Source organism: Silene latifolia, chromosome X (assembly GCF_048544455.1).
Source record: "Silene latifolia isolate original U9 population chromosome X, ASM4854445v1, whole genome shotgun sequence".
NCBI classification, from domain to species: Eukaryota; Viridiplantae; Streptophyta; class Magnoliopsida; order Caryophyllales; family Caryophyllaceae; genus Silene; species Silene latifolia.
Genome location: NC_133537.1, coordinates 113,614,685 through 113,686,773, shown reverse-complemented (window position 1 = coordinate 113,686,773; position 72,089 = coordinate 113,614,685). Strand labels below are relative to the sequence as shown.

The following is a 72,089-nucleotide window of genomic DNA, read 5'->3' as shown; positions in this document are numbered from 1 at the left end:
TATGATTTGAGTTATATGAGAGGGGGTTTTATGTTTTAAAGTGGAAGGAAGGATGAGGTGTCACGAAATGTGTGGTGGGGAGGGGTTTTAATTGTCGAGAAATGAGTAGAATAAGAGGGCGGGGCGACGAGCGGCTCGAGCACGGGACGCTCGGATCATAGCTCCTGGAGACAAGCGGATCTTATTGGAGATGCTCGGATTCCAGGTCAGGAGAAATCCCATAATTTTAATGCAACCAGGACGAGCGAATCTCTATGAGGACGAGCGTCTTGTTTGAGACGAGCGGATCCTTCTGAGGACGCTCGGATCTTCAGTCAGGGAAAAATCTCATATGCTTCATAGTAGCCATGACGCTCGGATGTCAGAGGAGACGAGCGTCTTACTCCAAGGAGATGAGCGTCTTACGGTCGGGACGCTCAGATTCTTTGTCAGCGTAGTTTCTCCAACTTTCAGGTACTCCATGTCGAGTGGATTATATCCAGGACGCTCGGATACTATCCTAGACGAGCGGCTTCTCATTTGGACGCTCGGGTTGTCTGGAATTTTTTCTTCTTCCTCTTCTTCTTTCTCAATTGGTGAAAGTGCTTCCCCACACTTGAATCTCTAAATCCTTCATTCATCAAAACAAAGGGTTAGTGACCCTCCCTCACTTACTCTCATGGCAAGAATCATGGTTATGATGAAAATGCAATAAAGTTAAAATTACAAGTAAGAAGAGTTAGTATATTTACAAATGGTGGTTTGGAGAGGATTCCACCAAACTCTCTCTTTGATGATCAACTCATGGAGGAGGAGGCCCGAGGTTGGTGACCTCGACCTCTCCAATGAATGCTCCTTCATAATATGGTTTCAATCTTTGGCCATTGACTTTAAATTTGCTCCCATCTTCCGACCTTATCTCGAAGTCTCCATATTTTCCTACCTCGGTGATCACATAGGGACCCATCCATCTAGAGTTCAATTTCCCGGGAAAGAGTCGGTATCGGGAGTTGAAAAGAAGGACTTTGTCTCCCTTGTGCAACGCCTTTTGCTTGATTCTCTTGTCATGAAGCAACTTTGTCCTCTCTTTGTAGATTTTGGCATTCTCATAAGATTGTAGTCGAAATTCTTCCAACTCTTGGATTTGCATCATTCTCTTTTGAACACTTAGTTTTAGATCAAGGTTGAGATCTTTGATTGCCCAAAAAGCTTTGTATTCTAGCTCAATTGGCAAGTGGCATGCTTTCCCGTAGACAAGTTTGTAAGGGGAGGCTCCTATGGAAGTCTTATAGGCCGTCCTATAAGACCAAAGAGCGTCATCAAGCTTCGTGCTCCAATCCTTACGAGTCTTGTTAACAACCTTCTCAAGAATTTGCTTGATCTCTCTATTTGAAACTTCCACTTGACCGCTTGTTTGAGGATGATATCCCAAGCCGGTTCTATGTTGAACACCATATTTGGTCAAAAGGGATGTGAGCTTCTTTTCATGAAAATGTGTCCCTCCATCACTTATGATTGCTCTAGGGACTCCGAACCTTGGGAAGATTATTTTCTTGAAGAGTTTGGTGACCGTTTTGGCATCATCGGTTGCGGTAGCAATTGCCTCTACCCATTTTGAAACGTAGTCAACGACCACAAGAATGTATTTGTTTCCCTTAGATGTCACAAACGGTCCTTGGTAGTCGATACCACAAACATCGAAGATTTCCACCTCCAATATTCCTCGTTGTGGCATCTCATTCCTACAAGAAATATTTCCCGTTCTTTGACAAGCATCACAATGAAGAATGAATTCCCTAGCATCTTGGAACATGGTAGGCCAAAAGAAGCCCGATTGAAGGATTTTAGTAATAGTCCGTCGTGCTCCATGGTGTCCACCATAAGGTGATGAGTGACATCCTTCCAAAACACCATGAATCTCCCATTGGGGTATGCACCTCCGATAAAGTCCATCACTACACTCTTTGTAAAGATTGGGGTCATCCCAAAAGTATCTCTTTACCTCGAATAATAATCTCTTCCTTTGGTTGTAGTTCAAACAAGGAGGAAGAACTCCTCCAAAAATATAATTGGCATAGTCGGCGAACCATGGAGTAGTATGCCTCTAAAGTTGTGAATGAATGGCCATCAAAATATCATCGGGGAAAGAGTCATTGATCGGTGTCTCTCCCTCTTCATCATAAAATCGGATTCTCGACAAGTGATCTGCTACCACATTTTCGGCCCCCTTCTCGTCTCTTATTTCGAAGTCAAATTCTTGAAGTAGCAAAATCCATCTCAACAATCTTGGTTTTGCTTCTTTCTTTATCAAGAGATGTCGAAGAGCACGGTGATCCGAGAAAACAATCACTTTTGATCCAAGCAAATAGGAACGGAATTTGTCTAATGCATAGACAATGGAAAGGAGTTCCTTTTCGGTAGTATCATAATTCACTTGGGAGGAATCAAGAGTCTTGCTTATATAATAGATAGCATGCAAAGCCCTTCCTACCCGTTGGCCAAGAACCGCTCCAACGGCATAGTTACTCGCATCGCACATGATCTCGAATGGTGATTCCTAATTTGGTGGTTGAATGATTGGTGTCGAGATTAGTGCTTCCTTAATTATATTAAAGGCTTCGACACACTCATTAGTGAAGTGAAATTGGGCATCTTTAAGTAAGAGTTGAGTGAGGGGTTTCGCGATTTTTGACAAATCTTTTATAAAACGGCGATAGAAACCCGCGTGGCCGAGAAAACTTCTCACCCCTCTAACATTCATGGGAGGTGGGAGTTTCTCTATCACCTTAACTTTAGCTTTATCGACTTCGATGCCCTTTTCCGAGATTAAATGACCCAAAACAATACCTTCATTGACCATAAAGTGAAACTTTTCCCAATTCAAAAGGAGACTAACATCTTCACATTTTTGCAATACAAGAGAAAGATTATGCAATAAAGAGTCAAAGTCTTTTCCATAAACGCTAAAATCATCCATAAAGACTTCCATTATGGTTTCTAGATAGTCGGAGAAGACACTCATCATGCACCTTTGGAAAGTAGCGGGGGCATTACATAAGCCAAAAGGCATTCTCCTATATGCAAACGTACCATAAGGGCATGTGATGGTGGTCTTATGTTGGTCATCCGGGTGTATTGGGATTTGGAAGAATCCCGAATACCCGTCAAGGTAGAAAAAGAACTTGTTAGAGGCTAACCTCTCAAGCATTTGGTCAATGAATGGTAGGGGAAATGATGCTTTCTTGTTGCGGAATTCAATTTTCGATAGTCAATACACATACGCCAACCGGTGATCTTCCTTGTGGGTATTAGCTCATTCTTATCATTTGTTACCACCGTGGTACCTCCTTTCTTAGGTACCACTTGAACGGGGCTAACCCAGAAGGAATCCGATATAGGATATATGATTCCTGCCTCAAGTAACTTCATAACCTCCGCTTTTACAACTTCTTGCATGTGGGGGTTTAATCTCCTTTGAGATTGGATGGTAGATCTATGGTCTTCTTCTAGATGAATTCTATGCATGCAAAAATTGGGACTTATCCCCTTAAGATCATCTAGACTATAACCTATAGCCTTTTCATGTTGTTTCAACACATCAAGCAATTTTCCCAATTGGTTCTCATCAAGTTTGTCATTAACAATCACGGGTTTAGTCTTAGATTCATTAAGGTAAGCATATTTCAAATTTGGGGGAAGGGGTTTTAGAGTTGGAACTTGTACCTCGCTTTCTTCTATTGAAGATTCATTAAGGACTTGCTCCATTTCCATTAGACATTCCATTCTCATGGCATATTCAACTTGTTCCTCAAGCTCACTAATCTCATCATACTCAAATTCCAAGACAAATTCTTCTAGCTCCTCGGCTTGTATGATATCATCTTCTATGGCTTGTTCTTCTTCTACGGGTTGATATGCTTCCACAAGAATGTTATGTACCAATACAGATTGCTCATGAGTAAGTTCTTTGTTGGCTAGAGCGGCCTCAAGAAGATCTACTTCCAATTCCCAATGCATATTTTTGGCCTCACTTGCGTCTAAGGCTTCCAATACTTGCATGGGGTATTTGAAGAAAGGTATACTCAAGTGGACCTCAACAAAACAATCTCTAATATCCATCTTGCAAAATGCGCTAAGAGAAAAAGATGAGAAGTACCTTGAGGATTTTTACTCCTCCAAGGTAAAGAAAGACACAACTAAAAACAATCAAAGAAAATCAAATCAAGTTAACACCGTCCCCGGCAACGGCGTTATTTTTGGTCGGATCGGTTTTGTTACTCGTCGTCAAAAGTTACATTGACCAAAATAATATTTATAACTTCACAAACTACTCTACTCTTAGTAAAGAGGTAAGTAAAGGTCGGATCCCAAGGGACGGGTATTGATGTAGGATTTTCGATTGCATATGGTTGTGTCTAAGGGTGTCACAATTTGGGTTGAGGTAGCAGATCAACTAAACTAATCAACAATACAAAAGCAAAGCAATGAAAACAAGCAAGATGATTAAAATGAGATGTAAACAATTGATTAAAAGCACTAGGGTGTCATGGGTTCATATGGGATTCATGGGATTTGATCATACAAACATGTTCTCTACTAGATGCAAGCACTTCTTGTTATGATAGGATCGAGTTAGTGTATATCTTACAATCCCTAAGAAGGTTTGGGTCCTGGAGCCGAATCGACTAGATTGTACAGCTACAAGTCGACTTAATCCTCCCAATCCAACTATATGCATGGTCTAATGAGACTCGAGTTGGTTTATGTTTTACAAGTCTCATTGAAAAGGTAAGTGATGGGTAAAAAATACAAGGATTCATATGCTCGCATTTCATCAAACATAACATGTGCATAAGTTGAAATCACAACAAGCAAGCAAATTAATTAAGAAAACATATTAGATTAAGCATGAATCAATCCCCATGTTGGTTTCCCCTAATTCCCCATTAACCCTAGTTAAGAAAACTACTCACTCATTATCAAGTTTAACATGCTAACAAGGTTGTCAATCATACTAGCAAGGCCAAACATGATGAACAAATGAAGATGATTAACAATAATTAAAAATGGATTAAGAGAGAATTATACCTATAAAGATGATTCCAAATAATAAAGCAAAGAATAATAGAAGTACTTGATGATTGATGGAAGGTTGTCAATCCTCCAAATAAACCCAAATAATCTTTTAATTACCAAAAATAAATGATGAACGATAGAAAAATTAAGGAAAGATTAAGAAATGAGATTTGTATTAATGCTAAATTAATAGTTGATTACAAGATTAAGAGAGTATTGAGACTTGATTAGGATAAGATTAAGATGAGATGATATTCTAGGTAGTACAATGGGATATTTATAATATAGATTAGGTACACAGATTAGGGTTTCTAAGGGCTTAAATGACTATTAAGACCCTTAAGAAAAGTTGAGGAAGTGCTCCTCTCCAAGGAGATGCTCATCTCCGTTTTGGTAGTCTCCAGGAAATACGCTCGTCCCGAGCGTCCAGGCAGTAGGCACGGTGGAGTCTGCAAGCGAATCCGAGCGGATAAGGGGAGAGACGCTCGGATTGGTTGGCCTCAAGACGAGCGTCTTGGCACCGGGACGCTCGGATTGGTGGGCAGGGAGACGGTCGGATTGGCAAGGAGCCGCTCGAATCCTGGGTCAGGCATTTCTCTTTTCTTCTTTCCTCAACAATCCTCGGGGATCTTGTTGAGGATGCAAGGATCCTTTCATCATTGCCCAATCTACTTTATTATCTACATAGGCCTTCTAGTATCGTCTTCCCTTTGATGCTTGGTCATTGAATTCGATCAGTTTAGCTCCATTTTGCCATGAAAATGCAAGGTTTGCACTCCTCTCCTACCAAGGAAACAAAACCTCAAAGAATATGCAAAATGGGAAACTAAAGATAGTAAATGACCCAATTATGCACTAAACAACATAGGAACGAGGCTAATTCGGGGACTAAATATGCTCAAATATGAGTCACATCACTCCGTCCCTACCATTTGACTCTCAATGGATACTTCGTCCTCGAGGGAGAATTCGAGCTCTACCACGGCTTTCCTGAGCCGATCTATGATTCCGTAGCCATGGTCAAGCACCCGGGCGTAGAAGTCGTTCAAGACTGCTACTTTATCCCTGACAACACCAAAGCTGTGTCGACCAAATTTGAGTCGACCCCATGCCTCGATGGACAAGCCGTCAGTCTCCTCTTCGGATAGGACAACATCAAGCACCTCGGCTATGAGGACATCATCAACATTGCTCTAAAAGACAACCAATTCGATCCCTCCGCCTTAATCTGTGATACTGACCCAGAGAAAGCTGCACAAGGCTGGAGGAAACCTGTCAAGTGGACCAATCGTCAAGGCCGCATTCTCAATATTATAACTGGAGAAGGCTCTATGTTCAAAGAGGGAAGTGAATAAGAGTTTGAGTCCGAGTCAAAGTCAGAGTGTGCCTTAGCTCCTAGCACTCATGTCGTCCCAGTCAAAGTCCTTTTTCCACTGTTTTATCACAAACTTGTGGCTACTTCAGAGGCCGAGTCAATTAGGGTCATCCCCACTCCCATGGAAGGTAGCAACCTGGAGCTTGTTCCAGGGGCCACCTCCTCCACTGTGTCGCCTCTGACTGCCCATGATATGTCTGTCTTATCCGAGATTTTCGCTCAAGTCGACTTAATGAACGTTAAGTTTGCTTATGACTCGTCTTAATTTAACTGCAATGCAATTCTGAACGAACATGAGGAATTTGACTTGAGTGACTACCCACCTCACCTAGCCAAAGAACTTGACAAACGAGAAAATAGGACCCCCATCATTGAGGAGACCGAACCTATTAACGTAGGAGCCGACAGCACACCTCAAGAACGTAGGATAGGGACCACCCTTGACCCCTCGGAAAGACAGCAGTTCATCGACCTCTTACACGAATACAAGGACGTATTCGCCTGGTCCCAAAAAGACATGTCTGGGATCGACAGGGAGATTCAAGAGCACAGGATACCCATTAAACCAGGAGCTAAACCCGTGAAGCAAAAGTTGTGCCGAATGTGCCCTGAGTGGGCCCTGAAAATGAAGGAAGAGGTGGACAAGCAATTCAAAGTCGGGTTCATCAAAGTGTTCGAATACTCTGACTGGGTGGCCAACATTGTTTCTGTACCCAAGAAAGACGAGAGAATTCGGGTTTGCGTTGACTTCAGGGATCTGAACAAAGCAAGTCCATAAGACGACTTCCCTCTGCCATAGGTTGACATCCTGGTGGACAATACCGCCGAACATGCCCTATTATCATTCATGGATGGGTATGCTGGGTACAACCAGATCAAAATGGCTGAAGAAGACATGCACAAGACTACATTCACTACACAGTGGGGTACATACTGCTACACGGTCATGCCCTTCGGTCTAATCAACGTCGGAGCAACTTATCAAAGAACCGCTACCACTCTCCTACATGATATGATGCACAAGGAGGTGGAGGTATATGTCGATGACATGATCGTCAAATCAAAAGAGCAGGACAGCCACACCAATGCCCTCCGGAAATTTTTCGCTCGTCTACGAAAATATAACATGAGACTGAATCCTCAGAAGTGTGCATTCGGGGTCACCTCCGAAAAACTCGTGGGACACGTCGTCAGCAAGAGAGGCATTGAGATTGATCCTACCAAAATCAAAGCCCTTCAACAAATGCCTCGGCCTAAGAACGAGAAGAAGATTCGGGGATTTCTCAGTCAATTTCAATACATAAGCCGCTTCATAGCCAAACTCACTATGACTTGTGAACCAATCTTCAAGAAGCTTCGCGCCTCCGACGACTATCAAAAGGCCTTCGACAGGATAAAGGAAATCATATCCAAGCCTCCTGTCCTCATGCCACCTCAACAAGGAATTCCCTTGTCCCTATACATGATTGTCACTGACACAACCAATGGTGCAATGCTAGCACAAACAGTCGACGGCGAAGAAAGAGTTATCTACTACATTAGCAAAAAGTTCATTGAATATGAGACAAGGTACACCCAGCTGGAAAAGACATGCCTTGCCCTAGTATAGTCAACAAATAAGCTGCGGCACTACATGTTCAGATACACGGTTCACATCTACTCCAAGATGGACCATGTCAAATACATTTTCGAAAAACCCGTACTAAACGGAAGGCTGTCTAGATGGTCACTCATGCTATCTGAATTTGATCTCAAGTTCGTACCCCTCAAGGTTATCAAGGGAAGGGCAGTCGCCGATTTCCTAGCAGAAAATCCCGTCAACGAAGACTCAACGACCGACAGATGGTCACTTCCTGACGAAGACATCCTTTGTGCCGACTCCGACGCATGGGACCTATACTTCGACGGTGCGTCGAACCTGAGAGGCTTTGGGGTAGGAATCCTTCTAATATCACCAGAGGGAGAACATGTTCCGATCTCGGTCAAACCGGACTTCGCCTTCACCAACAATGCCGCCGAATATGAAGCATGCCTCATCGGCCTACAAGCAGCCATAACACTTGGCATCAAGAGACTGAGGGTCCACGCCGATTCCTCACTCATCATCAATCAGGTGTCCGGATCATAGAAAATCCGAAGCGAAAAGTTAGCACCCCACCGAGCAAAAATCAATCAAGAGGCTGAGTTCTTCGACCAAGTCGACTACTTCCACTTGCCACGAGAGGAAAATCAATTTGCTGATGCCCTGGCAAAACTTGTCGCGCTCGTCAACATACCTGGTGACATGACATCGATGCCCTTATGCGTCGAGAGAAGGAGCGAGCCAGCTAATATCTGCGCCATCAACAACGAGGAGGAAAACCATGTCGAACCTTGGTACCAAGCCATCCTCAACTACAAAACCAAAAACGAATTCCCTCCGAACTCTGATACAAGAGGACAAAGAGCCATCCGTTTACTTGCATCACAATTCGTGATAAACCGAGAACAACTATACAAAAGAACACCCAAAGGGATTCTTCTCCTTTGCATTGACCATCACAAAGCCAAAAAAGTCATGGGAGATGTCCACGATGGAGAATGTGGCCCTCACATGAGCGGAATGATGCTAACCTGAAAAATCATGCGGTTAGGCTACTACTGGACCACCATGGAAGCCGATTACAGAATCTACGTTAAACATTGCCACAATTGCCAAATCTTCGCCAACATACAACACATACCACCATCCCCTTATACACCATGACATCACCCTGGCCTTTCTCGACCTGGGGCATCGACATCATCGGGAAAGTCAACCCGATAGGCACCAAAGGGCATTGCTTCGTCCTCGTGGCCATCGACTACTTCACCAAATGGGTGGAAGCACAGTCCTATGCAGTCTTGACCGCCAAACAAGTGGCCAAGTTCATTCAGGACAACATCATCTGCAGATATGGGGTACCCCATGAAATCACAAGCGACCAAGGCTCTCACTTCCGGACGGAAACACAAGCCTTACTAGACAAATACAAAATCAAGCGACATCGATCATCCCCTTATTGTCCCCAAACCAACGGAACTGTAGAGGCAACAAACACAACTATTCTCACCATTATCAAGAAGATGCAAGATAATTACCGCAATTGGCCGAGCAAACTCCCATTCGCACTCTGGGGATATTGAACCTCCATTCGAACACCAATAGGAGCCACACCCTTCTACCGACCATACGGTATAGAGGCGGTTCAACCAGCATAGTTGGAGGTCCCATCTCTATGCATCCTATTGGAGAGTCAAATTCCCGAAGCAGAATGGACCCGTCAAAGGTTCGAACAGCTCACGCTTCTAGACGAACGAGGACTCAACGCCTTGCACAACATCCAGCTATACCAACGACGTATACAACGGGCATTCAACAAATAGGTCAAACCCAGGAACATCAAAGAAGGCGACTTGGTCCTCAAGTCGGTTCGAGCACCACTACCCGTCGATCCGAGGGGGAAATTCAAACCCAATTGGGTCGGGCCATACCTGGTCAAGAAAATACTTTCGGGGGGCGCAGTGAGACTAAGTGACCTAGACGGGGAGGATTTCACAAACCCGACCAACCTAGATTAACTCAATAAATAATACCCTTGAACCCTAATAACCAACAAACCTCACCCTAGTTTTCTAATTAGCGACCACCATATCCCTTTCAAGTTAAGTTCCTTAACACGTTCTGATTTGAAATTGCGTGTTTTATCGAGTCTAAGTTGCGGCACCTTGCAACGTTTCAAAGGTCCTTTGATCTGTCAAAAGCAACATCCATTTGCACTCAAACAAAAAAAATTGAACGATGAGCATGGTTTGATTTCACCTTTTCAGGTGGATACGTAGGCAGTCCTTTCTTACAGAAGAAGGATACAACCACAAAACCCAAATAAATCAACAAAACTTTTGGAACTATGATCATGGTTTGATTTCACCTTTTTCAGGTGGATACGTAGGCAGTCCTCTCTTACACAAGCAGGATACAACCATCCACACACAAAAAAACATCACCCATATCAACATCAAAAAAAAGAAGAAGGGAAAGTCATTCCCCTTTTCCACAAAAAATACAAAAAAGAGTCTTCCTCCCTTCCCACAAAAACCCCATTTCCCAAGTGCAATGTTTAGGGTAATTCAAACCGAATTGCCTTTGCAAAATGGATGGAAGAAACAAGCGTTCACAATTTCTTTTAACACAAGAAATCCTCTTATTTAATTAATATTAAGAAGGATTACAAATTTGACAACAAATAATGCTAAGTAAGTCAACAACTTGTCAAAGCTAGAATGTCGACTAAGACATCTCACATAGTAAACCTAGCACAAAATACACAATACATAGCTAGTACAGCATAATAAAAAACTCACAACACTAATACAACGTTATAATAAAAAGGATAATGGAGGTCTTCATTCTTCCATTCTACCATTGCCTTTTCCCTCGGGGTACATCTTCCCCTTGTTCTTCCTGTTGGCCCGCCTAACATAACTTCCTCTTCGGAACGGATCTACAACGGCGACGGCCTCCGGTCTCTTGCATGACCCCAAACTTGGTCCAAGACGAGTCCATACACGGATCATTACCTCTTTGGGACCCGAGCTTCTCCTCTTTGGTGGCCTCATTACATCCGGGCTTGCTCCATTAACAAAGTCGTCAAGGAAGGCACGGTTGGCCTTAGCAACCTCTCTATACTTCAAGTCGACAACATCGTCCTTACGAGATTTGGACCTTTCCTCTAAGGTTTGAGCTCTTGACCACTTGACATAAGCGGGAGTCACCCATGACGTGGCAACGGGGTTTGGTACCTCCCAAATAAGCCGAGTGACCGACCACCTTTTGAAGGCCTCCACAAGCTCGGAGTTCCGGAAAACACTCTCTTGAACGAGAGTATCTTGAGCGGGCACCTTTTGTTGACGCTCCATTTGCCTCATAAGTCTTTCGGGATAGATGAAGGAAGCAACCTTCAAACCCACAACCATCAAAGAACGAGAACTAGCTACTGAAGCGGGCAACCCCGTGAAGGACCTCAAGTGCCACCATGGCACCACCCATCGGATATGAGGACCACCCTCCTCCACCAACCTCGAGGTCCAATAGGCCTCGGTGGTTGCAAAGCTATCCGAGTTAAACTTCTTCCTCATAGTAAGGTGACGGGAGGAGTAAGAAGAAGAATCGGCCGGAGGCTCTACATACCTTAGCCTCTCCAATAGCCACACTTGGAGGATCCTTGGAGATCCGAACAAGGGAGCTTCTCCGCAAGAGCCCTTCTTGTCCAAGGCTTGGATGATCTCGCCAAGGACCAACCATGATGGATCCCTACCATGCTCCATTTGCTCAACTACATGCACAAGGGTCATACTACCATAACATTTGGACCCCTCCTTCTTCAAGGCATCGACAAGGAGGTATGCATGCACTAGGCAAAAGGCAAGAGCCCTTCTCCTAGCGAGCTTCGAAACATTAACATCCAACCGGTTTGAGAAAATGTTGATAAGAGCCAACATATCCACACTGATGTGACCATAATTGGCGCATATTTAGCCCCCGAATTAGCCTTGTTTCCATGCTTTTTAGTGCTTATTTGGGTCATTTCTTATCTTTAGTTCTTTGTTTTGCATATTCTTTGAGATTTTGATCCCTTAGTAGGAAAGGAGTAAGAATCTTGCATTTTCATGGCAAAACGAGACTAAATTGATCAAATTCAATGACCAAGCATCAAGGAGAGACAAGATTAGAAGGCCTTTGTACATATCATAGTAGAAGAGCAATGTTGAGGAAAGATCCTTGAGTCCCCAAGGAAATCCCCAAGGAATTTATGAAGAAAAGGGAAGAAAAGAAGAAGTTACTATCTTTGATCGACAATCCGAGCGGATTGCCGCAAATCCGCCCGTCCGGCCCTGCACAATCCGAAGCGTCCCCGCACTGAATCCGCTCGGATTCCCCCTCAACAATCCGTCCGGATTCCCGAATCCGCTCGGATTCCATCGCCAAATCCGGCCGTCCCGACCTTATTCCGCCCGGATTTCTTCACAAAGACGGATTGCCTTCTTCAAGCTACGAAAAGAGAAGCCCTTCTCTCAGAAAATACCGGGTCCTCCTTGCTCAACTTAAAAGTGTAATTACTAGTTTAGCCCTTAGTTAACCCTAATGCATCCTCCCTAATTTTCACTATAAATACCCCATTAGGCTAATTAGAGGAGCATGTTCTTCTTATCAATAATTAGTGTAGTTAATATCAATCAAATCTCTCTTCAATATTGTAATCAAGTATTAATCAAGTTTTAATCCAAGTTTTAGTTCTTTAATCTCTCTTTTGTTCATCCTTTATTTTGGGTAATTGAAGATTATTTGGGTTATTATTGGGGGATTGACAACCTCTCAATCTAGCATTCAAGTACTTCTATTATTCTTGATTTATTATTGGAATCATTAGTAGGTATAATCTCTTAATCCCTTTTTAATTATTGTTAATTACTTTCATTTATTCATCATGTTTCATATTGTTGGTATGATTGACAACCTTGCTAGCATGATCAACATGATAATGAGTGAGTAGTCTCTTAGCTAGGGTTAATGGGTGATTAGGGGAAACCAACATGGGGAATGATTCATGCTTAAATTAATATGCTTTCATGCTTTATTTGCTTGCTTGTTTTGATCTCAACTCATGCACATGTTATACTTGATGAAATGCTAAGCCTATGAATCCTTGCATTTACTATCATCTCCTATCTTTTCAATGAGACTTGTAAGACATAACCCAACTCGAGTCTCATTAGACCATGCATGTTGTTGAGTAGGGAAGATTAAGTCGACTTGTAGGTGTTGTACAATCTAATCGATTCGGCTCCGGGACCCAAACTTTCCTAGGATTGTAAGATATAACCCAACTCAATCCATCACAACAATAATTGCTTGCTTATAATTTGAGAACATGTTTGTATGATCATATCCCATGATTCCCCTATGATCCCATGACACCCTAGTGCCTTTAATCAATTGTTTACACCCCTTTTTATTGATCTTGCTTGTTTATTTTCATTGTTATTCTAGTTTAGTAACCTTCTACATCAACCCAATTTGTGACACCCCTTAGACACCGCTAGTTACAATAGAAATCTCATTTCAACTCCCGTCCCTTGGGATCCGACCTTTACTTGCCTCTTTACTAATTGTAGAGTTGCTTGTTAAGCTATAAATTGTGTTTTGATTCGACCGTGACCAACGACCACATCTATTTATTTGTGAACACGAAACAGACCGATCAAAAATGGCGCCGTTGCCGGGGACGGTGTTTGTTTGATTTAGATTTCTTCTTTTTGTTATTAGTTGTGTCTTTCTTCATCTTGAGGAAGTAAAACTCCTCAAGGTTTGTTCTAATTGTTTTTGAGTTGTTTGATATTTTGCATGTCTAGAAGGTTACAAAGTGATTTGTTACCTTTTGACCGTGAAATCGAAAGAACCTTGACGAACAATAGGAGACTTGTTAGGAGGAATTTGAGAGGTGTTGGTGAAGTTGTTCAACCCACTAGTGAGTTTGTCAATCCTTTCGCAATAGAAGGAGAAGAAAACCCATTACACAATACCCCACAAAATCCACCTACAATGCCAAAATTCTCGTCACACTCCGTACCCACCGAGGATAATCTACCAAATGGTACTCCTACACCGCAACATCTCACCGGAAATTTTATTGCCAAGTCCGCCTTCATCCAACTAGTTGAGAGGAGCCAATTTGGGGGGATGCCTAGTGAGGATCCTCATTCTCATATGGAAACCTTTTGCGATTATTGTGATGCTATCTCTCAAACAGGCGTGACTCAAGACCAAATTAGATGGGTCTTATTTCCTTTTTCCTTAATCGGCACCGTAAAGCAATGGTTGAAGGGCCTTGATAAGGCCACCCTTGGAATAGATTCTTGGAAGAAGTTGGCTCTAGCTTTCTACAAAAAATTCTACCCACCGGAAAAGACCAACATGCTAAGAGCTCAAATTACGGGTTTTAAGCAAAGGGATGAAGAGTCTTTGTATGAAGCTTGGGAGCGGTTTAAAGTTATTTGTCGCTCATGTCCTCACCATGGACTTAGCGAATGGTTTTTGGTGCAACAATTTTGGAATGGTTTATATGAAGATTCTAGGAACATTCTCAATATGGGATCAAATGGAATGTTCACCGAAGTTGATGACAATCAAACATGGAACAAGATTGAGGAAATGGCGGTCCATAACTCACAATATAGTAGACCTCGCAAGACTACTAGAGGAGGAAAGCATGAAGTGGACTCCGTTACTCAATTGGGTGCTCAACTTAGTGCTCACATTGACACAATCAACTTGAAGTTTGAACAAGCTATGGCTAGACTTGAGGAAAACTCAAAATCATCGAAGCATCATGTCAATGCCATGACGGCATCCTCATCAATCCCAAGTGGGATATGTGAGAAATGTGGAACTTTTGGTCATGACCCAAGTGAGTGTAGGGGAACAACCGAACAAGTTAATGCTTTCCAAGCTTACAAGAGTGGTACCCCTTATTCCAATTTTTACAATGAGAACACCAAGTTCCATCCAAATCTCTCATACAAAAGCCAAAATGTTCAAAACCCTCAAACAACATACACTCCACCACCCATGAGAAACCAAAATCAAAGACCCTTTTACAATCAAAACCAAGGTTACCAAAATCAAAATCCATACAATCACCAAAATGACCAAGGTTTTGATGTCCAAAAAGCGGTCCTCCAAATGCAAAAGAATCAACAAGAATTTTTCACCCAAATGCAAAAAGATAGCCAAGCAAAGGAAACCACCATCAACAACATTCTAGCTCACACCAAGATGTTGGAAACACAATTGACTCAACTAGCATCTTCAAGCTCACAAAGACAAAAGGGGCAATTACCACCTCAAAGTAATCCCCCTAGACATGAAACGGTTAGTGCCATTCACTTGAGAAGTGGTACAAGGTATGAAGCAATCAAGAAGCAAGTTGAGGATGAAGTTGTGGAAGCTCGTGAAAAGGAAGAAATTGTGCAAAACTCCAAAGATGGAGAATCAACAAAAGAAGAAAGTTCAAAGAAAAGTGAAGACAAGGCCAAAGAGAAGGAGCCCATTGTGATTAGACTTCCTTTTCCAAGTCGTCAAGCCAAGCCCAAATTTGATGATCAACTTGGAAAGTTCATGGAAATTGTGAAGAATTTAGAAGTCTCAATTCCTTTCACGGAATTAATCAATCACGTTCCGGCCTATGCGAAGTATATGAAAGATATCCTCACAAAGAAGAAGTCGATCCGGAAACTTGAGACTATCGCCTTCACTAAGGTGAGTAGTGCAATACTTCAAGGGAGTTCACCTCCAAAGTTAAAGGATCCGGGAAGCTTCTCAATACCGTGTACCATTGGCGACACAACGATCAACAAAGCCTTATGTGATCTAGGGGCTAGTGTGAGTGTCATGCCATACTCGGTAAGTAAAAGGTTGGGGATAGGAGAGCTTAAATGCACCAACATCACACTCCAAATGGCCGATAGATCGACGAAGACACCGTTAGGGATATGGGAAGATGTCCCCGTGCGAATTGGGAAGTTTTTCATCCCGGTGGACTTTGTCATTGTTGATATGGAGGAAGATTCCAACATTCCAATCATCCTAGGAAGACCTTTCCTACACACCGCCGGTGCGGTGATTGATGTGAAACATGGAGAGCTCACTCTAGAAGTGGGAGATGAAAGCATAACTTTTAATCTTGACAAGACTATGAGAGCTCCTCGTTTGCATGAGCCGTGTTTCATGATTGACCATTATAGCCGAAAAAGATGAAAGGAAGAAATCGGAACTCCAATGGAGGAAGAAAGTTGAAGATGCTCCATTCAAAGAGCAAGTGAATTATGACAAGGAGAGCTTGCAAAGCTCATCAAAATCAAGCAAGGAAGAAGAGGATGGCCTCATTGGCCAAGAGAAGAAATTGGGAGAGTTGTCTCCATCTAAGCAAGAGATTTTCAATGATCAACTCAATGAAGTTTGTGGTCTTTGGGACGACGAGTTTGAAGGAATTTTTAATCCCTACATTGGACATGCCATCGATCATGATCAACAACAAGGGCCACGGTCTATTGAGGACCTCTACCATAATAATGAACAAGCTTTTGATTACTTTTTCAAGGTGTTGAGCAACATCAACAACACCTTGAACATGCCCCCTTGACATCTCATCAAGAATGAGAGTTTGGTGGAGTCCTCCCTAAACCACCACTTGTAAATATTTCTAACTCCCTAACTTACATTTCAATTCTTGTATTGCATTTTTGTCATCTTTGGATTTTTATTTACTTTGATCAAAATAATTGTCATGTAAGAGAGAAGTGAGGGAGGGACTAACAATTTCAATTGATGTGTAGTGCTTTACCTTAGTGTGGGGATGGCAATTGCCTAGGCTATCCATGCCTTAGTAGTGCCCTCACAAAGAAGAACACAAGACTTGAAAGAAAGAATGGAAGAATGATAAAGGGAATGCGCTGTGCACGGGTGGAACTGAATCCGTGTACACAGAGGACGAATCCGAGCGGATTCCCAAGAATCCGCCCGTCTTATGCAATCCGAGCGTCCCCGCAAAAAGACGCCCGTCTTGAATCGAGCTGAATTTTGAAATTTTCTTGATCAAAAAGAATCCGAGCGGATTTCAAAATCCGCCCGTCTCGAAGAATCCGTCCGTCCGGGAAAAAGACGCCCGTCTTTGCAACAGGAAAACAAGCAAATTTCTTCGGGAAAAATCCGTCCGTCTTTGGAGAAATCCGCCCGTCCGTGTTCAAAAAATCCGAGCGGATTGTACCAAATCCGCCCGTCTTTAGGCGAGCTTTTGCAAAGGTAGAAGAAGCAAAATCCGCACGGATTGAGCCTAATCCGCACGGATTGCCCCCGCAGCTTTTGAAATTTTCGGCCTCTTTAAAACCCCTCCCACCTTCATTCATTCATTCATTCATTCATAAACACTACCCACAACATCAAAACCCTCATCCCCTCCATCATAAAAACAAAAACCCTCAACAACATTCAACAAAAACAAATCAAACCACCCTTCCAACAACAAATTAATCACTCCTTCTTCAACAAAAATCAAAACCAAGAACAAAATCTTCAACCTTTGAGTCGATTTTTGTTTTCATAAAGGCAAAGCCTTTCACCTTCAAATCGATTTGAGCATCCTACAAATTGAAGATTTTTCACTCTTTTCTTGGTTAAGCTCATCAATGGCAAGGACTAAGGGTGCAACAAAGGCAACAAAGGCACCAAAGGCTAAGGCACTCTCACAAAGGCAAAAGGCTCTTCAAACAAAGAAAGCTTTGGCTATGGTGGTGGCAACACCAAACTTGGAAGTGCAACAACAACAACAACCTTCTATGGGACCATCAACACCTTCTACTCCGGTAATTAATCAACTTTTGCATTATCCGGAGGTAACTTTTATTTCTGATACCCATAGAAATACCTTTGTCAAGTTTGCTATGAAATCTATTCAATCCACCAAATTCATATGTAAAGATGCCTTGGAAAAATTGGGTGTTCTTGAACAAACAAAAGCCTTTTTCAAAGCCATGGGGTTGGAGAAATTGTTTGAAACAAAGGAATTGACATACCCCTCCCTTGTCTTGGAATTCTTAAGTTCCTTAAAAGTCACCAAAGTTGAGAATAGAGAAAATCTCGAGTTTCGTCTAGCTAATGTTAGTAGACGCATTACCTTTACGGAATTGGGTGAAATTTTGGGTCTTAGTGATGAATCAAGTTATCTTAAGCATTATGGAAAGTATGACCCCGAGCCTCTTTGGGAGGCAATCTCCGGGAAGAAATTTGAGGATTTTCATGCATGTCGTGCTCTTTTGGTCCATCATCCGGGCATAAGAGTACGTCACAAGGTTGTGGGAAATACCATAATTGCTAGGAAAGACACCAATCATTTCACAAGACTCGATTTTATTCTCCTTGAATCGGCTTTGAATATCGGAAGAATTCATACCAAGCCTTACAATTCTTTGAGGCTCTTGGTAGAAAGATGGCTTAATGTTGATAATGGGAAGAAGGGCACAACCGTTATTGTCAATGGCGGCCTAGTCACACTCCTAGCCAAGCACTTTGATCCTAATTTCAATAAGGATAGCAAGTACAAAGCAAAGGAAGGTGGCCATCTTATTGATATGCATATTATGATTCACAAGTTCAAGTGGGTTGCCCATAACCCCCTTGACACTAAGTATGGATGGCTAACTAGTGAAGCTAGATCGTTCACCTTGCCCTCGAAGATTTGTCACCTAAGCGTCCACCGGACCAATTATCTACTTCCCCTTTCCGAAGAAGCCGAGTATATCATTCAACAACAAAAGGGTGATCTTGAAGCTCCCTCCTCTTCCATTGTCATACCACCCTACCCCTATGAGTATGAAGAGTTCAAACCGAAAGGAATTGAAATTGGGAAAGACTATGTGACTCTCCTCATGCAAGCAATGCACAAGCAAGCCCATGAAGATCGGAAAAATGCGTATTTGGCTCAATATCCACCCCTCCTACATCTAGCTAGGCAAGGACTCCTTGATCCATCTTGTCCTTTGCCTAGTTGGGCGGATAGAGAAGTCTTATTTCCGGGTGCATCTAGGGACGTGGTGGGAGACAATAAGGTTGTTGGAAATGATGAAGAAGTTGATGATAATATTGAGGAAGATGCAAGTGAAGATGGAGAAAGAAATGGTGAAGATGAGGAAGAAAGTGAAGAAGCAAATGACAAGGAAAGTGGCAATGTGACCACTTCTCATGAGGGAAGTGATGATGATGATAGCATGATGGAAGATTAGCAAGCCTTGGAGACTCCTACACTCCCATGGTTTGTGTCTTGTCTCTTTGTATTTTATTTCATTTTGATCATTGTTGGAGTAGTCCTAGCAACATCAAAGGACTCACACCTCGGTACCATTGAGGTGTTCTTATTCTATTGTTCCCATTTGTAAAATCCAAAATGACAAACTAGTTTCATGCATAGCATAGTGTGTGCATGAACTATACCCATCCTTGGACATTAGCAATAGTGTCTCACTCGGTTTGGGGAAGTTAATGCATACGCAACGGGAGGTAATCTAAATTATCCTCTCCGTCATAACAAAAACCATGCATCATGTAGTGTAACTTAGTGTAGAATTGCATTTAGTATAGAAATCATGCATCATCTTTGCATAATTTCCATCATTTTGGCCATTGAGGACAATGCCCATATTAGTGTGGGGATGGGAATTCTAACATTTAACTCTTATTCAAAAAACCCATAAAAATTGAAAAATTTCAAAAATCATAAAAATTGAAAAAAAATTGAAAACCCAAAAACAAGTTCATTTCCTTTGTATATATTGTCTTGTATATATAGTGTTTGTTTTATCCTTGTTCACATTGATTGACTACGCCACATCCGAGACATGAGGATATGGAAGACCGCATGGTATGATCTTTCCAATCTCCTTTTTCCTCTTTATGTTAATGACTATGTGGCTTCATTTTGATTGATGCGGTACAACAATGTGAACTTAGGACTTGCATTTAGATTGTTTGTCATATTAGTTGGTAGAATCATATGCATTAGGATGTTTATATGGTAGTTGCATCATGGCATGTAGTTTGCATGTCAGAAAAAAATTTTGCGAAACCGTCTACTTGGGAAGCTTGACAAGTGTATATAGGCCCTAGTAGATGCCCTTTGTTCTTAAGACTTTGCTTGTTAGAATATTTGTAAAACACCCTAGGATGTGTCATGCTAGTATCCTTTGACCCATGGTTTAAGGCCGAGTCAAGAGTACCTTGTGGTGTGATAACTCCTTGGCTACCGTTTATTCCAAGGTGACCCTTGAAACCATGCACCCATACATCCATCATCCATGTTCTACCATATTTTTGTCAACAAAAGGGAATGGGCACAAAAAGAAATCAATTTGAGTTCAATGAAATGAAAAGTGAAAGAAAGTTTGCAAAAATGCATCAAAAGAAAAAAAGGAGCAAAAATAGAACTCCTAAGCTTCAAATACAAGGCACCCTCGTTACTAATTGGGGTGACTTTGAAAATGTTCAAAACGAAATGCAAAAAAGTTGTCAAGTATTGAAATGCCAAAAATCAAAAAGAAATGGCAAAGAAAGTGTTCTCAAATGTCAAATGCCACAAGAAATTGGGGGGAAAAACATAAACAAAAGCAAACTCCCAAAATGAAACTCAAATATCTATCGATCCCTTTATCCATCATATCCATTTTTGTGCATGGTAGAGAGGGGATGACCCTTCTTCTTGTCTAGGCAAGAGGGGGAATTCCGCGATCCTCCAGTGTTTCTAACACCATAGGGAGACTACTCTTGACAAAAGCATTTAACGATTGAGGACAAAGGTACCCTAGCTTGACACAACTTGGAGGTGATTTATTGGTATCCTTCTAGGCTTAGTAGTTTGAACAAATTGCATCTTTGAAGGATTGTGTACCCTTGAATTGCTTCCCTTGTAGATAATTTCCGCCACTTAGATGAGGAAAGTGGCTATTCTTTTTATAGATGCATCCATTATGTGTTTTTGTGTGCTTTAATGTTTGGATGTGTCGCCATTTTGGCAAGACCCACCTTGCCTTGCAAGAAGGCATCCTACCTCATGGTTGTCTTGTTGTGAGTTGAAGGGGCGGAGTGAGACCCGCTAATTGTCTCATATCGGCTATATTATTAGGATAGGTTAGTATTGGTCCTAGTCTTTGTCACCTCTTTACTCGGGACGAGCAAAGGTTCGGTTTGGGGATATTTGATGTGACCATAATTGGCGCATATTTAGCCCCCGAATTAGCCTTGTTTCCATGCTTTTTAGTGCTTATTTGGGTCATTTCTTATCTTTAGTTCTTTGTTTTGCATATTCTTTGAGATTTTGATCCCTTGGTAGGAAAGGAGTAAGAATCTTGCATTTTCATGGCAAAACGAGACTAAATTGATCGAACTCAATGACCAAGCATCAAGGAGAGATAAGATTAGAAGGCCTTTGTACATATCATAGTAGAAGAGCAATGTTGAGGAAAGATCCTTGAGTCCCCAAGGAAATCCCCAAGGAATTTATGAAGAAAAGGGAAGAAAAGAAGAAGTTACTATGTTGATCGACAATCCGAGCGGATTGCCAAAGAATCCGCCCCATCCACCCCCGCACAAATCCGAGCGTCCCGCACCTGAATCCGCTCGGATTCCCCTCAACAATCCGTCCGGATTCCCAGAATCCGCCGGATTCCATCGCCTAAATCCGGCCGTCCCGACCTTATTCCGCCTCGGATTTCTTCACAAAGACGGATTGCCTTCTTCAAGCTACGAAAAGAGAAGCCCTTCTCTCAGAAAATACCGGGTCCTCCTTGCTCAACTTAAAAAGTGTAATTACTAGTTTAGCCCTTAGTTAACCCTAATGCATCCTCCCTAATTTTCACTATAAATACTCCATTAGGCTAATTAGAGGAGCATGTTCTTCTTATCAATAATTAGTGTAGTTAATATCAATCAAATCTCTCTTCAATATTGTAATCAAGTATTAATCAAGTTTTAATCCAAGTTTTAGTTCTTTAATCTCTCTTTTGTTCATCCTTTATTTTGGGTAATTGAAGATTATTTGGGTTATTATTGGGGGATTGACAACCTCTCAATCTAGCATTCAAGTACTTCTATTATTCTTGCTTTATTATTGGAATCATTAGTAGGTATAATCTCTTAATCCCTTTTTAATTATTGTTAATTACTTTCATTTATTCATCATGTTTCATATTGTTGGTATGATTGACAACCTTGCTAGCATGATCAACATGATACTGAGTGAGTAGTCTCTTAGCTAGGGTTAATGGGTGATTAGGGGAAACCAACATGGGGAATGATTCATGCTTAAATTAATATGCTTTCATGCTTTATTTGCTTGCTTGTTTTGATCTCAACTCATGCACATGTTATACTTGATGAAATGCTAAGCCTATGAATCCTTGCATTTACTATCATCTCCTATCTTTTCAATGAGACTTGTAAGACATAACCCAACTCGAGTCTCATTAGACCATGCATGTTGTTGAGTAGGGAAGATTAAGTCGACTTGTAGGTGTTGTACAATATAATCGATTCGGCTCCGGGACCCAAACTTTCCTAGGATTGTAAGATATAACCCAACTCAATCCATCACAACAATAATTGCTTGCTTATAAGTTGAGAACATGTTTGTATGATCATATCCCATGATTCCCCTATGATCCCATGACACCCTAGTGCCTTTAATCAATTGTTTACACCCCTTTTTATTCATCTTGCTTGTTTATTTTCATTGTTATTCTAGTTTAGTAACCTTCTACATCAACCCAATTTGTGACACCCCTTAGACACCGCTAGTTACAATAGAAATCTCATTTCAACTCCCGTCCCTTGGGATCCGACCTTTACTTGCCTCTTTACTAATTGTAGAGTTGCTTGTTAAGCTATAAATTGTGTTTTGATTCGACCGTGACCAACGACCACATCTATTTATTTGTGAACACGAAACGGACCGATCACACACCATGGGGAGCAAGGAGAAAGTTGACTTGGGTTGTTGACAAGCCCAACATTGAACGAAACGTCTCTTTGTAACACAACCGAGTCGGGGGAAGCACCGGAGTACAACTCGGCCATCCACCAATGGCGCCTACTTCTTCGGCAAGAGGACAAATTTCACCTTTCGGGAAAACGAAAACAAGATGTTTTGAATCCCAAAACTGAGAGCATGCTTCAAGGAACGAGGATTGCACCTTGACTTGGCGAAGCACCAACAATTGTCAAACTCCCATTACAACGAGTTGATATTTCTCGGGAGGTGACAAATTCCGACACCAATGTCGCAACCTATTTTCGAAAGCATCCATGCATAATTTTGTGGAAGAACAAGAAGGGTTTTTGTGGAGATTTTTTTCGTGTTTCGGGTGATGAAACAATGAAGCACAAACGTCCCTATTTATACAAAACAATCAGCGATTTTTTTCCGAAAAAAGGGGAAGCTCCCTTCCATCGCCCATGGCCTCGCGCCTCTTTGGGCTGGTTCTCAGGATCTGCACCTTGATTTGTCCCTTTCAAGTTGTGTTTTTTCCTGACACCTAAATCCTCCCGCCGCAGGACTCGCGCCTCTTCGGGCCTATCCAGGAATTTTTGTGTTTTCTCACACTCACTTTTCCTTGTTTTTGCGTTTTACGAAATCCGACACGGTTTCCATGACGCAGCTTTAAGCATACGGGTTTTTCTCTTCTTTTTTAGAGGGAAGGGCTAGTCGCCCCGATCCGCGACGGATCGTTTCCATGTCAGTTGAAAATTCCGAAATTTTTTCGCTTTTTCACATTTTCCACAAAATCAAAAATTGATAACACGACGTCAATTTTTCTCAAAAATTCAAGCTCTTGCAAATCTGAGTCTTGATCTCACAAAAACCAAATCAAATACACTCGCAAAAATATCTTTTAAAATTCACCCGTGACGGTTTGAGTTTTAGTTTTTCGAGTTACAAATAAATTTCCAGCAAAATTCGATGCAATTTAATTCAAACACGAGTTAATTGCTCAAAATTTCAAATCAATTTCATTCGAAAAATCCAAACGTGACGACCTGTCGCGGAATTTACAAAATTTAAATTTCAAATTTTAACTACGAGTCATCGTGGTTATTTTTTTTTTTCATCAAACGCTTTTGCGTGTTTACGTTTATGCGTATGTGCTACCTGTTGCTTGTTTTCTACACTAACAATGCAGTAACAAGTGCAAAGCAAAGGGGAACTAGCAGCTGACAATGCTTCTCCAAAACACAACACAAAAAAAAGCCAAACAAAAATAAACCACAATCCAAAAACACATATATACAAACCGCCTCACGCAAAATATAAATATGTACAAACAAAAGTCCAAAACACGGACAAACAACTACAACTACTCAACGCCTCCCGGTGGGCCGGTCTCGGTCTTACGAGGAGTCGCGGCCAAGGGAGACACCACCTCCTGATCGGGCCCCCTCTCCGGAGAACTCTCCAACATCTCGTACTCAATCGTGACGCGAAGCTCCTCCGCCGCAGCAAGCTGAGCCCTGAGAGAGGCAATCTCCGCATCTCGGCTCCGCAACCCGTCCTCGCGACGCCTCAGCTCCTGGTCCCGACTGATGATCCCCCAGCCCCTGTGACTCGATCATCGACCTCGCTGCGTCCAACTCAGCACGGACCGGAGCAAGCTCCGCCTGATCCGCAGTACCCTGCAAAACACAATACAGGTCGTTAAGATCTAAACGTGAAAGGCAACACAAAAACACACAAAAACAACCAACAAAAAGCACCTGCGCAAGACGAGACTCCCTCGCAGCCAGGTCACCAGCATGTGCCCTCCACCGGTTAGCCATCTGCCACAAAGCCTGATGACTAGGGGTCGACACCTACAACTAGAAAGGTATTTCAATACAACAAAAATACAAAGCAAAATATAAACGAGGAGGAGTATTCAGATCAGAAAACTCACCCTCAGAACTGTCAACCTCCACTCTATGCTAGCGTCGGTCACCTCAACGACAACAGGCTCTGGCAGGTGCAGTTGTAGCTCCTCACCACCCGGCCCCTGAAAGGTGGTCTGTGTCGGGAAAACTGGGGGTTGGGTCCTCATCAACGTGTCGACGCCCTACAATATGGATCTACATCGAAGGTAACAAATCCTTCTATTAAAAAGAGGCACTGAAAACAAAGAACAGAGGAAAACATACCTCAATCGGGTACCAGGCAAGCCTCGACAAGCGGAAGGTGTCGTAGTTGGCCTCCCGTAACAACAACTTCTCACCTCCTTGACCGTGAAGGTGCTCCTAAACCTTGTCGGGTGTCGACTCCTAGAACAATACCCTAGGCGGATCGACTGGAACCACAAAGGTCTCACTAAAGCACTGACGAGCTAAACGCACGCCTAGGTACCAAACCCGCTCGATCGCCGTCTCAAGGTACAAACGCTGGGAGCTGCGAAGTCGCAGACGCTCCCTGACAGCAACCGGCATGCCTGTGTAGTGCTCCCAAGGCCACCCGACAAACTGCACTCAAGGAAAAGCTAATCAACTAACTGGGGGCTTTCTAGGCTACCTAGTCATTCTATCTCAATCCGTTTCTACAAAACAAAAGAGTTAGGAAGCAACAACTTACGTCACCAACTCGGAGGGCGTTCACCCGTAGCCTGCAGACTTCGTAAGTCGACTTGGTCGACTTCTTTCGAACCACCGTCCAAGCCCTCATAGCGGGATAAACCGAAAAAACGCCACCATTCGTCCCCGGGCGCAGGGGGACGAAGTAAGCGTACAACCAAGCCTGTAACAAAACACAACAATCACAAATCAGCAAATTCTTTCGAAAATTACCAAAACTTAAAACCAATCCAAAAATCAAACCACAAATCAAAATCAAAATGCTCCAAGATGAGGCCGGGACCAACCAAAGCGGGAGAACTCCCATCCCCCATCACCTCCGGACGAACCGCAACGTGCAGGTACCGGGTAAAACTCGCCGAAGCTGGCGTCACCCAGTCAAACTGACCCAAGGCATCCATGTCAGCAAGCAAAAGAAGTACATTGGTCGACAAGCGCTCACCCTTGACACCAAAGTACGTGGTACCAAAGAAGTACCACAACCACAACCGCGCCTCCTGCGCGTCAGCCTTCTCCTCAACCTCCGGACTCGCCAACGGCGCCGTAACAAAGCCCACCACTCTCCCCCTAAAGTGATCTCTCACATATGAGTTCGCGATCAGGTAAGGAGTGGTGTCAGACAGCTCAGGCAAAACATTGCCGATCAAACCCGTAACCACGGCGGAAAACACTCGCTTCGGCGTCTCCAAGAACTCAACAGGCGTCTCGCCACAGGGGAGGCCCGATATCATGGCAAAGTCCTCTAAGGTGACACCGACCTCCCCAAACGCCATGTGGAACGACGACGTCGTGTCCCAGTAACGGTCCAACATAGCTCGGATCAGACACAGGTTCGACCTAATCGAAGCCCTGGGCATATCACGCCAAGCCGCTACCAACGGCTCCATAGCCGACCTCTCTATCAACGCCCTCGTACCGGCCCGGAGAACGTGGTAGAAGGCCAAGCAAGTCGAGAAGCCTGAGAACCTCCTCATGGTAGCAATCTCCTGAAATTGGGAAACAAACAGCGTCAGAATACCTATTCAGGTCTGAAACAACAAAAATAACAAAAGCTCGACGAAGCAGTAAATTCACCAAGCCCTCGTGTGCACGGTAGGAGATGTGAGTGTCTAGCCGCAGCAACAGGCCAAGCAGGCGCCGCCCGCAAAGCCTACCCCCGCGGAGCTGTAACACGTCTAACATCCCAGCCTACGACGAAAGCGTCATCCGCTCTCCGTCTCTTCTGCCCTCGAGACTCCACGCGACGGGGAGGAGGCCTCTAAACGACCCTGACGACGTTCTGAAGCTCCCGTCTAGTGGGCCGATGACCCATCCTCCTAGTGGTACTAACCCTCCGTCCAGAGGTACCAGCCTCAGACCCTGTCTGGGCCCTCCCAGCACCAGTAGCCTCAACAACAGGCTCCTCCCGAGCCCTAGCAGCTCCCTTAACACCATCAGTCCCAACAACGGGCTCCTTACGAACCTTTGTGGCTCCCTCAACACTAACAGCCTTCTCGGTAGGCTCCTCCTCCTCGGAAGCGTCCTCTACCACCACCTTAGGTGCACTCCCCGGATTACTAACCGGCCCGGTCCCAAACAAGACCTCTAAGGTCTCAACAACGAACCCAGTAGGCCCAAAACACTCCCCTGCAATCAGGACAAAACAAAAACGTTAGCCGAAATTTTGGCATTACGACGGCACAAAATGGACAAATCCAAAAACAAACACACCTTCAAATGCAAAACAAAACAAGGGCAAACCCACCCAAACCCAACCAATAAAAACAACAAAAACACTTCACAAAAACCGCAAAAAAACCGACTCTCCCTTCTTTTCAAGTAAAAGACGAGTCCAAACAACAACAAAAATTTCAAAAAAAACCGTCCAACACCTCAAGGCCCACAAAATAAACAACAAAAATTCCCGACACAATTAGGTATTTTTCACAGCTCAAAAGGCAATTTTACACCAATTCGGGCACAAAGAGGTCAAAAACTCAAAATACGACCACAACAAAACAATGTGATTTAATCACGTCTCAAAGTGACCTAAACTACCGTTAAAGTCCATTTCAAGACAAACTGACTCAATTTGAGCTCAAACAGACGCTTATTTCGTTAGACATAAGACCGTCCCAAAAGGCAAAACTCAAAATTTTGCCCACAACATGCAACGAAGGTTCAATATGGCAAACACAGTCTTCCCCGACTACAATACAACCTAGTGGGGCACACAACTCAAACAAACAAACTTGGCGTTGTGAAATAAGACGGTTTCCTTGTCTCATTCACGTTTTTCGAGCATAGGGAGCAAGAACGGGGACCAAAATGCAGACTAAAAGCACCCCTATACTCCTAAACAGGTTTCTAACCTAATACAATCATCAATTTCACTCGAAAATGGGCTAATAAAAAACGCCCAATTCAATTTTCAAAAACTTAGGGTTTTGCCCTAATTCAATTAACAAAAAGACAAACAAATTCAAATGGATTCAAAAGGATTTACATACCTTGAGATGACATGATGTCAATGGCACGGAAACAAGCAAGGCGTGAGATCAAAAATGGCGATTTTATCGGGTTTTTGTGATGATTGTCGAGGAACACGATGACAATGGGAAGCTTAGGCTTCTCGCGTCTTTTTACAGAAAATAGGGAAGCTCCCTTCCTTCGCACAACAGCTCGCGCCTCAATGGGGTGTTCCCTGTTTCATTCAGCGAAATTTTGGGCTTTGGCCCAATTTCCCACACAAACTTCAATTTTTAACGACGGCATTAAAAACGTCATTTTCCAAAAAAGACAACAAATAGTGAAATTCAAATTCACTATTTTCTCAATTTTCAACGACGTAAATAAAAACCGTCATTTTTCAAAAAAGGAATAGCGAAATTCAAAATTCGCTATTTCCACAAATTTCAAATCTTCAACGACGGCAATATAAACCGTCATTTTCCAAATACAAAAAAACAAAACAGCGAAATTGAAATTCGCTATTTTCACAAATTTCAACGACGGCATTAAAAACCGTCATTTTTCAAAAAAAAAAAAACAAATAGTGAAATTCAAATTCGCTATTTTCTCACATTTTCAACGACGGCATTAAAAAACCGTCATTTTTCAAAAAAACAAATAGTGAAATTCAAATTCACTATTTTCTCAATTTTCAACGACGGCAATCAAAACCTTCATCTTTCAAACAGAAAATCAATAGTGAGGTTCAAATTCGTTATTCTCACAAAATTTTCAACAACATTTTCAAATCTCAAACAAGCGGCATTAAAAGCCGTCAAACCTTCAAAAAGGGGATAGTGAAATTCACTACCCTACACAAATCTCAAAACGAGAGAGTACGAAAAAAAATCGTCCTCCCCAAACACCCTTCAAACGACCGAGTACACATCTGTCCTTTTTCTACAAAACGAACGACAATAAAAACCGTTATCTCTCTTCGAGATTCAAAATCACCGGCGACCACGGGAGCCAGGCTCACTAGCCTATCCCTTTCCGGCGCCACAAAAATTCAATATAAACACCAAAATTCCCTAACAGGATATTGGAGGCCCCCTCGCAGAGCGCGCTAACTCAAACAACTTCTCGAAATAGGCCCATCCAACGCGGTTATTTCCCACAGTCGATCAATAGACAATCAACAATCAACATGGCTGGCGAGTCTCAAAACGCAACACAATCAACATTGCTGGCGAGCCTCACAACCACATTCAACATGGCTGGTGAGCCTCACAACGCGCATTCAACATGGCTGTCGAGCCTCACAACGCACATTTAATATGGCTGGCGAGCCTCAAAACGCAACACAATCAATATGGTTGGCGAGCCTCACAACGCGCATTCAACATGGCTGGCGAGCCTCACAACGTGCATTCAACATGGCTGGCGAGCCTCACAACGCACATTCAACATGGCTGGCGAGCCTCAAAACGTAACACAATCAGCAAACGCACATTCAACGCGGCTGGCGAGCCTCAAAACACAACACAATCAGCATGGCTGGCAAGCCTCACAACGCACATTCAACATAGCTGGCGAGCCTTAAAACGTAACACATTCCGCACGCGGCTGGCGAGCCCTTTTATATCCGTAAAGTGACAGGCGAGCCCCTTCATATCCGCAAGCAGCTGGCGAGCCCCTTCATATCCGCAACGCGGCTGGCGAGCCCCTTCATATCCACAACGCGGCTGGCGAGCCACTTCATATCCGCAAAGCGGCTGGCGAGCCACTTCATATCCGCAACACGGCTGGCGAGCATTTGTCTGCAAACAAGAAATAACTCAAGGACGTATCCCAAAGATGCCTCGGGTATGACTCCTTCTTATGGCTGGCGAGCCTTTGTACGTAGTCTAACGGACTTTAAACGACCCGCACGGATAGGCGATGTAATACCTGTCCTTTTAGAGACCCGTTAACCGTCGTTGACTGACCTTAGACACCTATCTAAACCTTCAGAAACCTTACGAGTTTTCCTTGTGACGTTCTAACACTTTGGAGTTGTTGTTACTTGATCTAACGGAGGCTACTCGATCGAGTAGCTTAGTCACTCGATCGAGTAGAGGCCACTGGATCGAGTAAGTTGCCTACTCCATCGAGTAACGGGTTTTCAGCGGGGAATTATATATCGTGAATGTGACACCCTCATTTATCGCGGAAAAGTAAACACGTAATTCTACAGAAAAACTGACAGGATATGTTTGTAATTGGTTCAACTAATTAAAACCTGTCATTTTTTAAAACTTTTCTAAACCATTCACAAACATTTCCAGGAGGAGGATGCCATAACCTGCAATTGCAAACAATCTAATACTTAACACCGCTAACGATAAGAAAATATATAATGATACAACCCAAAATAGAAGAGGGAGACATATGTCCCTAAAATGTATGTGACATAAAAAGGTTTAAGGGTCACAATGAAATAAAACCAGTCTAGGTCCCAAGGTTACTTTGCTCGCTAGCTCGTCCATGTACCCCATATATGCATCACCTACCTGTCAATCGCATTTTATACAAATACGAAAGCCACAGTCAGTGGGGAGTAACTCCGAGTTCTCCCAGCCACGAAATGTCATAATTAATATAACATGTAAACATAAGAATATGAATATGAATCACACACTGCCTTAGCATATAGATGCAAGACAATCGTGCTTATCATGTGAACAACAATATAACAACACATAGTCCTAGCATGTGAAAACTAGACCGACTCATACTACACTATCATGTGAATCACATAACATCCAGAATCCAAACTCTATCAACCATAGCCGGCTTGCATCTCACCTTCTATGATTCATAGAATCATCAAACAAGAAAGGGCAATATATCAAAGACAGGCATAAGTTCTTAGTACGGTCAATAGTCACTTTGTAACTCAAGTCTATACCACGAGGTAGGGAAGGTAATCGAACCGGTATCTTGGCTCAGCGGTTACTATTAAGAAAACATGGCCAAGAGACAACACAACCCTAGCCTAAAATCTGCGCAGACCTAGACATGCGGATACACACCACCGCACCCAAGACTCACAACTTTTTTAAAACAAAGTGAAGTGAGTACCCTAAGGACACCACCGAAGGGTCGGCTAGTACTTAAGTCGACCCCATACTATCAAAATTAGTACCCGAGGTCATGCCCCAACTTGGATAAACATCCACTAGTCGAACACAAAGGCTATCAAGCAAAGAACATATACTCGTCAGAGACTATAAAGACCTATCTATGATGAAGGCCGAAATACTCACCTAGGACCTAGTCACAGCTAGTCCCAGCTTGAATACTTTAGCCCACACCACACAAGACTCACCACACAAGTCAAGTAAGACACCCACTTAACCTTAAGAGGGCAAAAAGTCCTACTTACCAACCTAAATGCTAACATTCTATCATGTGAAAGGCTATATAAATGTCTATTTACAGCATACAATCCAACAGTTCCTCAATAAGAATTCAATACTAATTTCTAATTCTAACAATAGTAACCATATTAAAGGCTTCAGGGGAAACTAGGGCCATTTCTACAATATAAGATACTATTAAATACAATCAACTATACATGTGAACCTAAGATATAATAAATGGCCTAAAACAAGAAAAAGGTCGATTATCTAATTCATTCAACCGAATTTTTACCCGCAACCCCAGCCCTGCGACAGGTACGGGTCAAATTGCGGCTGACCAATCACTCAATTAACTGACATCGCATCAGTCAAAGGGACTAAGGCTCAGTTTTCGGCACAATCAACAAAACATTACAATTATCACCATAAAATTCATTTGAGCCTATTAATTACAATTTCATTTTGTAAACGATCCTAACATTATTCATTCACCTAAACACTTATCAAACAACATGCACACATTAACTACTAATGTGACATTAATTCGTCGAGTAACTCGGAATAGTTACCTTACGCTAGCAAAGAGACAAGTAAAAACTTGAGAAAGCTTCTAAAACCCCAAAATTACTCTTCATCTTCAACCCCATATGAGCCACCTAAAATAATTATGTGAAAGGACGATATTAACGAATTATCTTTATATAAAATATGAGACGTAAATTAATTTAATTATATTTTAAATAAACCAAACTAGCGTCTTAGCCAGGCCGCTTAGGCCACGGCCAAAGCCATGCCAGCCACAGGCTAGCTACGCTAGGTCTTTGCCCGGGCTAAAGAATGGCGAGGCCACGGGGACAGTGCAGTAGGGCCACGGCCAGGCTACACCCTACTGTCCAGCCGTCTTAGGACGGCTTCCTAGGCCAAACCACGACGGATACTACCCAAACAAAAGGCCCAAACCCAACATGTACATGTACTTGAGACGTTAGCAAAGAGGTTGGTTCAAATTAACATAAAGAAACCCGTCAAAACAGCCCGCTAAAACTGCTCGACAAAACCCATTTTCACTATTAAAGAAGCTCATTTGTGACCGTCTTAAGACGAAATTTTAAGCATTAAAATGATAGTATTCACCCAATTAAATTACCCAACATAATCACCCACTTCACCATGAATCCAAAGGTACCAACTTTTCTCAAAATGGATAAATAAAACTTGTATAAAACCGTCTCAAACCAACACCACATGAACATTCAATTATGAAAATTTCCCCAAATTATGACCATACGAGTCTACGTGTAATTACCAACTAGCATGACCATAAAGTCAAGATCAATCAGTTACCAAACTTTTCTTTCACATAAACCAATAATCCTCGATCCATTAGCCGCTAATTGCAAACAATCAGATTTTTCCAATCCATCATTAATCAAGATTAATCAATGCTACACCAATACCAAACTTATCTCACCTCAGGCTTATCAACAAAAGCTTAACAACTGAAAAGAAGAAAGTTCAATCCTCAATATTACTTACCACAATAATAACGTGCAGCTGACTAATTTTTCTTAGCATAATGCATAAGCTGATACATTCAAATGCTTTGGTCCTCATTATAATCCTCCATTCTTAATGACCAAGTTTCTCGCTTAAAGTGCCATTACCAACAAAAAATTTGCTATTCCGTACCAACACAAACTTAGTTCCAATATACATATCTCGTACTACTATTCAATTACCAAAATTTGTCAAACCTCATAATCCATGAGTTACTGAGTCAAAACCCACCCTAAAGCAACAACATTGACACATAGCTCCTCATCTTTACATTTAATGCACAATCATTCACATAAACCGAATTAATACACCGATTTCATCATAAAGATTAAAGCTTTCCTTGTTTATGCTTAAAGTTCATCTAACGACATGATAATGCTAGATCAACATCAAATTTGGTGCCATGTAACCATCATACCATTAAAATTACTTAATATGACAATAATTATGGAGTAAGACGACACTTTTATAAGACGGCGAAAGACGAAACCACTACAAAAAGGAGACTTTCTTACCTTAAAAGGACGAGGAAAGGACGAGGAAGCTAATGGTACAAAAATTATCGAATTTGGTTGAGAATGGAGACGGATCCGGGGTTTGAATGATCGGAAAATGACGATCGATGTTCTTCTTTGTTGATTTGTTTTTGGTTTGTTGTCCGCGAAAGGAAGAAAGGAAATGAAGGGGGTGTGGGGACGTGGGATAATAATAATAATAATAATAATAATAATAATAATAATAAATGACGAGCTTGCTTGCCTGCTATTAATTATACGTACGTTACTTCATCGTTAAGTAATTTCGTTCGTTTTTAAAACCGTCTCGAGTTAATAAAAATCGGTTTTTAGTAAAAGTTTCAGTAATAAAACGGAATTAATAATAAATAAATTTAATGAGTGAAAATAAAATAAACTCGGCTAGTTAACGGAAATAATACGATATCAGCTTGAATCGGAATTATTAGCGATTTTTTTTTTACAAAACTAACGGATATTAATAAAAATTGCTAATTTAGTGAAATAAGCTCAAAATAGCTAATTGGACGGTTTTGTTCCCAAAATCCATCTCGGGTTTACTTAAAACAACTTTCATAAGGACTCGTAAAGAAACGGAAATTATTAAATAAATAAACCCGAACTAACTTTAATAAATTCGAACTAACTTTAAATAAACTTATTAATGATTATTAAATTTAACGTAACGAATTATAATGAAATTAATTAATTAGCTGAGAAAATAAATATATAAATTGTTAACCAACGAAATTAAATATAAAGTAGCAATTAAAAGAATTTTATCCAACTTATTAAAATACGGGGTGTTACAATCACCCCATCTTTTAAAAAGTTTCGTCCTCGAAACTTGAAAGTATAAATGAAAAGTTATAAAAATAAAACTGAAATTGGAATCGGTAACCAAAACATTTTAAAGGTTATTTATCGTAAGAATCAAAATTCTTTCAAAAGTTTCAACTAAAATTTTCCGACAGAACCAGACTCTCATCAGAGGAACGGAAGTGTTCTCGTTACGTATTCAAGAACATCTCATTCCAAATCAAAGATAAGGTCAAAAGGCAAATCATTTGTATAAATCGAAAATCAAAATACCTTCAAAAACATTAATGAAGAGTTTTCAAAAATATAAGTCTCATTCATGGAACGGAATTGCTCTTGTCGTGCACACAAGAACGCTAACTTTCCAAGTCAGAGACAAATTTAAAACCGAAAATCACTCGTCGACAAGAGTAGAACAAGTTATCAAACGTTTCCAATAACTAGTTCTAACATCCGATCAACGTTAAAATCAAAATAAGAGAAAGGTAATCTACTCAAATTTTCTTTTGCAAAAAGTCAAAATAGAAATAAAGGTTTCACCTTTAAACTAAAAGGGGAGTTAAATTCCGGAAATACAATATTAAACTTTGACAAAGAAGTCATAAATAGATCAAAGTTAACAGAAATTGGATAAAATTTAAAGAAATCTCGGTTTAGCAACTCAAAACCATGATAAGGAAGTCTATACTCAAAGAACAATTAGAGAATCAAATCGAATTTTCATTTTCCAAATCTTTACAAGTAGGGAAAATTTTGTAATGGTAACATAAATTTTTAACAACGAACCAAAAATAGTAGTTTGAAATATTTAGAAATTGTGTGAAATGAAAAGTAAGTTAGACATCATAGATACAAGTATGCTAAGAGGGTTCAAGCTTAACCAACAAAAGAGATATGATGAACTTTCTAGGGATAAAGACTGAAGTCAAATTTACAAGGATGTCAAAGATAGAGTTTCACAAGATACGAGTGTCAAACTTAAAGGAGGAGCAAGATGAAGCGAGGAAAGGAGGTATGAACGGTAACGCTTATGATCGAGGAGAAAGGGAATTTAGACAACAAGGAAACTTAAGCAACATGTCAGGGTGTGAGACTAAAAGAGTCGAATCATAAAGATAACTAGTTAACAACCAGCAAGAAATATTAGAATTAGGGAGGTATTCAAGACAAGGAAATAACGAGTAAACTTTTATACTTAAGAATCAAATCCAACCAAGGTTAACACCCCACAAGAAAGAGTGCTATCAAATGGCGTTAAGGGATGATTAGCAAGGGTGAAAGGACAAGTTGGGAGGATACAAATGTAACTTCCTAGGAAGAAGAATAGAGAGTTTAAAAGAAGGATAGGCACAAAGAGATTAAGAATAAGGCGAGATACACAAAGAACGAGAAACATATTCAAGGAAGTAGAAGCATTCTTCAAAGGTTGAACAAATCTTCAATCTTCAGCATTAGGCACCAAATCTTGATCTTCGTAAAATATAAGTGTCCTTTCAATGGAACGGAGATACTCTTGGCGATCACTCAAGAACATCAATATTCCAATTCAGAGACATAAAAATACATTTTTACACCAACAAATGATAAAACTAATTATCAGACGTCTCCAATAACAAGCTTTAACACTAATTGACGTTAAAACCAGTGAAAAACATTAAAATATTTTCAAAACCTTTAGTTCAAAAATTTTTTTTTTTTATAAGAGTAATAACCCCATTAGCTATAGATAAGCTCACGGTCATTGATCCAAGAACGCAACAATTATTAAATGACAATCAACAAACAGGTTAGTACCTAACAAAGAGCAAACACAAAGAGACTACAACATAAGATCCTAAATCTACCCATCCTACCCATCTCTCAAGTTTATTATTTTAAGGTCAAGTTATTTATAGTGGGGTGCACAAACGTGCGTCGGGAGCAAATATGCTCTGATACCAACTGTGACACCCTCATTTATCGCGGAAAAGTAAACACGTAATTCTACAGAAAAACTGACAGGATATGTTTGTAATTGGTTCAACTAATTAAAACCTGTCATTTTTTAAAACTTTTCTAAACCATTCACAAACATTTCCAGGAGGAGGATGCCATAACCTGCAATTGCAAACAATCTAATACTTAACACCGCTAACGATAAGAAAATATATAATGATACAACCCAAAATAGAAGAGGGAGACATATGTCCCTAAAATGTATGTGACATAAAAAGGTTTAAGGGTCACAATGAAATAAAACCAGTCTAGGTCCCAAGGTTACTTTGCTCGCTAGCTCGTCCATGTACCCCATATATGCATCACCTACCTGTCAATCGCATTTTATACAAATACGAAAGCCACAGTCAGTGGGGAGTAACTCCGAGTTCTCCCAGCCACGAAATGTCATAATTAATATAACATGTAAACATAAGAATATGAATATGAATCACACACTGCCTTAGCATATAGATGCTAGACAATCGTGCTTATCATGTGAACAACAATATAACAACACAAATCTAGCATGTGAAAACTAGACCGACTCATACTACACTATCATGTGAATCACATAACATCCAGAATCCAAACTCTATCAACCATAGCCGGCTTGCATCTCACCTTCTATGATTCATAGAATCATCAAACAAGAAAGGGCAATATATCAAAGACAGGCATAAGTTCTTAGTACGGTCAATAGTCACTTTGTAACTCAAGTCTATACCACGAGGTAGGGAAGGTAATCGAACCGGTATCTTGGCTCAGCGGTTACTATTAAGAAAACATGGCCAAGAGACAACACAACCCTAGCCTAAAATCACAAGAGACCTAGACATGCGGATACACACCACCGCACCCAAGACTCACAACTTTTTTAAAACAAAGTGAAGTGAGTACCCTAAGGACACCACCGAAGGGTCGGCTAGTACTTAAGCTGACCCCATACTATCAAAATTAGTACCTGAGGTCATGCCCCAACTTGGATAAACATCCACTAGTCAGGAACACAAAGGCTATCAAGCAGTGAACATATACTCGTCAGAGACTATAAAGACCTATCTACGATGAAGGCCGAAATACTCACCTAGGACCTAGTCACAGCTAGTCCCAGCTTGAATACTTTAGCCCACACCACACAAGACTCACCACACAAGTCAAGTAAGACACCCACTTAACCTTAAGAGGGCAAAAAGTCCTACTTACCAACCTAAATGCTAACATTCTATCATGTGAAAGGCTATATAAATGTCTATTTACAGCATACAATCCAACAGTTCCTCAATAAGAATTCAATACTAATTTCTAATTCTAACAATAGTAACCATATTAAAGGCTTCAGGGGAAACTAGGGCCATTTCTACAATATAAGATACTATTAAATACAATCAACTATACATGTGAACCTAAGATATAATAAATGGCCTAAAACAAGAAAAAGGTCGATTATCTAATTCATTCAACCGAATTTTTACCCGCAACCCCACCTGCGACAGTGCACGGTCAAATTGCGGTCCGACCAATCACTCAATTAACCGACATCGCATCGACCAAAGGGACTAAGGCTCGGTTTTTGGACAATCAACCAAACATTACAATTATCACCATAAAATTCATTTGAGCCTATTAATTACAATTTCATTTTGTAAACGATCCTAACATTATTCATTCACCTAAACACTTATCAAACAACATGCACACATTAACTACTAATGTGACATTAATTCGTCGAGTAACTCGGAATAGTTACCTTACGCTAGCAAAGAGACAAGTAAAAACTTGAGAAAGCTTCTAAAACCCCAAAATTACTCTTCATCTTCAACCCCATATGAGCCACCTAAAATAATTATGTGAAAGGACGATATTAACGAATTATCTTTATATAAAATATGAGACGTAAATTAATTTAATTATATTTTAAATAAACCAAACTAGCGTCTTAGCCAGGCCACTGCCTAGGCCACGGCCAGGCCACTGCCAGGCCAAAGCTAGCTACTGCTAGGCTGCTGCCAGGCTACAGCAGGCCACGGACAGGCTGCAGTAGGCCACGGCCAGGCTACACCCTACTGTCCAGCCGTCTTAGGACGGCTTCCTAGGCCAAACCACGACAGATACTACCCAAACAAAAGGCCCAAACCCAACATGTACATGTACTTGAGACGTTAGCAAAGAGGTTGGTTCAAATTAACATAAAGAAACCCGTCAAAACAGCCCGCTAAAACTGCTCGACAAAACCCATTTTCACTATTAAAGAAGCTCATTTGTGACCGTCTTAAGACGAAATTTTAAGCATTAAAATGATAGTATTCACCCAATTAAATTACCCAACATAATCACCCACTTCACCATGAATCCAAAGGTACCAACTTTTCTCAAAATGGATAAATAAAACTTGTATAAAACCGTCTCAAACCAACACCACATGAACATTCAATTATGAAAATTTCCCCAAATTATGACCATACGAGTCTACGTGTAATTACCAACTAGCATGACCATAAAGTCAAGATCAATCAGTTACCAAACTTTTCTTTCACATAAACCAATAATCCTCGATCCATTAGCCGCTAATTGCAAACAACTCAGATTATTTCCAATCCATCATTAATCAAGATTAATCAATGCTACACCAATACCAAACTTATCTCACCTCGGCTTATCAACAAAAGCTTAACAACCGAAAGAAGAAAGTTCAATCCTCAATATTACTTACCACAATAATAACGTGCAGCTGACTAATTTTTCTTAGCATAATGCATAAGCTGATACATTCAAATGCTTTGGTCCTCATTATAATCCTCCATTCTTAATGACCAAGTTTCTCGCTTAAAGTGCCATTACCAACAGCAGCTATTCCGTACCAACACAAACTTAGTTCCAATATACATATCTCGTACTACTATTCAATTACCAAAATTTGTCAAACCTCATAATCCATGAGTTACTGAGTCAAAACCCACCCTAAAGCAACAACATTGACACATAGCTCCTCATCTTTACATTTAATGCACAATCATTCACATAAACCGAATTAATACACCGATTTCATCATAAAGATTAAAGCTTTCCTTGTTTATGCTTAAAGTTCATCTAACGACATGATAATGCTAGATCAACATCAAATTTGGTGCCATGTAACCATCATACCATTAAAATTACTTAATATGACAATAATTATGGAGTAAGACGACACTTTTATAAGACGGCGAAAGACGAAACCACTACAAAAAGGAGACTTTCTTACCTTAAAAGGACGAGGAAAGGACGAGGAAGCTAATGGTACAAAAATTATCGAATTTGGTTGAGAATGGAGACGGGATCTGGGGTTTGAATGATCGGAAAATGACGGACTGATGTTGCTGCTGTTGATTTGTTTTTGGTTTGTTGTCCGCGAAAGGAAGAAAGGAAATGAAGGGGGTGTGGGGACGTGGGATAATAATAATAATAATAATAATAATAAAAATGACGAGCTTGCTTGCCTCGCTATTAATTATACGTACGTTTCTTCATCGTTAAGTAATTTCGCTCGTTTTTAAAACCGTCTCGAGTTAATAAAAATCGGTTTTTAGTAAAAGTTTCAGTAATAAAACGGAATTAATAATAAATAAATTTAATGAGTGAAAATAAAATAAACTCGGCTAGTTAACGGAAATAATACGATATCAGCTTGAATCGGAATTATTAGCGATTTTTTTTTTTACAAAACTAACGGATATTAATAAAAATTGCTAATTTAGTGAAATAAGCTCAAAATAGCTAATTGGACGGTTTTGTTCCCAAAATCCATCTCGGGTTTACTTAAAACAACTTTCATAAGGACTCGTAAAGAAACGGAAATTATTAAATAAATAAACCCGAACTAACTTTAATAAATTCGAACTAACTTTAAATAAACTTATTAATGATTATTAAATTTAACGTAACGAATTATAATGAAATTAATTAATTAGCTGAGAAAATAAATATATAAATTGTTAACCAACGAAATTAAATATAAAGTAGCAATTAAAAGAATTTTATCCAACTTATTAAAATACGGGGTGTTACAGTGAAATCCTGAAACCCCAAATCATTTCCCCTTTCTTCCTAAACCTAGATGCCGCAATTTCACTTCTCCTTCACCATGGTTCATCTCCTTGAGGCCTTTGAGAGTGGTTACACCATAGGGATGGGATGGTTGAGTCGGGTAGCGGTCTTGATGCCGGATTACTTTGTATAGGTATGTTGTCATCATCATCGTCTCCCTTGATTTCAATATGGTAATAGTAGTAGTAATATATGTTTATGATGGTTGTTATAGGTGGTTTTGGTGCTTGGTTGTTATCTTGTGATCGTGCGCGGAATTGTTGCGGTTTGCTAAAGGTAGGTTTTCCTACTTAGTACTGTTGGTTGTCTAGAGTGTCTGTTGTTGTTGTATAGTTGGTTTAGTGTCATTGTTGATGGTTAATTGTGGTTGATTGATCAATATCATGTTGGAATTGATAGTTAGTGATTGTCTTATATAGTGTGGTTGGTTGTGTTTGATTGTCTTTTGTTCTCGAGGTGCGTCCTCGGCTGAGTGGAGTCACTATTTTCTTATACTTTGTTACATCCAAACGGGTTGTAGAGACAACGTTGAACCCCGTTAAAGTGAACCCGGATTAACATGGTATTCGCCCATAGTCACTTGAATGAGGTGACGTCTCGAACTGACTAGAGTGTGATGCGATTGATGGCAAGTTCAAGTGCCATGGAGTCATATGAGAATGACTAGTCGATCACATAGGCAGACTGTTAGGAACACTTTGTTGGGCCTTATGACCGCTTATAGAGTTCTGGCAAATTTATATAGCCTGGTCGCGGCGAGAGCTACTATAGTATTCTAATGAGTCGATTCTTTTGACTAAAGACTGTTCACCTAAGGTGGCACAGTTTCAGAATAACTTTGATTTGTGTTACTACGACCTTCGTAAATGGGGTCAAACGGGCATATTTTGGGTTATGATAGCTGTGGCTACTCGAAGGGAATAAGTGCGATAGGAATTGTCCACCCCCTTGTCAGGGTTAAAACAATATCTCAGGGCCACTCGAGGAGTAATGAACTGGAAATGCGTGGCCACGCTCCGAAGGTATCTATGATAGATAAATCCGGTCATTCAGTTATTCTCCAGATCGAGGAAACCACTCTCGATATGATCACTTGCAAGTACGACCCGAAAGACACCTTGCATTGAGTGGGAGATAGTAACAGGACAAGATAATTGGTGACGCACACTTGTCGAGGACAAGTGGAAGATTGTTGGAATATGTGTCCTCCAACAATAATGCGATCACAACTGTTGATCATGATGATCACATGTTTAAATCTCATTTTAAGAATACATGTGGGATGTAATATTTTACAGTCAACTGGGCCACACATATCGGTAATGATTGGCTGACTAGAGTTTGACATTACTGTCGTGCGACGGTGGTGATCAGTTGATCCCCTTAGGTCATACCTATAGGAAAATACTCTTAATTGATTATTTAATTAATCGTATACCGATACGAGTTAATTAAATTGCTTAAAATTGACGGATGATTTTGTGAGTATAATTAACGTATCTTATTCTAATATGATTAAATGAGACACGGTCAAAGTAATTGAATTGTTTTATTACTTAGATGAAATTATTGTTTACAGAAACAATTGAAACGGAATGAATAAATTATTATAAATACAGAATGTTGTCGTTTATAATTCGGAAACACTTTTGGTACGAGTAATTACGAATTACTTGTCGATTTTGTAAATGACATATTTTTATGAGTATGTTGATTTTTAATATGATAAAAATACATTGCATTGTAACATGTCATGTAACATGTAACATGTGACAAAATTGACAAATGACAAAATAAAATGGACTACCCATTTTATCTCATGTGTACCGAAAATTAGAGGGTGTTAGTGGATAAATTGTGTTGATTATTTTAATAAGGGAAAAACACAATTATTACACTCTATATCTAGCCATGCAAGCCTACTCTTCATGGGGAAGAATATTGGATCCATGCATTGGCTCCCCATAGACCCTCCAACCGGTTTTCCTTATGGAAAACTAAAATGTTTTCCTCTAATTTTCATTCATCACTTCACCTAATATTTTTCTAGAGTAAGAAAAATAAATCTCTCCATAACTTGTGAAAACTTAGAGAGACAAATACACACAAAATCTTTCCTTTGGCCGAAAATTTTTGAAGAGCCAATACATATTATTTTGTGTCATATTTTAAGTAAAACTAATATTATTACTAGATCTAAATAATATTGGTTATTATGAGTTTTTCCTTGGGTATATGCTTTTGGGAAGGATTCTATACTTGAATCCTTGTTCTTCCATTTGGAGAGCTCAAGAACAAGTGAGTAGGAGAACTCACTTGTGCCCATATATCCGAAATTATCAATGTAAGATGATGATTTCTTCTTTAATTATATTATAGTTTGCATGCATAAGATCACCTTTTAATTTTATGACTAAATTAAAAATAAAACATATATGAATATGTTATGTAAAGAGATCTAGATTTCCAACAAGCGGTATCATGAGCACAAGGTTGTTTGCATGCAAATCGGTTATAGTTTTTCCGAGTTATACGATTAACATATAAAACTTGTAAATTTGTGTTATTATGATATATCACGAAAATAATTTATGAATGTTAAATTTTCTGATCCTAAAATGTATTTAGGATATTTTGGTTAATTTATGGATTTTATTGTCCATTTTATATTATATTGGCATTAAAATGTGATTTTTATGATAAAAATGTCAATTGTGGACGAAAATTAGCTAAACTTCGAATTTTCAGGTCGTTTTTGGATATGTTTTCACATATATTATTTTTAGATGATATGGAAATTTTCAAAATTTTTGGAGTTCTTATGCTCGAAATATGGATTTTTCATGATAAAAATCGAATTTAAATGAAAAATAGGTTAATATGAGAAATATTTCGAATCTGGTCATATAAATTTAGTATGTTGTCACATGAAATTTTATAAGATGTGTGTAAAATAATAGGCTATAATGAAGTCTTCATGCATTATTTATGGATTTTTGATGAAAAATAGCATAAATAGTGACTTAATTAGTGAAAAATTGCTAAAACATACTTCATGACTAAGGAAAAATGTCACATGTTGCATTTTATTATCTTTTTCAGATCTAAAATTGAAAAGTTGATGTGTATAATTTTTCTCATGTTTTTATGATTTTAATTAATAAATCCAATAAACCGCAACATAGTTTTTCCGATAATTTTACAAAATTTTAACCTTAGTTTTTTGAAAATTATGAGTGTCATGGTATTTTTTCCAGAATGTTCATGAGTTTAAATTTTGAATTTTGAATTTATTTGAAATTTTTATGATTTATTTGGAGTTTATAGCATTTTATTATATTTTGAGTCCATTAATGAACAATTTTAAGTAATATAAGTTAATTATAGTCAAATAATTAGTGGAGACTAATTTTGAGTCCTAAGAGGTTAGGGTAATTAACTTGTGCATAAATATGAATTTATGTAATTTATTGTGATTTTAAAAGGTTGAATCACGCAAATCCGTAAAAACCGATTAATATACGATATTGGCTCCTTAAAGGCGATTTAGCATAAAATTGAGCATGTTCATACATATTATAATTCTGCATTTTATTTATGATTGTCATAATTTTATTTTATGTAATTTTGAATTATGTAATTTTACTTAGTATGGCCTTAGTTTTTAATTGGTATTACCCGAAATGTATGGGAATATCGATTCGGTTGTAATTTATTGTGATCTCGTATCACCGTCTTGTAATTTAATAGATTTTTATTTATTTTAATTACATATGTCTAATAGGAAATTATGTAATTTAATTATTCCGGAGTTCCATAAAGACGGAGTCATTCAAGAAGGCGATACATAAAGACGGTGTTACCTCGAGATGCGTGCCAAAAACGAAGTTCAAGGAACCAATGGAGTTGGTTTCCGAATATGTAATAGTTAATTAGATTTTCTATTTTAGGAAGGACATACTAGGATTTAATTTATGCTTTGCATTTTATTTATATGTCGCGTGCAATGCTAAATCGCCATAACTAAAACATGCATTATCATTTTAATCGAGTTTATCGACCGTGTCAATTACAATTATCGTAGTTCACCGCTTTAGTTCACTTAAAACGTGATAGATAATAAATTGACATGACCTCTCGCTAAAAATAAACAATTGAGACATAGCCTTACCAAAAAGTAGAAACCATGAAAACCTATTTCATGAGGGAGTCCACTCGGCCATCCCGGGGTACAAACCTTGTTACGTAGGGGAAGTGGGTGATAAATGTCTATCCACCGAATTCGTGTTGATGAGGGTTTCATCGGCTATCCCGTGCCCAAGTTGATATGGATTTGGATCATGGACACATTTATTCGAAATTTGGATTGAGCTCAACGGAAGTATTCGTGACCGTAGTCGCATGTGTTCCGGGCTATAGATAAATATTAGAGTAATTTTATCGACCGAGAATTCTAAAAGTAGAATCGATTAAAGAGTTAGTCCACCGAGTTATATTGATAAGGGTTTCATCGGCTATCCCGTGCCCAAGTTAATATGAATTTGGATCTCGGAATCATTTATCATAGTTGGGTAGAGGTCACTATGTAAATGCTTTACTTGTTATCTACAAGTATTATTATAACGATGAATGTTTTTGTTTTCACTATTCCGTTATCATATTGTTCTATTTCTTTACCACAATTCATATACGATATCATTTTGTTTTTTGATTCAAATCTCCATTAAAACATCGTAACTAAACACAAATATGAATTTTCTTCTAAAACCTCATATTATCCATTGGAAGGATCTCTTGTAAAGAGTATAGATAAAAGTTATTCATTATCAAACAGGTTTTTGATTCTTGACTAACACATCTACTTACAATGGATTGTTTTTCATATACTTAATTGAATTAAGTACCTTGAAACGATAAATTGTTTTGGTAATTAGATTTGTCAGAATTCGTAATTGACCAAAATAACGCAACCACTTCAATGAAAGTTTTAAGACTAAAACGATTGAATTGAAGAGTAATCTTCATAAGATTCAACTTTGCTTCTCTAAGTAAAGACTCTTTGAAATGAGTGGGAGCATTCTCTTAAACCGTTAAGAAAAGGAAGAGGTTCAAGAAGTAAAGATTATAATGGAATTGATACAAGGTAATGTTAAAAGTAAAGTTGTTGAGAATAGCGATACTAAACCTATCAATCCCGACCGATAAAGTTTCCTCTGTCTTAAATGTTGGACACTAGAAAGGAAACTACCCCAAATTATTGAAGAATCAACAAGTTAGTTGTGGGACATCTAATGGGATCTTCTTCTTTAAATGTTTATTTGATTAAACATAAATTTTGCTAGTACTACTTCGTCAATATTAGAAACTAGTGGAGGTTTTCATCATTGTATTCGACACATAAGATGATTAGAATATAACGACTAGCAACAATAATGTCGAGAGATAGAGTAATTGTGTACTCAATCTAGTTTTTGGATTTAAAGTTGTACTTAATTGTGACTATTAAGTGCATAAACTCTAAATAAGAATATAAACTTGTTAAAGATACAAAAGAGGTTTCACTTTTGTGACTCTATACACCATAATTTGATGTATGGCTAGCCCATTATCAAGGTGATTATATTCTAAACCAAACTAGAATAACACATCATGTAGATGATGTAAGACTCAAATAGGTAACCCAAGATTAAACCTTAAATTTTGAATGATGAACGCAAAGAGTTATCGAGTACTCTTGAAACCATTAGATTGTTAATGGTATATGCGTATCATGTATTCAAAGCAAGATGTCTCGTGCCTTTTGGTTGAAAAGGAGATCGAGCTTGTAAATCATTGATCCATAATAGGTTGATCATTTTATTTTACCAACGATTTAAGTTGATACTAATGTGTTCACTTAATAAGGTAAATAGAGAAATCTTTGAAGAAGTTCAAAGAGTTCAAGGAATCACGATTTAGTCGTGATAGGGGTTATCAAAGTGAAGATTTTGATATAAGCCAAACGAAATGTGATATAGTATCACAGGTTAATCTCTCTTAACACGCATTACGGGATAATATGTGGTTGGATAAAGAATTCAAACGCTATTCGATATGGTTTGGACTTCAATCAAGTTACCTTGAGTTACTTGATCCTTTTGGGGTATTTATCATTTTTGTCTAAACTATTTTCCACTAAATCTAAATGAATCATATGAGATATGAAATGGTAATGTACCATGTTTGTAAGCTTACACAAGAAACAAATACTCACTTTTCCCTTTCAATTATCACGAGTACAACAAGTTTCTGGCTCATGAAGCTGTCTTTCTAAAATACAAGTTAATTTTTAGAAGACATAGTGGGAGAAATTATTAAAGAGCCATAAAGAATGTTATGTCGCTATCAACTGGTCTTTCTTGGCTACATGAGACGTTTTGTGAAAGACGTTGTTTCTTCAAAACCTAGGAGGTTAAAATCATCACTCGTTGAAGATGATGAATTAGTGTTACTTTTAGAAAGTAAATAGATTGTAACTTACAAAGAAATCATTTGATTAAAGTTGATTACTTCTAGAAAGTAATGGACATATGACTTACATGAGAATGTTTAAGTCACAACTCAATACAAGGCTTAGAGCCATGAAAATCCGAAATTAAAGGCTTGATTAGTTGCAAAGGGTTTTGCACTAATAAAGAGAGATTTCAAAGCTTGATTGGTAGCAAAGAGTTTTGCACTAGTTGAAATGCTTAAGTCTATTTGGATCTTCTTAGGGATTGTGTTTCATTATGAAATACATAGCGAGTGAATCTAAAACCCACTTCTTCAAAAGAAGGAATGTATTCAATACATGTCATGAGTTTTATAGATTCTTACAATCCTAAAATAATGTGAAACTTAAGAGAGGGTCTTAAGTAGGACATCAGTGAGTTGGAATCAATGTTTTGATCATATTATAAAACTTTTCTCGATAAGTCGAGAAGTTGTGTTTATACATGGAGTTTAGTGGGAGTTACGGAAATTTTAATTAGTCTTATATGTGGATGACATATTGATCATTGAGAATGATTTAAGACTTTGGAGAAATATAGTACATCTTTAATATCCGGATTTATGGAGATAAATCTACATGATATTAGCGTCAAATAAGAAGTCTTATGTTTATAAGATTCATGACTAGTTCAATCAAGTTGAACATATTTGATTGATTCCATTCGCTTCCGCTGTCGAATCAATTAAATAGGAAATGATGTATAACACTTCATATACTTTGAGTATGATGAATTGTTTCAAAATCGAATTCAAGAAATAATTACCAAGTAGCCATATTGATTACCCTTAAGTGCTTGCAGAAGCATTAAGGATATAATGCAAAGTGTTTTTGATGCAATTTTGTGTAAGGGTATTACATAAGTGACAATTGACAATTGAGATTGCGCATGGTTTCTGACAAAACCATAATCAAAACACATTAGGATGGTTAAGATACCATTGTGGCCATGTTAATTAAGAAGTAGATTTTCTAGAATCGTTCTAGGCAATAAAGAACAATGAGAAATATTTACAACGTAAATTGAGTACACTTGCAATCATGGGATGTGCAAGAAGGATGAGTCCCGCACACTGTGAAAACAGTGGGAGCTATTCTAAGGCTAGAAGGCCTATGTCTTGATTTGATCTCGACACGTACTCAGAAAGTTTTGTAATGCAAATGTAAACATTACAAAGGAAAACGAGTATGTAGTAAGGTTGAGTAAGGTACAAGAAGTTGATAAAACCTACTAACCAAAGCCTTCTCATAGGCTTAACATGATGAGTCATGTCATTTCAATTAAATTGAGATGAACAACTACATTCAAGATCAAATTAGATTATAGAATATGAAATAGTAATCAGGCATTGACTATTCATATGTGATAATCGCATTTGTCTTTCGAGTTTTACTTTAAAACTCTTTTCTTATACTTTGTTACATCCAACCGGGTTGTAGAGACAACGTTGAACCCCGTTAAAGTGAACCCGGATTAACATGGTATTCGCCCATAGTCACTTGTATGAGGTGACGTCTCGAAGTGACTAGAGTGTGATGCGATTGATGGCAAGTTCAAGTGCCATGGAGTCATATGAGAATGACTAGTCGATCACATAGGCAGACTGTTAGGAACACTTTGTCGGGCCTTATGACCGCTTATAGAGTTCTGGCAATTTTATATAGCCTGGTCGTGGCGAGAGCTACTATAGTATTCTAATGAGTCGATTCTTTTGACTAAAGACTCTTCACCTAAGGTGGCACAGTTTCAGATTAACTTTGATTTGTGTTACTACGACCTTCGTAAATGGGGTCAAATGGGCATATTTTGGGTTATGATGGCCGTGGCTAGTCGAAGGGAATAAGTGTGATAGGAATTGTCCACCCCCTTGTCAGGGTTAAAACAATATCTCAGGGCCACTCGAGGAGTAATGAACTGGAAATGCGTGGCCACGCTCGGAAGGTATCTATGATAGATAAATCCGGTCAATCAGTTATTCACTAGATCGAGGAAACCACTCTCGATATGGTCACTTGCAAGTACGACCCGAAAGACACCTTGCATTGAGTGGGAGATAGTAATAGGATAAGAGAATTGGTGACGCACACTTGTCGAGGACAAGTGGGAGATTGTTGGAATATGTGTCCTCCGACAATAATGCGATCACAATCAAGTGATCATGATGATCACATGTTTAAATCTCATTTTAAGAATACATGTGGGATGTAATATTTTACATCAATCGGTCCACACATATCGGTAATGATTGGTTTACTAGAGTTTGACATTACTGTCGTGCGACGGTGGTGATCAGTTGATCCCCTTAGGTCATACCTATAGGGAAATACTCTTAATTGATTATTTAATTAATCGTATACCGATACGAGTTAATTAAATTGCTTAAAATTGACGGATGATTTTGTGAGTATAATTAACGTATCTTATTGTAATATGATTAAATGAGACACGGTCTAAGTAATTGAATTGTTTTATTACTTAGATGAAATTATTGTTTACCGAAACAATTGAAACGGAATGAATAAATTATTATAAATACAGAATGTTGTCGTTTATAATTCGGAAACACTTTTGGTACGAGTAATTACGAATTACTAGTCGATTTTGTAAATGACATCTTTTTATGAGTACGTTGATTTTTAATATGATAAAAATACATTGCATTGTAACATGTCATTTAACATGTAACATGTGACAAAATTGACAAATGACAAAATAAAATGGACTACCCATTTTATCTCATGTGTACCGAAACTTAGAGGGTGTTAGTGGATAAATTGTGTTGATTATTTTAATAAGGGAAAAACACAATTATTACACTCTATATCTAGCCATGCAAGCCTACTCTTCATGGGGAAGAATATTGGATCCATGCATTGGCTCCCCATAGACCCTCCAACCGGTTTTCCTTATGGAAAACTAAAATGTTTTCCTCTAATTTTCATTCATCACTTCACCTAATATTTTTCTAGAGTAAGAAAAATAAATATCTCCATAACTTGTGAAAACTTAGAGAGACAAATACACACAAAATCTTTCCTTTGGCCGAAAATTTTTGAAGAGCCAATACATATTATTATGTGTCATATTTTAAGTAAAACTAATATTATTACTAGATCTAAATAATATTGGTTATTATGAGTTTTTCCTTGGGTATATGTGTAACGCCCCGTAATTTCGGACCATTAATATATTTCGAAAATAATTAATTAATCAAGTAAAATCTGATATTTAAGTATTTAAAGTGAAAATAATTCAAAGAAATATAATTTTTTTTTATATTTTGAAGAAAAGTATTTATTTTGATAGTTTCGAAATGTTTAAAAATAGTTTAAACCATGTAAAACTTTTTATTTCGAAATAAGGGCGTATCGGGGGGAAAATGACAATTCTTTTGAACATTGGGTAAACGAATTTGGAAATGGGTCGTATGAGTATTCAATTTTCTTGTAATCTCGTGTTTAAAAACTTTGGTCTTGTCGGAATTTGCATTTGACTTACGGTTTTAATTATTATCGAAACGAGTCAAAACCGACTCGAAAAATCCCGACTCAAACCCGCTCTTTCCTTTCTTTCTCTCCTTTCCCGCGGACCAGTCCCCCTTCCCCTTCATTTTTCTGGTTTTCTTGTTCTTCATGCTCTAACATTTCCCAAATTTATCAAAACACCATTTTCATATACAATTCCAAGCTAAAATCGTCACATCTCCCTCATTTCTACTCGGATTTTCACGAAATTTACATTTCCGGAATCCCCTCGTCGAGATATACAACCTTGTATGTTTTAATTTCAGTTTTCTTGAAGTTGTTTTAAGACGAATTTTGGGTAAATTTCGGTATTTGTGCTTATTTGTGTGTTTCTATTGTTTATTTAGGTGAAAAATTGGAGGAGGAGTTTGGGGACTCGTATATTGTCGAGGATAGCGGCTAGTGCATGTTAGGGTTTGGGTTTAAGGTGCTAATTGCTCTTTTTCTAGCTTAAGGTAACATATTTCGAGTTACTCGACGAAAGATCGTCACGTGCTTTGTTGTTTTTGGATGTTTTGTGATTTTTGGTTTGAGTAGAAATTTTCACATGTTAAAATTTGATGCATGCATGCTTAATTTATGCCTTTTGTTAGTTTAAGTTAACAAAGTTGAATTGGGAACGATTAATTAGTGTTCAGACGATGTTATAATGAACAAAAATGGAAAAAAGAGAGGTGTAGGGGGCGGCGAGCAGAGTTCGGCAGCAGCCAGCAGCCCACGGCTGCCCATGGCTGGCCCGGGTCGGCCCGTTGCTTGTTTCGCGGTTTTCCATGCATTGTTCGTCATTTTAGGTTCATTAATAATATAATTAGAATAAGTAATGTATGGGTAAACTTTTGAATTAAATCAAATTAGTAGTAAAAATTATGTTAAAGGTAAAAATTATATTTATTTTGGTAGTTGCACATGTTAGGGTAAATTATGAAATGAAATTGTAAAGATTAGGCTCAGAATGAATTATATAGCGATAATTGTAATGTTTTGTTGATTGTGCCGAAAACTGAGCCTTAGTCCCTTTGATCAAAAGTGCGATGTCGCTTAATTGAGTGATCGTCACCGCAATTTAACCCGCACTGTCGCAGGGGGTTGCGGGTAAAAATTCGGTTGAATGAATTAGATAATCGGCCTTTTTCTTGTTTTAGGCCATTTATTATATTTTTATTTCACATGTGTAATTAGTTGATTTAAGTAGCTTCTTATATTGTAGAAACGGCCCTAGATTCCCTGAAGCCTTTAACATCGTTAATATTGTTAGAATTGGAAATTAGTATTGAATACTTATTGAGGATATTGTTGGATTGTTTGCTGAATAGACATTTATATAGCCTTTCACATGATAGAATGTTAGCATTTAGGTTGGTAAGTTGGACTTTTTGTCCTCTTATGGTTAAGTGGGTGTCTTACTTGTCTTGTGTGGTGTGGGCTAAAGTATTCAAGCTGGGACTAGCTGGGACTAGGTCCTAGGTGAGTATTTCGGCCTTCATCATAGATAGGTCTTTATAGTCTTTGACGAGTATATGTTCACTGCTTGATAGCCTTTGTGTTCCTGACTAGTGGATTTATATCCAAGTTGGGGCATGACCTCGTTACTTATTTTGTTAGTAAGTGGTCAGCTTAAGTACTAGCCAACCCTCTGGTGGACTCCTTAGGGTACTCACTTTGTTTTAGAAAAATTGTGGGTCTTGGGTGCGGTGGTGTGTATCCGCATGTCTAGGTCTGCGCAGATTTTAGGCTAGGGTTGTGTTGTGTCTTGGCCATGTTTTATTAATATTAACCGCTGAGCCAAGATACCGGTTCGATTACCTTCCCTACCTCGTGGTATAGACTCGAGTTACAAAGTGACTATTGACCGTACTAAGAACTTATGCCTGTCTTTGATATATTGCCCTTTCTTGTATGGTGACTTTATGAACTGTAATAGGTGAGATGTAAGCCGGTTACAGTTGATAAAGTTTGGATTACTATTTGTTATATGATTCACATGATAGTTTATTTAAGGCTAGATTTAAGGGTGTCATAATATGCTTTTGGGAAGGATTCTATACTTGAATCCTTGTTCTTCCATTTGGAGAGCTCAAGAACAAGTGAGTAGGAGAACTCACTTGTGCCCATATATCCGAAATTATCAATGTAAGATGATGATTTCTTCTTTAATTATATTATAGTTTGCATGCATAAGATCACCTTTTAATTTTATGACTAAATTAAAAATAAAACATATATGAATATGTTATGTAAAGAGATCTAGATTTCCAACACGTGGGGGCTATACTTTGACTTTCGCCTTGTCCAAGCCTCAGTCAAAGTGAGGGCTCTGTAGATACCCAGTATCTGTTGAGTCTCCAACAAACAACCGATGATTATCGGACTACAACGTGCTTAGGAATCGCCGCGTTTAATCGACAGTTTTGTACAACTATATGTCGCAAAACTTAAAACGATTTCAAAAACAAAATATTTCAAAACTTTTCAAAAGTACCTGGAGTGTTTAATGCATGACGACGGGGTCGCAATGATACTAACTAGAGTCAAAACCAAAACCAGACCAAAAACCGACTCAAAATTCAAATCCCGACTCCAACAACGAGTCAAACCGAGTCAAACACAAAAAATAAAACTTTTTCGGACTTCCATGTTAAGTATTTACCGGAATGCTTCATGGTCAAGTACAAATCAAGTTCATCCAAAACATAGGATAGAACAAATCATGATTATAATTGCGTGATAGTCTCTTCTTCCCCTTTATTTTCATTTCATATTTGTAATCGGTTTTTACCATTTCAAATACTTCAAATCATTTTTATGATAAAAATTTAACCATAAAACATTTTTTCATCCTTAGTTAATAATACCATGACGGTTTAATCCGTGTTTCAGTGATAATATTTGGTTAATGACATTTTAAAAGGTATTTTAAAACCTTTTATTTCATTTTTTTACATTTTCAAAACAAATGCATTAGTCAAAAATACAAAATCATCTTTGGTTCTTCATACCATGTCGGATGTTAACTCGAGTACGATGATAAACATTGACTAATTACAAACAAATGAACTTAAGACAATTAGTTCATAATCATTTTCAAAACTATTCATGTCAAGCTTGCAAAACCGAACCCGACATTGAATATTGTCAAAATAATGACGATTATTCAAGTCTCGTTCTTCACATCAACAAAAGAGCGGTCTAAACGACCTTTTCAAATCAAGACGGGTTCAAACACCCTCTTTTCAAGCCATTTTATAAACCTTTTCAATGGTCAGAAGACGTCCTTCGATCGTCCGTTGACCCGCGCCTATACACGCCACTCATTTTCTTATTTTCAAATCAGGACAGGCTTGTTTGCATCGCCGGATGGCTCGCGCCTATATAGGCTGCCTGATGTAGACCCTGTTTCGTTCCAGCACTTGTCTAGGACGATCCCGACTTCGGTTAACCCGAATACAGGACGGATCAGATGACAAATCTGTTGGAGTATGTGTCATCAACAATCGTGCGATCACATATTAAATCTCATAACAAGAATACAAAAGGGATGATTAAATTATATAGTCAACTGATCAACATTAATCGGTAACGATTGGCTGATTAAAGTTTGACGTTACTGTCGTTTGACGGTGGTGATCAGTTGATCCCTTGAGGTCACACCTAAAGGATGGAACCCAAATATTTCTGATCAAATGTATTTGATACGGGTTGATCAGTACCTAATATTTATATATGTATATTTAATATATATATATATATATATATATATATATAGAGAGAGAGAGAGAGAGAGAGAGAGAGAGAGAGAGGAGTTCTAATGAGTCCAACATGTGTCATTGAGTCCATAAGTCCCTCTAAGGGCCATTGGATGGACTCAATGGATGGTTGACATGAATTTGATTAAAGGCTATTAAAAAGTAAAGGTAAAAAATGTGGATGGTTGGATTGAGATGGGTGGTTGAGATTGAAAATTACCAAAAAAAATTACCACTAATCAAATTTCTATACACTAATTAACTTTTCTTTCTCTCTCTAGCCCCTAATTAATCAGTTTTGAGTTTCAGATTTCAGAAGTGTAAATGTAATGTTGTATGAGTTTTGCAAGTGTAAATGTGATGTTCTACGAGTGTAAATGTAACATTTTAAGAGTATAAATTTGATTTTTTGTGACGGAAATTTTGAATTTATATAATTTTAACATTTTACAAGTGTAAATCTGATGTTTTACGAGTGTAAATGTAAAATTTTAAAAGTGTAAATTTGATTTTTTGTGACGGAAATTTTGAATTTATATAATTTTAACATTTTACAAGTGTAAATTTGATGTTTTACGTGTGTAAATGTAACATTTTAAGAGTGTAAATTTGATTTTTTTGTGACGGAAATTTTAAATTTATATAATTTTAACATTTTACGAGTGTAAATGTGATGTTTTACGAGTGTAAATGTAACATTTTAAAAGTGTAAATTTGATTTTTTGTGACGGAAATTTTGAATTTATATAATTTTAACATTTTACAAGTGTAAATCTGATGTTTTACGAGTGTAAATGTAACATTTTAAGAGTGTAAATTTGATTTTTTGTGACGGAAATTTTGAATTTATAAAATTTAAACCATTTTACAAGTGTAAATCTGATGTTTATGAGTGTAAATGTAAAATTTTAAGAGTGTAAATTTGATTTTTTGTGACGGAAATTTTGAATTTATATAATTTTAACATTTTACAAGTGTAAATTTGATGTTTTACGAGTGTAAATGTGATGTTTTCCGAGTGTAAATGTAGTATTTTAAGTGTAAATTTGAAGGTTTAAGAGTGTAATTTTGGTCCTTTGAGTGTGACCTTGGTCATTTATAAGTGTAACTTTTGTCCTTTACGAGTAAAACTTTAGTCCAACTACCAAAAAACACCACCACCGTCGTCCTCCACCACCAACTCATATCCACACAAAATATGAGTGCAAATCTATATAATTTTAACGAGTGTAAATGTACAGATATACAAGTGTAAATGTAAAGAAATATGAGTGTAAATGTAAAATATGAGTGTAAATGTAAAGAAATACGAGTGTAAATATAAAGAAATACGAGTGTAAATGTAAAGAAATACGTGTGTAAATGTAAAGAAAAATGCGTGTAAATGTAAAGAAAAATGAGTATAAATGTAAAGAAATATGAGTGTAAATGTAAAGAAATATGAGTGTAAATGTAAAGAAATACGAGTGTAAATGTAAAAAAATACGAGTATAAATTTGGAACAATAACAATAACACCAACACCAACGAATACTAACAACTAACTTTATTATGAAACTTAAGAAAAAAATAGATCTTAAAAAGACTAAGTATCTATTTTATAGATCTAAGAATAAAAGTAGATCTAAAAATTTTAAAAAAAAACTTTTCGTGTGTATCTATTTTGAAGATTACACGTTGATAATAATGGGTCAAATTAAAAGAACAAGCAACTAAATGTAAAGAAATAATGGGTCAAATTAAAAGAACAAGCAACTATTCGAGTGTATCTATTTTCGAGTCATTAAAATAACAAGCCACTAAAGTATAATAATGGGTCAAATTACACGTTGATCTATGCCTTGAATTTGAAAATGATAAATCTGGAAAACAAAACCATGTTAACAAACGCCATCACCAAAAAACCAAAAAACCATGTTAACAAAATCTGAAAACGATAAATCTGAAAACAATAAACCAAAAAACCAAACGCCATCACCAACACAGTGAGGGAAAATGGCTAGTTGTGCGTCGAGGAAGTGGCATTTTTGGTAGATCTGGGTTCGTGAGGGGAAGTAGCGGCGGTTGTGGTTGTTGGAGGTGCGGCTGTGGTGGTTGTGGTGTTGGAGAAAGGGAGAGGAGGTGCGGGAAATGGTGGTGGTTTTGGTTGTTGGAGGAGTCGACGAGAAATGGGTGTCGGTGGTTGTGGTGGCCGACGGAGGAGAGGGTGAGGGTGGTGTGTGGCGGGTCGTGGACTGCGGTGGTGAGGGAGGTCGGGGGTGGGGTGGTGGTGGCGGGCAGGAGGGTGGATGGAAGTCCGGGTAGGTGGGGTGAGGATGAGAGGAGTGTTATTTTTTGGTTTTTTTGGTTTTTTGATTTTTTGATTTTTTTGGTTTTTAGAGATTTGGAGGATTGATATTTGTGTGATAGGAGAGAGAAGTGAGTGGAAAAAGAAGGGTTATATAGTGAAATTAGGGGTTTGATTAGTGATGGTAGAGAGGGAAAATGTGTAATTAATAATGATCCCCTTCTTTTAGCCTTAATCCCCCCTTTCTTCCTTTCAATCTCAACCCCTCATCCCATCTTCTCAATGGTCCTAATGAGGACTTATGGACTCAAGGATTTTAGGTGGACTCACTTGATCCTTCTTATATATATATATATATATATATATATATATATATATATATATATATATATATATATATATATATATATATATATATATATATATATATATATATATATATATAGAGAGAGAGAGAGAGAGAGAGAGAGAGAGAGAGAGAGAGAGAGAGAGAGAGGTAAGATCCGGTGAGTCCACCTATATTTTTGAGTCCCGTGAGTCCACTTATGTATCACACGCTTTACACAAGAATATCACGATTCTTTTTTTTTTTTAAATGAACCTCTGAAGCTCCATGTTGCCCTAAGAGTTGCTTAAACATTGTTAAGAGTGTACTCCAATTCCGGCAAACCAATCAACTAGTCCCTTGAAAGCATACAATGATGGTCTGTCGCATTCGATTTCTTTTATCAAGAGAACGAGCTAAGTAATCGTGACAATCAGCTAAAGATACGAGATATGGACATCGGAATGAAAAGATGGGAAAAATGAGTGGCGACGATGGTAGTCGACTCTTTGCTGGTGTCATATGGGCATATGGGTGCTTGGAGATGTCACCGGCATTGATGGATGGATGATCATCGTAGACAACGAGCGGTCTGACATACAATATTCTCAACCCTTGTTTTTTACTGTTTTTTCGTGATACTTTTTAGTATAACCAGTGATATTATTTCGTATAAGCTGTGATATTATATATCTGGACTCCGTCACCATCGACGACAAACACCTCATGACTAAACATCACACCTTGTCGATCACCAGCACCACCACCCCTGGCTTAGTACCACGCTACCACCTATCAATCCGTCTCACAGCCACGACAACCACCCTAACTAACACACCCACCGCCAAATCCGTCATAGACAAGTCCTACTAATGACCTTAAACCACCAGCCACCCATACCATTCCCAAATATCCAGCGCAACCAGCACATAACATCGACGCAGCCAGATCCACCACAATCGATTCACCAAACCACTACATATCAATCGAAGGTCGAAGGTCGAAGAAGGGAGAGATATGGGAGCGAAAATAGAAGAAGTGGGCGCACTACAGGAGTAGTGAACGACAATGATCTCGTCGGCGTGGGGGTCGTCAACAAAAAAGGTAGGATGACCGACATTGAAGGTGACATTGAAGATTTGGTGACTGGCGGAAGTGGTCCATAAGAGTGATATTGTTTAGTATGACCCGTGATATTGTTTAGTATAAGTTGTGATATTGTACTACTGGACTCACGGACTCAAAAAGATAGGGTGGACTCATGTGATCCTAATATATATATATATATATATATATATATATATATATATATATATATATATATATATATATATATATATATATATATATATATAGGTCTTGGTATAGACGGGTGGAGGCGAAGATTTGATAAAAACCTCTAATAAAATGGGTAGGGGGGACAAGGTGGGACACCCCCATGTACTTCCTACTTTATGGGAAAATGGATATTTTGTGAGGGAAAATGGTATCCGTCTATACATATAGACGGATAGTGTCCGTCTATAATGAGAATTTGTGATATATATATATAGAATTAGGATCACATGAGTCCACCCTATCTTTTTGAGTCCGTCAGTCCATGATATAATATCACACGTTATATTAAATAATATCACAGCTTACAGTATCACACATTATACTAAACAATATCACAACTGGAAAAAAAAACTTTTTGAAAACAAAAATCGTGATATTGTTTTGTAATACAATATCACACGTTATGCTAAACAATATCACACGTTGTACTAAACAATATCACAGTTTTCATGAAAAAAAAAAATCGAAAAAAAAAAAATTTCAAAAAAAAAAATTCAAAAAAAAAAATTCTTGATATTGTTTTGTAATACAATATCACAAGTTATGCTAAACAATATCACACGTTATACTAAACAATATCACAGCTTACACGAAAAAAAAAATTGTTAAAAAAAATTTTCGGAAAAAAAAATTTCGAAAAAAAAAAAATTGAAAAAAAAAATTTCGAAAAAAAAATTTCGAAAAAAAAAATTTTCGAAAAAAAATTTTTATTTTGAAAAAAAAAATAATTCGTGATATTGTTTTGTATAGTGCGTGATATTGTTTTATGGACTCATGGACTCAAATATTTAGGTGGACTCACCGGATCCCACCTATATATATATATATATATATATATATATATATATATATATATATATATATATATATATATATATATATATATATATATATATATATATATATATATATATATATATATATATAAGATCTTGTGAGTTTGGTTTCTTATGGTGAGTTGTGAGTTTGCGCTTTGAAATCTCAACCACTAGATTATATTAGAGATGAATGGCCAAGATCTAATCTTACATGTCATATAAAACCACTGTCATTTACTTATTTTCCCTTTTTTTTAATGTTACTTATTTTTTTTACTTTAATTTTTTTTTCTCTTTTTTTTTTACCTCGTGTTATTATGTTGTTATTGTGCTTTTTTTTTTTACCACTTTGATTTTTTTTCTCTTATGTTTTTCTTTAATTTTCTCTTATGTTACCTTTTTTTCTTTTTCTTTTTTACCGGCTTTTTTTTACTTGAAATTATTTTTACTCTTATTTTTTTACCTCGTATTATTATGCTTTTATTGTGCTTTTTTTTTACTTTGATTTTTTTTACGAATTTGATTTTTTTCTCTTTTTTTTACCACATGTTATTGTGCTGTTGTTATTTCGCTGTTATTGTGATGTTATTCTGCTGTTACTTTGATTTTTTTTACGACTTTGATTTTTTTCTTTTTTTTACCACGTGTTTTTGTGCTGTTATTCTACTTTTATTCTACAGTTATTGTGATGTTATTCCGGTGTCACTTTGATTTTTTTTTTACCACTTTGATTTTTTTACTCTTTTTTTACCGCATGTTATTGTGCTGTTATTCTGGTGTTATTGTCATGTTATTCCTGCCAAATAAATGACAAAAGACACCAATTTTACTCTTTTATGAGAACACAATAACACCAAAATAACACGTGATAAAAAAAAGTAACACCTGCTACTCCGTTGTTATTGTGTTGTTATTCCGCTGTTATTGTGTTGTTACTTCGGTGTTATTATGTTGTTACTCCAGTGTTATTCTAATATTATTGTGTTGTTATTGTGCTATTACTCTAGTATTACTCTAGTACTTTTGCAGTTTGCACTTTGCACCTTATCCCATTTTCATGTACTTCTATCACCACCACTGATTAGCGGCCACCATATTGAAGTTATGTAACTGTTAAACTATTGTTTCTGTTTACGCATATATCAGGTCAATTGTGGTCATACGCGTATAACAAATTTTTATACATGTATACGTACTACCACTTTCATTGGGATTGTCATCTCTAGTCAATCCATTTAATGTTATGCTGCTCACTTGACTACCGCAATGGTTTTATTGTATCTATACAAGCGTCTCACTGAAGATTCACTGGGAACTCTGGTGGAGACAGTGTACAGGGAAAGTTCATAATCAAGTCAAACAGCTTTCGATGACAAGGGTAGCAATCAACCAACTTCATCCTCTTCCGGTCTTGTATATCAAACACACGAGCAAAAAATCGTTTGAATTCCGTTGTTAAATATCGGTCTTGCATTTTTGCTTCAGAGAAATACACATAATTATAATTACAACCAGGAATATCCTTAGTCGAAACAGAGAGGCAACCCTCCTTGGCCAACAAAAAAACGCGATCGCCCAACGATTTAACATCAACCCATCTCCCCCAGTCTTCATCCAGCCTATAAATTCTCATATCAACCCTCTCAAAATCATCTACGAGTCTCTGCGACTGTCCATCATCATCATCATCATCATCATCATCATCATCATCATCATAGTAGGTATCAACAACAAACAATTCCCCACCCGAAACTATCAAGTTTTTCACCTGACCAAGACCGAATAGCGGGGGAGAAAACTGAACAAGAGTCATGGATTCAGAATCAATCCAATATACAGTACCCAAAGTATCAACCACATTATATTGACCCTTGTAAAGGAGAACATCGTCCTACTTTGTCCCTTCATCGCCCAAATTAGTCCAATATCAAATTCATCGAATCAACTCCTATAAAAAATTACAAACGAATAACGAACAACAAATACTTTGAAATTGATCCAATCAATCAAAATTATTTGCAGGACAAATAATTTGTAACAAATAGCCGCCTATCAACAACGAATATCGTCGCGTTGCAAAATAGCGGATCAATTCCCCCAAATTCGTCAATCTATACCTCAATCAAGAATCCCTATTTTTTCGATCAATTCCCCCAAATAATCAAGTCCCACAAATATCTCCCCTTAACTTTAATCATCGTTTTTATGAGCATAATCACCCTATCAACGACCTACCTGATCACAATGTCGTCAAAATAGACAGTACATGCGACGGCGTCGTAATATCTGGGCTCGAAAATGTCGAATATTAAAAATATTCTTGAAGCTTAGAATTCGGGAAATTTCAATGAGATACCATTGCTACTGCAATTTTATGCCAAAAATTCTGAGAAGTTTTTTGTTTATTAATCGGTTTTTCCACAGAAATCTGGATTTTTGTTTTGAAGGGAAATATGATGAAGATAAAATTTTTTAGGGGCTTATTTAGTTTTGATGTCAGAGGCTTGGAAAAAGGAATGTCGGCCTTTGTTTTATTTTTGTAATTCAATCTCAACCGTTGATTCTCCTTTATCTAATGGTTTGGATTTGTGAGCACACAAACTCACAACTCACCATAAGAACCAACTCATGCGAATGTCATCATTTTATTAGTCATTCATGCATTTACCCGTTTTATCAAGTTTTGCATTTAACCAACCAAGATCGATCAGTAGAGGCTGCTACCGCAGGCGGGATTGGGTGTCCGATTAAAGGGTTTCCCAATACGTATCTTCACCTCTTACTCAGAAACTTTGGATAGTGGATGACCTTATCCAGGGCGTACGAGAGTCATTCTAGAGATAGGATGATAAAGAGGGATGATTCCTTATCTTTAGTACCTATGTCAAACACCGCTTTTTGCCTTAGTTGACCTAGATATAAAGTGGATTCAAACGGGTTCCAAGCATCCCACAAATGCTTGGTGGCGACTCCGAACATCTCTTACATCGTTTCGAGACCCTTGCCGGAATGAAACTGACCGATCTAAAACGATCCGGTCGAAAGCATTTTAACGCCGCCGAGCGTGGCTTTCAAAAGACCGCTATTCGTCCACAGATTGGCTTGGCATATAGGTGGCTATGTCCACACAATGACACTAACTAGAGTCAAAACCGACACCGAACCAAAAATCGACTCAAAAATTCAAATTCCGACTCCAACAACGAGTCAAACTGAGTCAAACGCAAAAACAAACATCACAAAGCTTCCATGTTATGTATACCCGGTATACTTGAATGGTCGAGTACTAAAATCATGCCACCCAAAACCTAGGATAGAGCAAATCATGATTTCAATTGCGTGATAGTGACAAGACTGCTCGAAGACCTGTGAAATGGCTCGCGCCTCTTTAAGTAGCCTATGCGGCCACGTCGCTCTAAACGCACACAACCACTCAATCAAACACTCTTTACATTGCTAAAATGGTTTTCAACCGAGTTTTCCGACCTAACAAGTTGTTACACTTCCGTCGATTTCTCGTCTCAAACCTAGCATATAAGTATGAGGGTGTAATAATCCTTCGTTCATGTCTTTTTATCTGATTTTATGACTTCAACATGCTAAAACATGTATAACATGGTCCAAAATACGAATCGAATGAGCCAAAACCGAGTTTTGACCGGAAACAGAAGGCCCTGGTCACCACTAGGTACCTCGCGCCTCAATGGGGTGTCCAGGTCAGAACTCAAACGTGTTTGAGTTCATTCTTTCCATTTTTTATTTCATTTTACAATTGGTTTTTACCGTTTAAAATCATTTTTATGATAAAAGTTTTAACCATAAAACATTTTCACCCTTGGTTACTCATACCATGACGGTTTAATCCGTGTTTCGGTGATAATATTTGGTTAATTACATTTAAAAAGGCATTTTAAAACCTTTTTATTCATTTCTTTACATTTCAAAAACAAACATATTAGTCATACATACATAAGTCATACTTGGTTCCACATACCTGTGGACACGGGAGCACTTGGGACAAGCGTTTGCATTTGTGGAGTCGCCACCAATTTTTATGGGAAATTGGAACCGTTCGAATACCTCGCATCATGTCAAGACACAGAGTAGCGACATGAACACTAAGAACTCGTTACCCTTAGCATTCTATGTCTAGAATGACTCTCGTGGATGCCAATGAACACGGATGTTCACAGAGATCTGGAGTAAGGGGTGAAGGTACGTATTAGGAAGTCCTTTTACTAAACACCTAATCCCGCCCGCTTCGATAGCGGCCTCTACTAATGATTAGTGAAATTATTCATATTTGATATGTCGTCGATTATATGCATGCAATGCAACATCCAATGTTTTATTCCTAGTATGTGAGATTAGACTATGTCGGTGAACATGTAATTTTGCATTCAATTGGGTCAAAGTTGATGTTAGATTGATTACATGTGAAAAATAGGTAAATAAATCATCCATAATAATGTAATAACGATAATTAAAATTAAAATGAATTACAATTATTTAATTGATTTACGTCAAAAATATACTTAAGACGGACGATTTGAGGGAAACAAAGGAAAATAAATAAGGTTAGAAAATATGGACAGATTAAGGGTGATATTACGACTAATAGTCAATTAATTATGTAATCAAAGGATTAAGTCAAAGCAAGAACGGAAATTCAGAGACAGAACTCATCCCGGAACAGGCGCAGTACTGCTGCGTCCCTTGGAAGAGGCGCAACTCTCACTGCGTCTGTTCCTGAGATGAGTTCTGGCTGTGAAGTCAGAACTGCGGGCAGTTAACATTCGTTAGTGCATTTTAATGATTGATTATCGATATTCGACTCAACTGAAAGTGATTTAACATATTAATTACATATAAAACCATCATAAAAGAAATAAACACAAATTAAAACGGATCGAAACGAGTTAAAAACGAATTATAACGAGTTAAAACTAGTTAGGTTTATATACGAAAGACGGAAACGAATTTGAAAGACATGATAAACTAAAAATATGCACAAAAACATGTACAAAGGACGAATTCCAAAAACTTGATGTGAATGAATCGAGCCTCTAAAAATCCGAGTTTGATTTAATGATGAAAACTCGCAAATATTAATTATAAGTGATTTAAACCGTAAATAAAGCGTGAAAATTATTAAGAATGTATATTAAAATTTATTTATGTAAGAAGAAAAGAAAGAAAATAAGAAAGTAAAACAAAAGAAATGAATCAACAGAGAAAACCGAGGAAGAAGAAGAAGAAGAAGAAGAAGAAGAAGAAGAAGAAGAAGAAGAAGAAGAAGAAGAAGAAGAAGAAGAAGAAGAAGAAGAAGAAGAAGAAGAGCAGGAACAGCGGCAGCCTCTGGAAGAGGCGCAGCAGATGTTGCGACTCTTCAAAGAGGCGTAGCTGTTGCTGCGTTTCTTCTCGACGTTTGTTTGCTGCCGATCCATAAAAACTGTTTAGTAATAGGGTTTTAGAAGTCGATTTTAAGCATACTTTTGACGTGAATCTTACAATAATGAGTACAAAAATAAAATACAATAAAAAAGGATGGGATTTACACCCTCAGACTTACATGTTCGACGAAACGAGATTAACTAAGTTAACGTATAGTGATTTCTCGACTCGAATGTATGTAGAAAGTGCCCTCGTAAGAGGATTTAGATTAAAAAATTTGATGTGTAGTGGTCAAATTGGTCGGTCATGCAACGTGACTGGAACTCAGAATGATCTGAGCTTACGTGGTCGATTGATCAAGCACGTAGGCGTCGAAAGCTTAGAGCACGGTCATAGAATGCAAAGGGAGAAGAGAAGGGCGGACACTCGCGTGAAAAATATGTGGAATGAAGGTCCCTATTTATACTAAAAAAATATGGAGAGTTATGGAATGACTCAAACTTTGGAAACAAATCACGGAAAAAATCTGAAAATAGGCAGAAACGAGCTGGGGAAGTGGCGCAGCAGCTGCTGCGATCCTTCGAAGAAGCGCAGCAACTGCTGCGTCATTTCCCTAGTGGTTTCCTCCTGCAGAATAAAGAATTCCATGTTTCTTTTAGGGAATTGCGGTGGATCTCAACTTCCTTATTTCTTAAAATAAGATTTTTCAGGATATACATTACCAAAAGATATAAAATTAATTTATGGAATAAAAATCCGGAATATTCTAGGACATTCCGACTCGGCATTTTAAACCGTTTCTTAGAAAATGAAGCGGTTTTTGACCCGGACTCCAAATGAACTCTAATTACTATTAAAACGATCGTATCGGTGCATAGATGACGACCAAGGGGTAGACGCAAGTATTTGAGCTATCACTTGATGATAAACTTACGAACTGTCATAAATCATTCCGCGTAACAAACATGCGGCCCAATCATCATTGGGTGGTTGGCGGAAGGTGTAGAAATGAGGTATCTACAGAGCCCCCACTTTGACTGAGGCTTGGACAAGGCGAAAGTCAAAGTATAGCCATCAGGTCAATCAAAGATTACAACCTGACGACTATGGCGACGCGGGGCGGCTCATGGGGTCTGAGCCAAGGACCTGTCATCGGGAACATTTTAGAGTCTGTCGACTATCGGGGAGGGTTGTTTAAAGTCCATTAGACTACGTATGGAGGCTCGCCAGCCATAAGAAGAAATCATACCTGAGGCTTCCTTCTCGAGACGAATAATATTGAGGACAGCAGGGCGTCAGTAGAAACTGCTGGGGGAATCTGCTTGCGTCGGTCTCAAGCGAACTCTCGTCGGAGAATATGTTGATGATTCTGTCTGGATTGAATCATTTTCTGGTAATCTCCTTGTGTCTGCTTCCAAACAAACTCCATTTCTTGAGAAGTGCTATTGGTTGTCATGAACTCTCGCTGGGAAAATAATAAAATATCGATGAAGGTGTGTCTCAAACCCTCGGGAAATCCGCTCGTTGTTGCAAGCGAAGTCCTGATGAGATATCCTTGTTGGGAGATAAAATACTATGACGGCTTCGCAGTCTGCTTCGAGAGATAAAATACTGCGACGGTTTCACAGTCTGCTTCGGAAAATACGGGTCCGGACAAAAATGAATGTCCAATAGACCAAATATAAGATATAAGGCGTTGGAGAAGAGGCGCATAAAAATTTGGCCCACTAATAACCAACTTATAACGAATTTTCAAAAATTAAGCCGGAAGGGAGCTGGGGAAGAGGCGCAGTAAGAGCTGCGACTCTTGGAAGAGGCACGGCAGGTGCTGCGTCTTTTCCCGGGTTCATCCCTGTCTAAGTAAAAACTCGAAAAAACCGTGTATTATTTCATAATAACAAAACACAAATCCTTCTTAAATCCTCTCAAATTCCGACTAATTTTTGTCAAAATTTGATCAACTCGTGCCATTAATCATGACTAACCGAGGCCTGCATCACATTTTTGCTTTTAATTCTTGTTTTTGATCAATTTAGAGCCGAAAAATTAGGGTTTCCCCTCCCCTTTATATCGAACATTTGGGGGTTTTTCCCTTAATGGATTTGCTTGATAAAATTGACATTAGAAATGGATAATTGGAAATGTTAGGAGCATAACCATGTATTCTTTTTGAATTTTCGTCAAGTATTGAGCATTTAAGAGAAATTGAGACGGTTTCTCAGCTGTTTCGAAAATTGCTTCGAAAATGCCTTTAGGATTGTCCATTTTTGATGAAATTTGGTTTTCTGTAACCCTTGTGTAATGGGTGAACTTCCTACCATGTCGGATTTTTGATTTGTGACGGCTTTTTCAGGACACTTTTCTAGGGCATAATTGCTATTATAGCGAAATGCTGCCGAAATTACGATTCAAACCCGTGACTAGGCTTTAACTTAGACTTGACTTGACCCAATTTACCACATGAGTGGTCGGGTTTCGAAAGAAATGGCCAAGGATGGCGAGAAAAGGCCCCTTCTAGGGCTTGAAAACACTTGAAACAACCTCATCAAGGCTTGTCGCGGCTTGACGCAGCCTAATTTACTTTAATTTTGCAGGTGACATTCCTTCTACGTCGGGGAAGGCTCCCATGGATGTGGACATAGACTTCGACCCTTCTCTCGCTCTTATAGGGGGTGAGAGAGAGGAGGTTATTGAGGAGGACGCTGTGGAGGTCCCGAGGCGGGCCAATGTGGGACGTGGTGGTCGCCAGCTAGTAGGGGCACCCGAGTGGGCCGAGAAATGGGATGGTAGACATCTCATTTGGGCGGCAGAGAGCTACCTGTCCTACAGGACGGCGAGGAGTCTGGTAAATTTCGAACTTATCATTTCTTATTTACCTTCCTTACTCGTTTATCGTTTCATTTCTTATTCGCCTTCGCACTAAAGATAGCCTTTGCTTCGAATTGATGCAGGATGCCGGGAACATGAGGTCCTTTTCCGACTACACGGCGATGATGGACGCCTTCGTGAGACTGTCGGAGGAGGAGAAGGCCATCATCGAGTTTGGAGCCTTCGGAGCTTTGGTGGGAGCGTGGAGGGCGATCAGGGAAAGGAAGATTCGGGCTAACCTTTGCCTGATTCGAGCTTTCCTTGATCGGTACTGGGACACGACCTCGACTTTCCATATGCCTTTTGGAGAGGTCGGGGTCACTCTGGAGGATTACGACATGATCTCTGGTCTGCCGTACGGAGAGGAGACGTTGGTGTGGGCGTTGACGGCCATGAGGGTGGACTCAGCCGAGGCGAGGAGGCTGATCGGCTGGAACTTGGCATAGGGTGCTGCCATTGTTCCTGGGTTGGTGCCGATTTCTTCCGTCAGGGACTATTTTGCGGGTAGGACCCCGGCGACGGTGACGATGGATGGGAGGAAGGTGCCTCCTCCTCCTTGTACTGCGGAGTAGAGGGCCCGCTTGTGGCTGTGGTTGTTCTTGTCTTCGATTTACCTCGGAGACAAGGGGGAGAGGCTGTCGATGAAGCTTCTTCCCTTTTTGTTGGACTTGAGTAGCCTAGGTCGGTGGGACTGGGTTACTCGTGGCTTTGCGGTCCTCACCCGCTACATGAGGGCCAAGGTACGTCCTGAGCTGATGGAGAAGGGGACTTCATGCCCGTCGTTGTGTGCACCAAAAATAATATTTATAATACCTATTAAAACTAACAGAAGCTAGTGGTAACAGGGTCAAACCACAGGGAGGCGATGCAATTATTAGTTGTCTAATTTTAAGTCCAAGGTAACAAATGTGGGGGTTTGATTTGATTTGGTCTATAATAATGGTAATAAAAGAAAGATAAACTAATTAAACGGATAAAATAAAGAATTAAAAGGGTGCTAAGATGGTCGGTTCACTGTAGTTTCGGCGGCAGCATACTAGGTAGGTCTGAAATAAATCACGTGAAATGAGAAAATAAGAAGTCCTCTCGGTCCAGTCTTAACAAGTAGCATCTTTCGATCTCGCTACAGGTCCCTAATATCACTAGTACTGACTCTCGTCCTGAAAAGTGACTAAAAACCTAAACTTTACCTATCTTTCGATCTTAGTATAGTTTAGTCATTTTAAATTGGTAGTCTAACAACCTTCCCTATCTTTCGATCTAACGGGCCAGTCATTTCCTAAGCATTCAACTAGTCGCGTGCACTCGATTCGTCAAATATAGAAATTAAATCAATTAAAACGAAGACAATCTCAGCGTGGCCAGTCGATCGACCAGGGAACCCAGTCGATCGACCGGCATGCGATTTCAGGTCATGCTAATTTTAATGCCGCCTAATCTACAGATTCCCTACATCCTAGCACGATTAATTTAGCTACTCATGACTATTATGAAAATAACAACAAGATTAATGAAATAAACTACTGAATTCATACTTGAAATAATTAAACATACAAATAACATAAAATGATAATTTTGGCTTCGGGAAACTAACTAGCAATTCTATACTACAACGAAATAAAGCAAACTGAAATAAGAGCAGAAGAATACCGTAATAGCAGGAAGGAAGATCAAAGATCGAATGCCAAAGTAAATTGATTGAATGATTAAAACTTCTAATACCAAACCCTAATTAATAACTGAATAAAGCTAGATTAAAACTGAATGAAATTCGATCCTTATTCTGAATGCTAAAGCTACGTTATATAGGAATACAACGTAGTTCTTATTCCAAAACCTAACATATCATGGGCTTCTAACTTCTCGATCTTTATATTCACGTCAGAACTAGCGGCTTGGTCGATCGACCACACTAGGCAGTCGATCGACTGCTCTTCGCTGAACAGTAGCTACTGGAACTCGTGGGTTGGTCGATCGACTGAAGGCAGTGGTCGATCGACCGAAGTAGCTGATACTTGACTTCTAAATTCTCATGGATTTGTCTTTCGGGCCTCGAAATGCGCACCAAGCTCGTTCCTTGAGTAAATACTTCACGTCAGTTGCAATGCAGGATACTCGGGGACGGATTTAGCTCAATTTCTACTCATTTTCGCATAAATCTGCAATATTACATAAAAATACGAAAGTAGACAAAATGGGGCAAATAGTAGCATAAACTACACAAATGAGCTCTGAAATGCGTGTAGAATGGGGCGTAAAACATCATATTTAGGACACACATCAAACTTCCCCAAACCAAACCCTTGCTTGTCCCCAAGCAAAAACTAGACTCGATCCTAAAACCTAATTGGAACGAGTTCAATCTCAGAGCAAAATGCACACCGAATAACCTAAACCAATTTAATGCAATAGCCAACAATCAATTAGCAATATGAATCATGCAAATGAGTTATGAAGTCGTCAAAAACTGCTGAACCGTCAACTGTAGAGACTTATCATTATGGACTCTCACGGGTCGCTCAAATCACTCAAATAAACATAGGTGAATATATGTAAAAGATAGCAAGAATTCATTTTGTAGTGACGCTCACCTAACTACGACCTATAACAACATGCCTGCAATATAATATGAAAGTAATCTCTACAACCGTACATATGCATTTCAACCAAACAGATGACCATGACACATGCCGAGGTAAATATGGATATGTGAGGTATGGGTAAGAAGAAGGCAAAACATTTATGGTAATGTGGAGGTACAGGTGATCAAGCTAGTACCGAAACAAAACCTTACGACTACATCCACTTCTTGCTCAAAATCAATGAAAAAACGGGTGCTAATTACTAAGCACAAATCTCACAACCTCCATAATAATCAATCAACTAACTCCCCATAAGATACAAATGCAACATGGGAGCAAAAATCGCCATATGATAAAGACTTTGAATTATGCGAATTGATTTTTCTTTTCCTTCTCGAGCATCAGTCGATCGACTAGAATGAGCAGTCGATCGACCACATTAAATAGTACATCACTTTTTTTTCTTTTTCGAATCATTTTTCTGGTTTTTTTCTTTTTTCTTTCCTTCTTTCTTTTTCCCAACATCATCTCAAAAGAGCATTTACTACCAAAACGAAGTAACAATCCCAAAACTAAACTACTAGCTTGACAAGGGCAGGCTAAATGTAGGATGTAGTGACGGGACAAAAAGGCTATTTCTGGCAGTGTGGAGCTTATGGGCAAAATGAATAAAGGAAAACCTCTACCACTTGTGTCAACTAACCACAAACCGAATGCATACAGATATTAAGCAGATCAAATTCATATTTATTCATATTTATGTAACATGTCTCATAAGGAGAACTACTCACAATCCTAGATAAACTGGTCATGGATGTCACCAGTTATAGGCTCTAAATTTCAGAAAATGATGTAGTTTACCGAAATTCTAAGTCAAGTCTCAAGTTCAGCAAGGAATTTAATGAAAACTCGTAGATTATGCATATATGATTCTACTAATAACATGTCAATTTAGCACGGCTTAGGCATAAAACAGATGCAAATGCAATGTCATCATTGAAATACTACCGTTCCGACTCGACCTATATGCTAAAATAAACGTGAAATTTTTGAAATTTTTCAATTTTTTTGAATTTTTGGTATATATAAGGGAAAATAAATAACAAATGCAAGACAAAAATGTAAACATGAATGCAAGCAAATAAAATGCAACGCAAAACCCTTCCCCAAACCAAATCACACAATGTCCCCATTGTGCAAAATCATATAATGAAATAAAAGGAAAACGGGAATTTGCGATAAATTAACTAAACAAAACATGAAGTAAGAACTCGGAAACTCACAAGACTTTAAGCGCACCAAAAGGAAACCTCCCCAAACCAGCGTGAGCTAGGAGGTTTCAGTAGCCAGCAGTGCTACCAATAAGTACCTGAAAAGACAAACAATACACGTGTAATTTCGAGAAAACAATTATGGAGCGGTAATTATGTGCAAAAGTTAAAAACGGGAGAAAACAGAAATGAATCGGAAAATAGAGTGGAGAAAAGACTCCCTAAATTTCGCAAATCGACCAAACACAGCAGGGGAAAGGTCGTGAACAGGTACAGTAGCGGCCAACGGTCGATCGACCACATCACCCAGTCGATCGACCAGGATGTCAGGAACAGAAGCTCCTGAAATTGTGCGGCCAGTCGATCGACTATACAGACCAGTCGATCGACTGGAATAGCTGCTGTAACTTTCCGATTTCTTCGAATTAGCTCAATAAATTGAGCTATCAAGGTCTATAAACCTGTAAACACACAAAATAACGCGCCCAAAATTGCGCAAAAAACCCAAAGTAACTACCTAAAGTGTATAAAATCCTAAGCGAGCTTATAAAATGCGAAGTCTCGCGCACACAAAAGCAATAAAAAGAGTCTAAAAGCAATAAAATGTTTGTAAAATCTCAATCAACTAATAGTTGATCAAGAATGGCCACGGAATGGCCCACTTGGTCAGCTTCTGGCTACTAGAGGTAGCCTCAACAGTGCTCATCTTCTCAGCTGCACTCTTCTTAGCTTCAACATCCGCAGAACTCAATGGATCAACATGTCGGACATCTTCCCACTCAATGACCTCCTCCAGCTCGTCAGACTCCAAATCGGAATCCGTCACTTTGACTAGCTCATCATCGGGCTCCTCATCCGTACCATAGCCAAGGCATCCTAGACCACCTCTTTGAACTATTGGCTCCTTCGCAGCTGGAGCAACATGTAGCTCTTCCTTCCCCAAACCAGCTCCTCCAATATTCAAAACAGAAGAATCTTCCTCCAA

At 38.8% G+C, this 72,089-nt stretch overlaps 1 long non-coding RNA gene and 1 other non-coding gene across 3 annotated transcripts; both read right to left on the bottom strand.

Moving 5' to 3' along the window:
* Window positions 1-14,423: 14,423 nt before the first annotated feature.
* LOC141624516 (small nucleolar RNA R71) lies at window positions 14,424-14,530 on the bottom strand. Its single transcript, XR_012534322.1, has one exon. It is a non-coding gene; the product is annotated as a small nucleolar RNA R71 (small nucleolar RNA).
* Window positions 14,531-30,403: 15,873 nt separating this feature from the next.
* LOC141621552 (uncharacterized) lies at window positions 30,404-39,741 on the bottom strand. Of its 2 annotated transcripts, XR_012532437.1 has the most exons (4): window positions 39,584-39,741; window positions 38,090-38,176; window positions 32,044-32,130; window positions 30,404-30,622 (listed from the first exon to the last, which is right to left on the bottom strand). It is a non-coding gene; the product is annotated as an uncharacterized LOC141621552 (long non-coding RNA). The 2 variants fall into 2 exon arrangements; XR_012532438.1 differs by lacking the exons at window positions 30,404-30,622; window positions 32,044-32,130 and adding an exon at window positions 36,111-36,670.
* Between the last annotated feature and the right edge of the window lie 32,348 nt (window positions 39,742-72,089).